Source organism: Chanos chanos, chromosome 7 (genome assembly GCF_902362185.1).
Source record: "Chanos chanos chromosome 7, fChaCha1.1, whole genome shotgun sequence".
Taxonomy (NCBI): Eukaryota; Metazoa; Chordata; class Actinopteri; order Gonorynchiformes; family Chanidae; genus Chanos; species Chanos chanos.
The window spans coordinates 27,184,455-27,256,543 of NC_044501.1; the positions used below are offsets into that span (position 1 = coordinate 27,184,455).

Sequence of the window (72,089 nt, forward strand, 5' to 3'; positions counted from 1 at the left end):
AAGTTCCTTTGTCACCTGTCAAGGAGAAACTGAATTCTCTAAAACTGTTTTTGTGGCAAGTACAACTTGTCACTTGTCTGAAATGAAAGAAAGAAAAATGAAGAAACAAATGAAAACCTGCCCGATTATACTTAGTGAAACTCTTGTGTGACATTAGAGAAGCTGGTAGCACTTTACTTTACAGACTGGTAATTATAGGGTAATGATATGGTAATACTATGATAATAAGTTGCACTTATCCATAAATTAAGTGATAATGTCCTAGTTGTTACTAAATGATAAGTCAGTAATTGTAGGGGTAATAAGATAGTAATAAAATGGTAAAATAACAGTAACAAGTTGTTATTATCCATACATTAAATGTTAGTTTTCCACGTGTTACTAAAGACATAAGTAATTATGGAGGAAACAAGTCAGTAATAAAATGGTATAATAATGGTAACAAGTTGTAATTATCTGTCAATAAAATATTAGTTTTCCAGCTGTTACTAAATACTTAGTAACTGTTGCAGTAATGACCGAGTATTATTAAACAATTTGTTAGTAAATCTTGTGTAGTTTTTACATTTTTAGGGATGAAATGTTCAGCTCTTACAGCATAATATTTGCTTCTGTAATATTTGTTTCCGTAGTGTAGTGGTTATCACATTCGCCTGACACGCGAGAGGTCCCCGGTTCATAACCAGGCAGAAACAGCTCAGTTCTCAGGGCAGCGGTGGTCTAGAGGTTAGAGAGCCGGGCTTGTGACTGAAGGGTTACTGGTGTAACTCCCAGGACCGACATCCACAGCTGTGTGCCCTTGGGCAATGCACTTAACCCCAATGCCCCCAGGCGCAAGTAATGCTGTCCACTACTCCTGGTGTGTATGTTCACTGCCGGTGTGTTGGATGGATTAAATGCAGAGGACAAATTCACTGTTCACAAATGCAAACATACTTTTTTTGTTATACTTTGTTATAACAGAGAAACAAGATGGAAAAAAGTAAGTTTGCATTTTACATCTCCAATATTATTTAGCTTCACACTAATTACAGTCTATTACTATGTTTGAGTGTCATGTTTCACCTGACCATTTAAAGATATAACAGATAAGAAACGTGTTGGAAACAGGTAAATTAGTATTGCAGTGGTGGGCATAAATGACGAGCACCAAGACATCTTGAACTGAACAAAGTCTTGCTACCAGTTTTATTAGTAATATTAGCAACAGGAACTTGAAGTCTTTTACTGGCCATTTACTGTGGTTAACATGAGGTGCTAGGCTTATCTACAATGCTGCCTGAGCACACGACCCCGTTACTGCAGCTGTTACTAATTATTTAGTAACAACTGGAAAATCAATATTTTATTGCCAGATAATTACAACTTATTACCATTATTATACCATTTTATTACTAACTTGTTACCTCGATAATTACTGATGTATTTAGTAACAACAAGGCAACAAACATTTAATGTATGGATAATTACAACTTGTTACTGTTATTTTACCATTTTATTACTGACTTGTTACCCCTACAATTACTGACTTATTATTCAGTAACAACTAGGACATTGCCATTTAATTTATGGATAAGTGCAACTTATGACCATAGTATTACCATATAATCACCATATAATTAGCAATCTGTAAAGTGCTACCAAGGAGTTTTACGAGCGGTAATGACCTCTTATAAAAACGTTTTACAAATGACGTGAACCTATTAGCAACCCACTTAATATTTTCATCCTTACGAAAACATTTCTCCATGTTTTCTCTGTCACTGATCATAACCACACTGACAGTAGACTGTTTGGCTTTTCATTCCGTCACAGTCTAGTCACCTGTAACCGGGGGAAACATGAAACAGAGAGGGAAGTTGTAATCACATCCTCTGTTCACCTGATCCCTCCAGCCCATCTCTGTGTCTGATCTAGACGACAAGGAAACTCCCTTCCCATGAATAAAAATAAGAGAGTGGTTACACAAAGAAACACCTATGTGAGTGTGAGTGTGTGTGTGTGTGTGTGTGTGTGTGTGTGTGTGAACTGTCAGCCCTCACTATCAGCATTCAGGCTCTCCCCGTATCACACACTGAGAGAAAGAGATGGGTGACGCATGTGAGTTCTACCTCTTTTATTCATTCACAAATTAATTCGTTTTTTTCCTACTGTAATATTTAATAGAGACATACATGTTTTACATGCTGTTTTACATAGTGTTATTGAACTGTTGGGTTTGCACCAGAACTTGCTTTTTTTCTCTGATGAACAGTGGTGGAGCTGAAATCAGCTGCTGGTTTTCACTGTATGAAAAAAGAAACAACTGATAAAAATACACTATATGTGAGCCTAAGAGTAGTGTTACATTGAGCTTTTATTGTTTAACGCCAGTGAAAATTTGCAGATGATCTTTTAATGTCATACATTTTAATGTGCAAGTCCCAAACATGTTCTGTCTATGTTTAAGTAATCTCTGATAATGTACTAAGATTTAAGAATTATGAAAGGACAAGAGCCTGGCATACTTTGAAGAGGAAAGTTTGAACAATTTGCCACAAAGGCACAAAATGAAATTTAAATTAGTTTGTTCACAGTGTCGTATACTGCCACTAATTCATTACATTTGTTGACACTCAGTTATGCTAATCAGGCTAAATGGAAATCCCCTGTTCTCTCTCTCACTCTCCCCTCCTCGTGTTCTGTCCTTCGCCGTTTTCCCCTTTCCTGTGTCTACGTTTCTCACTCTTTCCTTACCCCTCTTCTTTTTCCTTACCCCATATTCTCTGTTTTCTCTCCTAATTCCATCAATCAATACTTTCCATCCTTTCGCCACTTCTCTTGCTCACAACATTTTTTCTCTCTCTCTCCTTCTCATGCCTCCATTCTTCCCTTCTTTCCATCCCTCCCTCACCTTTAGTGCAGGACCTGCTCATCATTTACGAGTCGGAGGCCGAGCAGTGGGCAACCTACATGCGCTCCGTCCTGGCCGGACCCATCCCGGAGTCCAACATCTGTTGCTATGACATCGCCAAGGTGAACAGTCGTCGGGACGACTTCCTGCGACTGGGCGGTTACAAGTGCAAGCTGCTGATCCTGTCCACGGGCATGCTGGAGGGTCTGTGCCAACTACGACGCTTCTTCCTTGCCCGCGTGCTGCACCCTTCGTCACATGTGGTTGTGCTCCTCTGTGGGGTGGAGAGCCTGGTGCCCCTGCTGGAGCTGGTGCCTCTTAAAGGGGACGAATGCCTACAGATCTCCAGTGAACAGGACGCCCAGGACTATGTGTCCGCTGTGGCCGAGATTGTGAAGAGAGGTGAGGCATGGCCAGGGGAGGGAAAGGAAGTTGATATGTTGATGTAAACTTTGTTAGAGAAGACTTTTTTTGTGTTGACTGTTCTTTGAAATTACCATCTTGTATCTCACCAGTGGGTAGTCGTCTTCAAGATTGCAGCTTTTTTCCCCTTGAAAAGCGAGTAATTTAAGCAAAAAATTCTCTCCCAAGAGCAATATCATGAGGAAACCAGCATTCAGTTCAATCTACTACACACAGGCAGAGGGCAGAAACGTTGATTACGACTGGTAAAGTGTTGGTCTTGACTTTGCTATTGAATAGTGAGAGTCACAATAAGATGAATCTTAAGTCAGAACTTGTCATTGTGTGCAATGAAAAAAAGAGAAAAGAAAAAAAGAATGAGAAAAAAAGACCCGAAAAGGAAGGTTCTGCTCTGATGAATGGTAGTTGTAGACCCCGCTGGGAGTCGGGTTTTACAAAATAACTCATCTCAGCGTGGTAAGCTTTTGCTCGAGGAACGTAATCAGGTTTACATTTGGCTGATACGATTTTTCAAACCCCAGGACTGTAATTACGAGGCTGAGTGGACTAGGAGGGCGCCTAGGCAGGAGACATTTCTGCACGTTAGCGGTCTTTGTTAACTCCGTCTGAGTCCTGACAGGCCAATTACCAACGTTGCGAATACACTCCGTGATTGGGCCTACACTTTGTACAAAAACAAATGACACCACAGACAGGAGAAGACATCTCGTTGTCACAGGAGGCGGCCTGAACTGTGGACGTATGAACTGAGGGTTCATGAAAGTTGTATTGTCCTCTGTTACCTTTGTGTTCTACGTAGGTGTGTAGAATGATTGGCAAATTGAACATAAATGTCCAGCTCACGTTTTGATAGCTCTTCTTTGATAGCTCATAGTTGTGTCTATGGCCTGTGGTGAGTGAGAAAATAGAAAATGTGCAAATTTCAGTGAACCTTCAATAGAGAGCTTGTTGGCTTAAATTTGCCAAAGCACCACATGCAAACATGTCATTTACAAGGAGCTACCTATTTCACCGTTAAACGAGTGTTACTACTTATTCTTTCATGCTTTTCAAAATCAGGTGCTCATAATCAACCCCAAGTATTTCAGTTTTCTGCTTAGGCAAATGAGCCACCTTTTCAGTGTGCTTATTAAAATCAGGTGTGTGTGTGTGTGTGTGTGTGTAGAGAGGCATGTCAGATATTTACAACCAACATCATTTAGACAAGGTATTATTGTTGTTGTTATTATTATTATTATTATTATTATTATTATTATCATTATTATTATTATTCCTATTATTTTGGTGGCCCTTCCTAGGAAAGACTCACATCAACGCTGACCTCAGCTGACCCTCTCCAACACATATGGGGAGGGCACCCAAATACATGGTTCTGAGTCAGTGGAGAATGTGTAGTTTGGTGTTCTCCATTGACATCTACAGAGTCAGACCTGATGGATTGATATATTCATTTATATTCTTATTCATCCAGGTTTTACTGACTATATTCTTGTCCTCAGGAAACATTCTCCTCTGATTAGGATGTCTGTTTTATCGTTTTATCGTCATCCTCTGATAAGGAAGACGTCTGTTTTATTTATTTGCGTGGTCATATCAGGGCAGCATTTGTTTGATCCTATCACTCAAGCCCATAAACCTGCGACAGAAGATTTCCCTGAGGTGGCTCCAGATATTTTGAAGAGATTTTTTCTGAGTGGGATCTGAGGTACAGTTTGTTCCTCCAGCAGCAAGCAGAAGAATCTACTTTATCACCTGTTTCCATGTGAACAACATGTGCTGTACCAGCGCCTACGAAGGCACCACTGACTGTTTGCACTGCTTTATTTGCAAAGATACATGATCCAAAGCTCTGAGCTGCTTTTCCACGGTGGCTTTCCCTGCGGTTACGTTTCTCTCTCCGTCTCATCGACATTTGAATGTTTTACAATCATTTCACTTGGCCATTGAGGTTTCATCTAACTCACATCATCTAACTCACTTCATCTAACTCTAAGTCATAAGTGCACTTTTCTTAAATTTTAATATGTATTTTTAAATGTATTGATTCATGTAAGACAGTAATACTGATTACTTTCTGTCTGAAGGAGAGCGTCTTTTTTTTGTCAATTTGAGAAGTCTTTAGTTACATGGACTCTAGTTTTTGGACTTGGAATACGACCCAATAATCCAACTTCTACTCAAATTTACTCGCGTAAATTGTTACCTGTCCACCATTTTTGTCGTCACTAAGGAAATTACATGGCTTTTGATGCTATCTGTTTCCTCTAGGAGGAGGAAAAATGAAACTGAATCGATAAAGTGATAAAATTCTGGGGAGTCCCTCACCCTGAGAAACCCCTGTTACACCCTTTAGATGTCAGACCCCATGTTTTAAAAGTAAACAACCCAGGGACATGGTAAAAACAGTGAGAGGGCCAGATTTGAAGCGACACCCATGGGTATGTGTGACAGTACCAATGGTTAAAGGTTAGTAAGGCCAGTGGCTGTTATTCTGCAGGTGTGTATCAGTGGCAAATCATATGCAAATGATTCGACTTCCTCCTAAGCCAAAACCTATGATTATCAACAACTATGCAAATTTCTCTGTTCCCCTCTTTCAACACTGCCTCTCAGAACTTTGAGAACAACAATATCAGCAAATGACAGAGAGAGAGGGGGAGGAAAAAAGGAGAGATGAAAATGGTTTCTTTAGCCTTGGTTTTAATCTTATCAACTTAATTTATGAGATGTAATCAAATAAAAACTGTCACGTACAGGTTAAGATCTGTGACTTTTGACTGGCCTGTGTGTTTGTTATCCTACAAAGGCAACATTGTTTCTGCTTTAAAAAAAAAAAAAAAAGGTGATTTACAATGATATATATGCTATAAGGCAGTTGAAGCTATACGTGTACAATAGAGCACAAATGCTTTTTATGTAGTTCTATAATGTCTTTTTTTTTTTTTTTACACTTTTCTCATGGTTTCACTGCATTGACTCAGGGGGCCAAGCAGGAGCAGGGGACATGAGACTGGAGAAGAGGAAATCCACAGGGGCGCTGACCATCAAACCCTTTCTCCTGGTCCTACCCTCCAGAGTCTCATGTGAGGTGAGCTAGACTGATGTGATTCGAACTTAACTCAAGACACAAAGAAAACGTGATGTTAGCCTGCAGAGCTGGCAAGTGGACGTGTTATAGAAGCAATTGCTTCAAATGAGAAAGAAAAACTGAATAATGAACTGAAGAATAGCAGGTGTCGGTTCTCGACTGAGAACTTCTCTGGGTGGGACCAGTCAGCTGAGGAGCAGATGTAGGAGTGAAAGGTTTAAATGAGTAAAAAGAAGGGGGAAAATAAGTGAAAGTCAGAGCTCCACCTCATCTTTTCAGACGAAAGTGCTAATGCCCAGATTCTCACACTTTCTCAAGCTCTTTCCTTTTACTTGGTTTATAAATACAGCAAAGGAAGAACACAATGTACATTTCAGTTATGACATTCACATTGGTCCAGAATTATGCCTTACACACCAACAACAATGTGTTTCAATCCTTTCTGGGAGGCCAAAAGCCCTTCATTCTTGCCCAGTACTGCCACAGAACTGATTCAACTCATTGACTAGCTATCAGGCCACAGAATCAGTGAACTTGAAATGAAATTGCAATATCAAAATAACCAAAAAAAAAAAGAAAGAAAGAAACATTGAAGGACTTGAGGAACCTGAAGAGCAGATGGAGGAACAAGCACAGCACTTGAACGCTTGACTGAGCTTGTTTTTTGCCTTCCAGCTCAAGGCCTGGGCTGAGTTCTTTATATCAGACTTTCGAGAGGGTCGAATCCAATACGACTGGCAAGAGGAGTGTCCCTATAGGAGCTGAATGAGCACCACTAGAACAACGCTCTCGGGTTCTTTCACCGGTGCATTGCTGAAGCTTATCAAACCTGTCTGTATCTCTGAGAGAATCCCTTACCTTCAGATCTAGTCAGTCATTCAACGGCAGACAATTGTTTCCCTGCAGGCTGAATAGCAAAGGGTGACGTGGGTTTAATGGACCTGTGAGAAAGAGATGGAAAGCTCACGGCAGGTTACAGAGTTTGTGGTTCTGTGCTAGAATATTCTTGATCTAACTAGATCTAATTCCCCTTCCTGAGGGAGAACTACATCATCCTCGCTATCAGTCTATGGAGGTTTTACAAATCCAGATACAAGAGTACTCCATACAGGAGCCCTGGAACACAAAAATTACTACACGGACCCAATCAAGACACTATGATATGAATATAATAATAATAAAAAAAAAATATTAGATGAGTTATTTGTCTTCATTACAGACTGGACCATAAAATACTTATTTTTTTGCTTAACATCCAAACTTCACTGAACTGTATGCTATTTAATGCAGCAAAGAATGACATACGCATTTATTACTGGAAACAGTTTCGATTACTACCCACACAGAGCAAGCATTGTACCTTTACTCAAATGAGTAGCTTAGGTGATGGCTCTTCAGCAGTCTGCCTTCTCTGCCTTAGAGCAATGCCTACACAGCATAGACTTAATTAGTTAATGATTAAAACAGGAGTCAGCTTTTGGTTTGTCATATACCCCTTCTGTTCCTCATGGTAAACCATATGAGAGACTACGATAAAAGAGTGACAGCTCGGAACGATGGCTGCAGTTAGCATTGCTAGTGTGTGCACTGTTAGAGCGTATCATGTCAGGATCATGCATTTTAAATACCACAATATCTAGAAATACTCTATCTGACAAATGTTTCCCACTTCTCTTGGTCTGAGACCCACAGTTTAGCTTCAAACACATTAGCCCACAAAACCATACATCTTTATCATTTAAGGGAATAAACTAGCATCTCCCCCACCCCATTTCCACCATTTCCTATACTACGCTAAAGCTTGAAACTGAAAAGTGGCAGTTGATGTTCTCCGGGGTTATGACACCACTGGTGCAGCCATGATAGAAGTCAGGTTTAATCTCCTTTTCTATGACTATGATTATATCTCTGTTGATGAGCATGTTAGCCAGTCACGCTAAAGCAGCGTCTCCTGATGCTGGGGACCGACCGCACATGTCAGATCCCTCCGTGTTTTAACATGCCTGTCTCAGCTCATCAAGGGCTGGATAATTAATGGATTATCTGAACCAGGTGTGTCAAAGTAGGGAACGACAAAACCTATGCAAGAATCAAGGGTCTCCAGGAGCAGCAAACACTGCGTTTAATGATAAGAATTACTGGCTGGGAAGCCAAAGGTGGTATTTGCGGTTTAAAGTTTTGAGAAGTAGTCGTTAAAATTGCCCAGAAGGTAACGGTCTTTTTGTGTTGTACCTCATGGCAGAATCCTGGAGAGATTTTCATCCTTTTGCGAGAGGCCGTTGCCAGCAAAGATGCTGAGGTGGAGTTTAGCTCCACCGAACAGAGAGTGAAGATGAAGCCTGTAAACTGGAACGACTTCATCCTTAGTGTAAACGCTGCAGGTAAGGCACAAGACTCTCCATGTATTAAACAGAAACCTTTACTTGTGGCTTGATGTGATTCATCACATAGCAAAGGCACTGATTCCACAGCACATCCAGTTTGGTAACTTCTTTCTGTGATTTACCAGTTCACATATAAACATAGTGTTACTATAGGCAGTGTTGTTCAATGTAAAGATTTGGGGTTAAAGGTGATGATTTTGTAATTTGGAGGTGAGCTACTTTGATCAGTCTTAATGTGTGTGTCCAGACTTCCCACCGGGAAACATCACGGTCACTTTGTACTGTGGTGGAGTGGTTAAAGGGAAAGCTCGGGTACAGTATTACAACACCATGGGCGAGATCACGCGCCTACTCAAACAAGCTGCCGACCCCGTGGACTTCATGTGCCAGGTACACACACACACACTCGGCCAGCGTCTCTCAAATTATGGGCCGAGGAAACTGCCAGGTCCTCATCCCCTTCACTGAACTTCCTGCTTTGAAAATAGTAACATTTTATTCAACTTGCTTAACATTCTAGAATCTTTAATAAATCTGAATAAATCTTCTAGGATCTTGAATAACCTCTTCACTGCATTTCAGTGCAATTCAGAGCATTTTGTACACATTCCTTGATGCCATTTACGTTCCTGTTGTATTTTACTGATATTGCCTCCACCAGTAGATTTGAGGGGGCTTTTTGATTTAAAGTTTTCAAAAACCAAGTACATATTTAGTAACCGGAATCAACAGTGTTGTTGTTTATATCATTTATATGTGAAAATAGTGTAATAGAAAGCTACAATGAAAAATCGCATTATTCTGAGCACTACACCACTGACTGGATGAATCAGCATTTTTTAAATATGCTCTAATGCATATGCCATTCCACATTAATAATTTTTGAGAAATTAAATTGAAGCTCAGGCAAATAAACCGCCAGCCCAACCCTCTCAGTCCCCTTGATTAGAATTCATTGCTGCAAACGTTTGTGCTGCAGGCATCAATTTTTATTTACAAAAGGAGAGGGTTCTCCCAATAGTATTGCATTGCATTTCATGTGTTAGAAGTATTAATATAGAGCAGTAAGTCCCCTGTTAATTTTGCAAAATAAACAAAAAAGGGGACTGATGGCAAGTTAAATCACATAGATTTGGTACATTTTCCTGTATACATTAAGAAGGAGATGGTATCAGTGACCCTCTTCTCCTGAAACGTGACCTTACACAGCAGATTATCTTCTTCTTCACAATCTTCTTAAAAATAAGAAAAAAAAAAATCATATCTACTAACAGCAAAGTCTGTTAGAGACACACCTCTTTCCCTCCACATCCTAAAATCTCCTGAAATAATATTTTTGCCCGTGTATTCATTCTTCATGCTAAAATATTAATTTACTCAAAATATATTAGGCTTCAAAGAAAGCTATGACAAAATTCATCAACACCATTCCCTTATGGGTGTAAAGATCCATTCAGATTAAACGTTTTAGTTAGATTGGATTACTGGCACAGGTTCACTGGGATTAGAGCTAATCTCATAATGGTGCCCATGATGGTGCAGATTTTGCAGATGTGTGCAAACTTCCCTCAATTTCTCTCTCTCTCTAAACCATCAGAGACCTTTACACACTAAAAGCTTAGTGAGCCATAGCTGTATCCTTTTCCATGCTAACTTGCCCAGGCTAATTGAATTTGCATGCTCTTTGGGAAGCATGTACATTAGTGGCTCCATGGCTCGGTCTGGATTAGTGCAGCAGAGTATACCATTAAAAATCAAATCCTGCCACTGAAAATGACAATGGGAGAAACATGATTCAGCGACAATGAAATAGCTTAAAAAAATTACACACACACACACACACACACACACACATATCTATATATATATATATGGTTCTGCTCTGACTGGGTTTCTGCCCAGGCCTTTCAGGTGAGCTCAGTAGAGAAGCTGGATCAGACCCTGACTGTGTCCCTGATGCAGAAGATGCCAGTGGGTGCTTTCCAAGGCCTGCAGACTGACCTGGGTCCCACTGAGGGTATGTACTCCATCAGCGAGATGGATTTTCCTTCAAGAGCCTGATATCTGTCAGCTTTGCTCATGCTCTGTGTTAAGACCAAACCCGCCGGTAATGCGCCGCGCTCAGAGACGGCCTCAGTCGGCCGCCTGCCGGTGAATAAATGATGGAGGAATGCTGTGTGAGACCCCAGAGGTGCATTACCACCTACATGCTCTACTGACACTCGTTTGACTCTACAAATGACAGCCCCCTGACCCAGATCCAAGGCGCGGGTTGGCTCGAACGCCACGCCCTTCCACCACGATGACTCGAAGGCAATTCTGATTGTGCCTCCCCAGCTAGAAAGAAATTACCATCAGAAATGAATTCTGAAATTCCTGAAATTACCATCAGAAGTGAGTTCTGAAATTCTTGACCTGAAGCTGAATTTACATGGGATTCTTCTTCATGACACTTTTCCTATTGTTTTGAGTCAGAAAGGTTAATTTTTTGAGTGCGAGATGTAGTGCTGATTTTAAAGGAGGGTCTTTGGTTCTAAGTGATGACAGTGTTTTTTTATTTTTTTTATTTTTTAGCTATGGCATGGTTTGATGTCTATAAATGAGACATAAATAAAATCCTAAGCTTAAATTTTTTTCTCCTGTAGCAAGTCCTGAAACTGCCATTGTGACCTAGAACAGACGCTAATTTATTTTGATTAGCGTCTGTTGTGCTGCAAATCAGGACTTCATAACAACAACATAATTTCTCTAACTTCAGAGAAATATGTTGACCTAAGGTTGAAACTAAAAGAAAACCCCACTGTGCTACATATCCGTTTATTTCTGAGAATCAATCCGTATACCTTAATGTCTAATGTATTCTTGGAGACAGGTCAAATGTGGGGTCATTCCTCTGTTGCCGCTGTCTGTCATTTTGCGTTCATTCTCTCTCTCTCTCTCTCTCTCTCATATACTGTTCAACTGTCTTTCCTCCCGAGCTCTATGCCCTCATCTTCTTATTTCCATCTCCCTCTTTACTCTTTTATCTCTTACACGCCCCCTCCCCCGCACTCTTTCTGTCTTTTCTCCCTCTTCCTCCATTACTCTGTGCATGAATATTTAGCGACTCTTCTGTTTTCCCAGTGGGTGTTGTGAAAACCATATCAGCCCACTGTGGGGAGTCGTGCTGGTTTTAATTTGACCTTTGGTACGGCCTGACTGATGCTCTCAATAAACTCTTCTGGGCTGAGTCTTCATATTCAAATCCACTGCGGCTGTCTCAGCTTCCTCTTACGCTTGGACTTGGGTCGCAGCTCTTTATGTTTTTCTTTTTTTTCTTTTTTTCTTTTTTTTTGTCTTTTTGCACTTCTATTACAATCATTCACAAAATGCACATGAGAAATCCAGATAAAAACTTTGGTGATGAACATAGTTTTTTTATTCAGCTAGTTATGTTTGTATCAGTAGACAGTACTACTGATACTATTCTGTGATACTTGTACTGTTGTGTTCTGTGGTTGAAAGTTTCATTTTTTAATGTGTATGTATGTGAGTGTGTGTGCATGTGTGTGTGTGTGAGAGAGAGAGAGAGAGAGAGAGAGAGAGACAGAGATGGAGAGAAAGGTTCAAGTGAAATCTTGAATGATACTACAGAGGCTTTGAAACAGAATGTTTTTCTTGTTCTTTGTTGTTCTTTGTTGCATCGTAAGCTAAGAGAGTTAGTGAGAGAGAGAAAAAGTGTGTGAGTGAGAAAGAAAGAGAGAGAGGGAGAGAGAGAGAGAGAGAGAGAGAGAGAGAGAGAGAGCGAGCACCCATCAGGTAAATGAACAGCTGGATAACACCTGCCTCTCCACTCACACATTTTCACTTATTCATTGACTGTGTAGAAGTGAACATAGGTGCAGTTTCAAAGAGGCAATCTGTTCTCCCTGACTGTGTAATCTCTCTGTTTGTTTGTTTGTTTGTTGTTGTTGCTGTTTTAATACTTCGCTTTGTGTGCAATTTACTGTATTCCTCCATCAGAGAACACCCGTACATGCCCCATTAGTCCAAAACATTACTGCAGGTCTCAGCTACTAAGCATCCAGGCTGAAAACCTGGAGAAATGGTCGTATTTGTAAAGATTTCACTTTAACTACAAAAGCAGCAGTGTATGATTTACCATGATGTTCGTATGTGTGGGCTCCACACCTTTAGGACAATACACCAAACAGAAAGACCATTTAGGTAATAATGTGCACAGATGATGTTAGCAGCTGCTGATGTGTGACTGCCTTCATTTGTGTGAGATGTTGATTTGTTATCGGGCTAAAACCGATATCATAAAATCAGTTTTAGGTTAAAGAAAAAGTCATGTTTGGGTTAATGCTTGCTAACTCTGTATATATTTAAACAGAGTAAATCCTGACACTAGAGTAAAAAAAAAACAAAAAACCTAACACAGCACTTGACTAATAATTAACTCGATTATTATTTGAATGCGTGTAGTAGATGGTGTGAATGAGTAAGCAAATAGTCTTATCGTCGAGCATGCTAATTTAATTCCTCAATATTCCAGTGTATGACGCATCATAAAGTATGATAAAACAGAATGTCATTGTTTAACGGGGCAGTGTTCCACCAGTCTTTCTCCTCCCTCTCCTGTGTAAGCGAGGATTTGTCTGGTTCCTCAGAGGTTAGTTTAGCCTAGCGGGCCCGTCCCAGCACAGTGCTGCCTCTGACTATTTAAAACTCATCCTGTGTTAATTGAATTATTTTGAAAATCACATTAAAGCCTGATGCTGAAGCCAGTCACACTGCTGAAGAAGTCAGAGCAGAGATGGAATGCCTTCATTAGTTTTATGGGAAACCAACGGCCTTGAGGAGGAGGGGAGGGGAGGAGAGGGAGGGTTACTGGGTGGGATGTGTGTTCATTTGGGGCTGATTGATGTCTTAATCAGCCAGTTGCACATACGTATTGATGCTAGTGCCCTATCAAAGGAAGCGTGTGCATTTATGATGGGGGAGGGCACGACAAAAAGGGGGGGGGGCGAACTGTCAATACGAGCTGTTTGCTCACTTCATTGCAGACTGGGTCGGTAATAAGTCTTTCTGGACTGATTTGTAATCATTCACCCTATAGCCATTTCTCATTAACTGTCCATGTTGAATTGTGTTCTTTTTTTTTCATACTCTCTGTGTTTTGACAACCATCAAACTAACCTACATATATGCAGTGCATGGATGTGCAGTGCGTACTCTAGCATGTGTAATATATGTGTATAAAATTATTTATTTATCTGTTTATTTATTTATTTTGATACCAACACACTGAGTTGGCTTCTGTACCGCACAGAAAGTCATAACAACAACAGGAAGTCATAACACTAAGCTAGGCTTTTGCCTGACGAGTAGAGTTATTTTAAAGTCCGTTTCAAATAACTCCTCTTTACTTAATCTAATAGCTTTGTTATTTACTTTGATCCATACAAACATATTCAACACAGTGTGGGTGGCGGGTTATGCTATTTACCTAGATCACCCACAGCTGTCCAGGTGCCTCTTCAGCACGAGGAGGAGGAGGAGGAGGATGGGGAATGATGTGCCCTGTCTGGATGACCCACCCAGAGCACAGCCAATTTTGTTCCTACCTCAAACAAGCCTGTTGTATGGCTGACATTTTGAGCTTGGGACCTCAGCGTTGGGTTCCATGTAGTTTATGACTCTGACACCTGAGCATCCTACATCCTATTCTATCCAGTTTTATTCTATCTTTTTTTGTCTGGTTCTACTTGATCCTATACTGTATTATACCGTTGTATTCTATTCTGTTGTTTCCTTCTCTACTTTGCCCTGCTCTTTTATACTGTCATGTCTGTTCCATCCCATTCTGTCCTATTCCATTCTCTCTTTTCCTGTCCTGCCCTAAACAGCCTTAAATATGATAATCTGATCTGTTCATGCCAGGAACTTAAGCTTTGTGTCATTTTCAGCCATACATTCAGAGGACATCCCCACATTGCTCCACTTGGCTGCCCAGCATGGGCTGAGGGGTGTGGCCAGTGTGCTTCTGCAGTGTCCTGGAGCCCAACAGGCCCTGAGGACAGCCAATCGGCACGGACACACACCCCTGGAGCTTGCCCAACGTCACGGTCACACCCAGCTTCACATCCTCCTGCAGGAAACATTGGTGAGTGCTACTTCTGAATAATGGATAAATATACTCTCAGCTGTCCAGGCTTTCAAACGTTCTGGCCAAGAAAAGTCAGATGGCCAACAGTCTGTTACAGAGTTTGTTACATTAGCTTCCAGTCACTCTAACAGACCTGCAGGCTTGGAGCAAGCTTGGTGAATTTGGCTATTAAAAACTTTGCCGTCATGTGGTGTAAGTGCGCTGTCGTTTTGTCAAATTGATTCAGGTAATTATCTCTTACAATGGGCGTGTGACCATTGTATATAACCACATGACCATGCTGTTTTCTGTCTGGTATTTGTTGTGTTTGTCTTTTAATTATAAAATATTGTTTGTGCCAAGTTAGGAACGAATAGTCTCTCAGGATTTGTTGCTGCTGAATGCTGGGAAATGTATTTTTATCTGGATCACTAGCGTTTCACATAGGTGTGAATTAGAGGCCATAACCAACAGAGGAGAGAAATCTTCGTGAGGACTTTTCGTGTTTCATCCCAAAAGCTAATTGATTTATTTTGCATGAAGTAAAGAAGTACAGTATATTGTTTTCCTGAGCTCAGAAGTGATAAAACATATTTGGCATAATTCCGAATGACTATTATTAAGAATACATGCTCGCCCTATCTGGTAAGTGCAAAGGTTTTTGTCTTTTGCTGCTGGTATAGATTAAAAGATTATATTTCCATTCTACCATTAGCCTAAACCCATGCACTCATTTCCCTTACTGCAGCTCCAACAAACTAGATAAATGATGGAAAACCAACAAAGCACACAAATATGCATGCACACACCGACACACACACACGCGCACATGCACACGCACACACACACACGCACACACACACACACACACACCAAATGCAAGGTGTTTTGTACTGAGCCTGGGTTGTGAAAGGAAAAGGTTTTTACATCCTTAGAGTGGCAGCCTGAAGCAGTTTGACTCCATAAAGACGAGGGAGCAGCCAACCATGAACATTGAGATCTCTAGGGATTAGAGGTCAGCAGGGTTACACCATATGACCTATCCTTCCAATTCCTTCCTCCCTCACTCACTCACTCACTCACTCACTCACTCCCTCACTCACTCTGTCCATCTCATTCTACCACACACTTACCAAGTGGCCCATTGCTGCTTTATAGTTCCTTCTCTTCTCTCCACTTTCATTCTCACTCTGAATGTTCTTCTCTCTCTCTGTCTCTTTCTCTCTCTCTCTTTGTGTGTGTGTGTCTATGTGTGTGTGTATACGTGTATACGTATATACGTGTGTGTGTGTGTGTGTGTGCGTACACTGTGTACAAATATATATTGTTTCTGCTTGACTGCACTGGTGTTGTCATGAGAAATGTGTATAGAGGTTGGGGATGGTGGGGTGGAGTGAGTGAGAGATGTTTAGGGAGTGTTGTTTTAGAGAATGGTAATTTAGAGATTTCCCAACTAATGGTGCGCTCTACCTTTCTCTCTCTCTCTCTCTCTCTCTCTCTCTCTCTCTTTTTAAATATGAATAAATATGAATTTAAATATGTGAACATGAATAAAAAGGGACACTTGTTCAACTCCCCATTTAACACAGATGAAAGCATGGAGGAGTGTCATGCATTTAGCATTTATTCACTAATGACAAGCAATCCTCATTTAATAGGTAGCCAAATGTGTAGTCCTGAATCCATCAGACAAACCCAAAGGCATCTAGTGTTCTCCTATGTTTCTTAATGGCTAATCCCATTAGGCTTACAAATCAGGAAACAGCTTTGCTGCGAATGCTTGCAAAGCCTCCTGAAATGCATTTGGTTTAACCCAGTTCATTCACCAAAAAAAAAAAAACCAAATTAAAAAAAAAAAGTCCCCAAGGGTACTGGATCATAATAAAAAGTAAATAAATAAATGAATTAAATTTTATATATATATATATATAATGATTTTGTTTATTACTGATTCAGTATTACTGCTTATGTTAATCCCCTTTTGTAAACACTATTAAATATAATTTCCATACTCATGATTAGTAAGAACATTTAAAGCCAGAAAACTCAAACTTGACACTTTTGTGTCTATTTGTATTGTTCTGGCTCTCCTTTTATCTGTCTGCCCTGCCGCTCCCAAGCTCTACATTCTTTATGGAGTGGAATCAAATGTAATATTGAAAACTGTTACTACACTGCAGTAATAAGAAGCGCCGTTCAGTTATAAATATTTCAGTGAGACACAGAGAGTCAGATACTCATGTGAATTCATCTCTGCTGGGCCAAAACGCAAACCAACGTCTTCAGCAAATCAAGAACATTCATTCTTCCCTGTCACTCCCCACCCCGAACCTCAGGTGATTGATTGCTGTGAATAGTGTCTTGCTTCTCCTGGTAAATGTGGCAAATGGAGGCAGTTCTGCACGTGCCTTTGGCCTTGGAGAACCAAAGTCAGGTTTGAAGCTTCTGGAGTCCATCAAAACGTCTCTGTCTGCCTCGGAGGAGGAAAAAAAAGCCACAGGTCTTTACCAGTACTAACCTGATCGCAGGTTTAGCTTAATCCACTATGCCTTAACCACGACAGACAGCCCAGAAATTACACCTTGAGTCCCTGGACGTAGAAAGCTGCACAGAAAGAAACTCGGTGACATGTCCCCTGAGATGACTCTCTACCACTGTGTCCATGTCTCCGCAGTCATGTGTGTTTCCCAGTCTTCATGAAACTCTGTCTGGTTTCATGAAACCCTTGGCTGGTCAGTGGCAGTTGGGTTGGGTCAATATCTAAGGGGCTAAACATTCATATAGCATCTTCCAATGGATCTGTAAAGCTGTTATGTTTTTTCTTTTGGCTTTGCTAGAACATCTGACACGGTCAGCAGTAACAGCTCCCCTGTCCAGAGATGGTTTCTTCTTTTTCTGTGAAGAGATTTGCTGAGCTCACCAGTTTGCTGTTGAAACAAATTAAAAACAGGGCATTGTTACCCCTTTCATGAACTGATCTGGCACATCATTAACGGAAGAAACCGCGTTTAAGCCACCTGAGGTGATGGTGTCCAAGGTGGTGAGCAATGAACTGTATTGATTCAGAAGAACTGTGATGGTTGTGTGGTGTACTGTGCACTTGGGAGGACAGAATTGTCTTGGAGTGATGTGAAGCAAGCTGTCTTGCCTCACAGTCTCTCAAACATGTCTTAAAACATACTAGTATTTCTGTTTTACAAATGGCACTTATACCCTAGCTAACAATTGTCAAATTAAACTTGCAGCCAAGCCTTTTGTATGTGTGTGTGTGTGTGTGTGTGTGTGTGTGTGTGTGTGTGTGGTGAGGGGTGGTAAGTTAAAACGACAACATTCACTACATTGAACACTGAATTAATTAAAGTGGTTGGTTCCCAGTAAGAGCAGCCTGTTTGCCAGAATGCATTCTTCACGTACTTTGAGCTGATGAGGGAGTAATAGTAGTTCTAAGGGGAGCATTTCCTTAGTGTAGTAAACATCTATTACTCGGTAGCTAGCTCTGCTGTATGATAGGTACAGAGAGAGGCCTTTGGGTCCTACAGGTCCCACTGGAGTTTAACCCTGCTCCTCTGAGACAGAGAGAGAGAGAGAGAGAGAGAGAGGCTATGAATTCAAGCAGTGCCAGAACTCTGTGCTTGTCTCTCCTTTATGAACTCTTTGATGAGAACCTCTTACAGGTCAACACCTTGGCCACAAAACACTCTTTTTTCCCCTCAGCTACAACCTTAATCGTGAGCAATTCCAGAGAGAAGTAATTGCGCTCTCTCTCTGTTTCCCTCTCACACACACACACACACACACACACATACACACACACATATACACACACTCACACACGCACAATCTGTCTACACCACCTATCAAGGCATTTACTTGTCTTTTTCATACTGTAGGGAATTCGAATCCAGTTTCACACTGCCTGCTCCTATTATCAGTCACACACTTTGAATGAAATTAAGATAGCCCCTGAAGTTATCAACATTATTCAGTTTCCTAAATAGTTAATGTTATAACATGAGTAAAAAGCCCTGGTTCGGTGTTTCATGTAACATCACGGCCGAATGCTGAATACCATTCGACCGATTGGCCATCTTTGTGTTCAAAACTGAGCTCGTGTGTAATGTGTGCACTCCTGTTTTGGAGAAAGAAAGCAAAAGCCTGTCTCAGGTCCACTTACAGCTGTGCCACAACTAATGAAGACACACTGGCGCATAAATTATTCAGCCAAAGAAATGTTATAGAACAGGAGGCTCTGCTTTTAATTGTCAGTTTTGTTTTCTGCAACAAGGTATGAACAGCCTTTTAAAGTTTTATTATCTTGAGGTTTTATTATCTTGAGCCCATTGGGAAACCAAACAGTGTTCAATCTCAACCTGTATTTCCATAGGTTTGTGTGCGCATGTGTATGTGGTGAGAGGGGGTAAGTGTGTGTTGAAAAGGGTTGGGGGGGGGGCGGGGGGCTAGTTAGCACGTTGTCTCGATCATTGTCAGACAAATATGTCAAGTTACCTGCCCCCTTCTCTCTCCTCCCTGCCCTTCCAAAACACTGCCTAACTGAGACACATCTGATTAATCACCACTGTGGGGTCTGTGCTGGAGACACTGTCGATAGGCTGAAGATGGATGGATTTCAGCCCATGCTGATAGCAGGCAGGGGGATGAAATGGGCTCCCTCACACGGGCTCCACTGGGTCCTTCCCAAAGGTGCTCTTCATCTTTATTTCTAATGAGTTAAGAGTTGCCCCCCCCCCTCCCAAAAGGAGTCCAGTCACCATGGCAACAGGGGAGGAAAATAGAGAAGATCTAACCTGATTCATGGATCTCCCTCACTGATAGTTTTAATAACAATACTGATTAGTAATTGAAGGTCTAAAGCATAACCTGAATCAGCTGATGATCGTGTCTGCTACACTTCAAAAACAAACGTTGTCGGAAGACTCTTTTTGTATTAAATCGCATCTCATTCGATAGCATAGGTGTTTCCTTAAAGATTTTGTCTAATATCATCGAGAGTTGAATTTCAAAGGTTTAATCCTCAGACCTCATTTCATGCTACGAAAGCTGGGGTCCCTGTAGTGAGGAACGTCACCTCTGGAGTACCAGTGCCCAACGTAACTTAGCTTGGGTGTGAATAATTAAAGAGCTTCTACCGAAAAACTGATGAAAAACTTACGGAACATATGAACAGTTTGACTGATCATTAATAATTAACAGAATAACAGTCCAGGGATTGTGCTGAATGTTTTATGATGGTATCAATAAATGTTAATTATGTAAAAGCTGAGCCGAAATGTTTCCGATGAGACACGGGTTGTGAACCCACCGCTAAAGGCATGTGCCAATAACGTCAAAGAGAAATGATTACTTCTCATGCAACAACCCCCCCAGCTCCCCTTTAGTCATCTAATGAAACCGTGTATGCTTCGCAGATGGGAATGAGAATTCATCACATGCGGTCCTCTTGAACTGTACGGCATTACTGGGGAGTCATGTGATGCACTCAAGAACCATTCCTAATTTCCCCCTCGTTAATGTTCCATAACAGCTTCTGGGGTCTCACAGACCTCTGATCTGGTGACTATGGTACAGCCAAACTGCATGGCTAAAATAATAATAATAACAATAATCATCGTCATCATCATCATCATCATCTTGGCCATGGCCATGTGTTGATTGAGTGGTAAACTGAAGCTGTTTAGTGCTTGTGTTTTTGCAGTTCTTGTGTTTTTGCAGTTCTCAGGTGCTTTTTTGTGTGTTTGATTTGTTCAGTGAAAATTGAAATTTAGGATAATGATATTTGTATCCTAAGAGTCAGTAGAAGAACTGTGTTTTGGCTGAATCGCCTGTATGTTTTTCTGAGATACCTAATTTGACCGTACCTTTACTGCAAGGATGCATCCAGACCTTTCATAGCATCATCATTGTGCTTTGAACATACTGAGCATATGTTTAAAATTTGTGTTTGTTTTTTTTATTATGTTTTGATAATGTCATGCATATGGAGGAACAATAACACCCCCCATTCAGAAATGTTAAAACTCACGTATTTTTTATATTCATATCAGTTTTCTACAAAACACCAGTTCCTTCCAGATACCACTGTATTATCTAATATATGACACTTAAAGCGGCAAAGCCATTCACTGCCAAATGTGATATAGCTATGCTGTAGGAGATAAATGTACTTATTCACTCCCACACACGCAAACACACACACACGCACACACACACACACACACGTTCACTCTCCTGATGGGCTCTCTCCAGAGAGAAGAGTATATAAAAGAAGCATTTGCAGTGCCTTTCCTACCCCTTGCTGAGGTGAATCTTATTGTGAATTCACCTGTTATCTAACCAAGTTGCCTTGGCGTTGTATTGATGGTGGTATTGAAGACTGACTGTATTGTCGCGTTGGAGTACTTATGGTCTGAACACAAAAGAGAAGCCAGGGGGCTCAAGCTCCACTGGTCATAACAGTCCAGGAGGTGTCCATTCTTCCCTCACAAGGCCTTCACTTTAGAACCCAGTTTACATATTCTCCTCCAGGCAGAAGTTTGGTATACTGATCTGAACCCTTTAACCGGGTCTCTGAATTCTGCAACTGCTTCTCCCTCTCTCTTTTCAGAACTCTTTATATCATATTTGATAATTCAATATTTGTCTACATGTCTGTATGAAACATCCCTCTTTTCTTTTTTCTTTTCTTTTCTCTTTTTTTTTTGCCAGTGTAGATGTGTATTTCGTGCACAGTTTGTGCAGTCACCTCAGATGGTCTCCTCTTTTGAGAACACTGAGCTGTTTGTGTCTTTCGGGACTGAAGACTTCAGACTGGAGTGTTGTTGTAGAACATGGGGGTTCTGTTGTCATGGGAGTATTTGGCCTCACTCCCTTCCATTAGATGCTAACAGGTGATAGATTAGGACTATTAACTGTTTTCATTGGTAGTCTCTCAAAAGGTTAATACCTAACTTACCTGAATAAGAGAAAAGTGTGCAGAAGTAATAAATCTGACATTAGCCAAAGTCAGTTTTACTCCGCATGAAATTATTAGGTGTGTTATTGAGCCCCTTATGGAATTGCATAGTTAATTTCTGTCAAGGCTGAAATAAACATAAATCATACTCGGTGGCTGCATACATTTACGTTTTCCTGATTTAATGGTCTCTACAACATGAGTAAATCAAATGAACCATTTGGATGTTATAACCATTACCCATAGAACCAATAATATTTTGGAAAAAAAATATATTGATATCACATAGAACCCCTGTACACAACTGAACTGAATATATCTGAAGTCCCTGTTTATCCTTGGGGTCTGTATTTTCCTGTGATGAGAGCACAGGGAGAGAAGGAGAGCAGATGGCAGGTGTACAAACTCCAGGCAATGTCCCCTCCTCTTGCACTTGATGTTTCTTTGTCAGATTTTGAAGTGGTTGTCAGAGCCGTTCAGAGAATGGGCCTCCCCAAACTCTCTCGTACTGTGGAGTTCCCATGTCAACAGCTCCCCAGTGTGTCAGCATCAGTTCAGCTAACCTATCAAAGAAATTAGCTATGCTTTCAGCTCTGCAAAACTGTTTTTTTTTGTTTTCTGTTCTTTTACACTTTAACCAGCAATTCTTGAGTCAGTGCACTGTCTCTTTAATATTGTCCAGCGTTGTCTTTCGTCATTGTGATTAGCAAGAGGATAAAAAGATGTATTGAATGTTGGTTGCGGATTTCATAAAGTATGTCACAACAGTGAAACATTTTGAATTTTTAATGCATGTATTGAAGGTTTCTGCTTTCTGCTTTAATCAACATCAACTATCTGTGCATGCAGATATTATCTGTACACACAGCACAAGAGTCACATTACAGAGAGAAATTTCCCGGCGCTCAGGGACTGGGCAGTTCTTCTTTTATAGAGCCTTCTTTCTGTTTAGTCTCTGATTGAATGATGCATTTAACTAAAAGTATTTAACATTTGGGACAGAATGCTGTCTACTAAATGGATTTCTGTGATGCCAATACGTCAATGTGCACTCAGTGATTTAGCTGAGTCAAGAGAGAGGGAGCGAAATTGGTTAGTGATTTTATTGATTAGTTGCTCTTTTGAAGAATTAGAAGGTGACTCCCAGTCAGTTCTCACAGGGCATATCCTACTACAGCTCCAATTCAACAACAGTCTGAAGCAGCTCACTTTTATGTCAGGCCCACCACTGTCTCCTTCTCCTGTAGGTTTTGTCCTCAATTTTCAGCCCACCGTTTACAAATCACCAATGTGTTTATGAAACAACACTCCACTGAATCTGACAATCACGGAAGAAAAGATGGAAGTTCAATTTGAAAATAATGCAACACTGACGTAAATCTGTCATAGAGCAGGTTCTTCACTGTAGCTGATCAGCCAGTGTATCCTGTCTGTGCACAAAGCATGACAAATGAACACAAATGTACGAATACCGGGCGCTGAATGAAATTCAACACAGTTGTGTTTGAGTGGACATTTCGTGTTTTAGGTCAGTCATTCAATTATAATTGTTATTTGTTAGTATTTTACAAGTTTGGTGTTTGATTCAGTCTGAGGCATATGATCTCTACAGTTTTTGTTTCTCTTTTCCTGAGCCATGCACAAGCGGGTTGTCAGACTGGATGATTTGTTTCTGATTTGAATGGCACCGGCTCTCATTCTCCATCAGTGTGGCCTAATACTCACTCCTTCTGTTTCCGCGTGATAAGCAAATCAGCCCATGCCTGAGACACTGTCACTGTGGCTTGACTTTGCTAATGGCATGAATGTGATCTGTGAGGGGCAGTACTAACTCAGACCCTCTGACAAAATCAAAATAGGTCACCCAGATTTTTTTTAATGAATACATTAAACGAATAAACAAACAAGCAAACAAGCAAACATATAAATATATTAGAGGTGAAGCCGAATCCAAATACAGTATTTGGCAAAGCACAAATAGTGGGTTTTTACGAATATTTATTTCGTACAAATATTTAAAAAATTATTTGTTTTCGGGAGAAAAAAACATGTAAAATAGCTGGTGTTCCTCATTAGGGCAACACTGGGGGAAAAAAATTCTGAGATTTCGAGAATAAGGTCGTAACATTAAGAGAATAAAGTCGTAACATTAAGAGAATAAAGTCGTAACATTAAGAGAATAAAGCCATAATTTCAGAAGAGGATCAGAAGAGCTACCTTCACGAGATGTTCCACATTCCTTACTTTGACGCAGATGGTAGCCTGCGCTTCTGATATTTCCACACTAAAATAACACGTAGCCTAACATTACGACTTTATTCTCGTGGCAGTTTCGTCCAAGTCCTTGTGGTTCTTTCTTCAGAATAGACACAGTTTCTTGCACAATCTTTTCAAAGTCCTGATATTTATGATAATGTGGTGCTGATGTGCCAAAAGATTAAGTATTTCGTTATTTGTAAAACCTGTACTAAAGTATAACTTTAGAAGATGCCCCACGTAAGAAATTAGCCTATGTTAGCTCTGACAGTGTAGTTCTTAGCTACTTCACCTACACGCTGTGTTCACTGCTCAGTCAGTCGGTGTGTCACAGATGCGTCTTCCAATTAGGGTGGGTGGTGGTGGGGTTCACAATGTTCATATAGGCATTTATTAGTTTAGAGTTTAGTTTATTGGCTTGAGTGTGGATTAGGAACTGAATGTTAGTTTTAAAATGATTTTCCTTTCAATGATGTTTATGGTTATACATGTTTATTGCTGGGTTTATGAAAACCATAAACCAATATTACATTTAAGTGTTCGTAATTATTATGCTAGTTTATTGAAGAACACTTATATTAACACTTTACTGTTCGGAAGAAATGTTATAAAACCAAAAACAGGATTGTTACGGCTATTTCCACTTTTATTCGAATACAAATACAAATGCAAAGAATTTTGCTGCTTCAACAAATACAGATACAAATACTGTACGTGTGTGTATGTACGTGTGTGTATGTGTGTGTGTGTGTGTGTGTGCGTGTGCATCCCAGTCATACCATTAAAGATAATATGTTTATATGCATACATCTGCCATATCCACATTCAAGTCCAAAGAATCATAGCCATAGTGTAGAGAGAGAGGGAGAGAGAGAGAGAGAGAAGCAGTGTGTTGGAAAGAACATTTGTTCCACTTAATTTGATCTTTCATAAAGCATTGGCCTTTCTAACAGCCTTTCTCCACAACGAACCACATCCCCCTCCCCTGCCCACCCGCCAGCCTGGCCATTTGCATGTGAGCACTGGCGGGTCTTCTTTATTAAGAGGCATAAATAGCAAGTCAAAGTAAATATGATACCTTCAGCTTTTATGAAGTCTCCTTATGAGAGGACCTTCACTGGCTGAGTAAATCTACAACATCGCACTCTGGATTCACGTCTCACTCACACACGTTTTATTACCAGCCTGAGGAGGTGTGTAATACAGCTTCCAATTCCAAAAGCTGGAGCATGTTTCATTTGGATGTATCCAGCACTGTGCGTTTACACTGGACTTTCCATCAAAGAGAGTATATTTTTGCCAAGGGACCCAGTAAGCATGCAGAAACAAAATGATTGGATGTTAATTACTTTTGTGCGAAATTTAACATGCTTTTTGGTTGGCAGTCATGCTGAATTAGTGTGTTCTGATTTATACAGAGAATTCAGCTGAGAGACACGGTGTATTGAAGTTATGTAGGCCACAATTTTATGGTAGACGCTCAATGGCCAGTTTATTAGGTATGCCCTCTCATTCAGGAAAGTAGATCCTTCTTACAGACACTGAGTCATGTACAGACACGTGATGTACACTTACTGGCCACTTTACTAGAAACATCTACCCACAGTTAAAGACTATGGCCCATCTGTTACCATGCATGGTGTGTGTTATCCATCCTCTAGCCCTTCATCAGTGATCAGTCTCCACTTTCTACCCAGCAGTGACACCCACTACCATGTCACTACCATGTCAGTGTCACTGTGTTGAGAATGGCCTAACACTCAAGAAATATCCAGCCAACACGGGTCCAGTGATCGGAAACTTGCTACTGATGAAGGGGGTAGAGGGTGGTTGCCAAATAGTGCATGGCAACAGATGGGCTACAGATTGTAGTTGTGCACCTATATAGTGTAGCTACATGTTGTACATCTATATAGTGTAGCTATGGGGTAGGTATAGCTCATAAAGTGGCCAGTGAGACTGTGGCAGGTGTTTCTGATAAAGTGGAGGACGAGTGGATAAAGCATGTCCACAGGGCATTGAAACAGGGACCAGTCACTGTTTCACTGAGTGTTATGACCGGACAGAACTGATGACTTAAGCGTCTTTGAGCTTGGTGCGAACAGCAGTGCCATGTGCGTCAGCTCCTAAACCTCAGACAAGACCATCCTGCTTGGGCTTTTCAGTCCCGTGGACGAGAAGAGTCCGTTAAATGAAAGAGGTCGATCCTGAACGTGAGCCTTCAGAGCCTCAGCACAGGTGGTCTGAACGTATCTGCCCCTTGGCCTTGAATAGGACCATCCCTTCATGACCACAGCGTACCCCTCCATCACATATGTCATGATATAGCAAGTTCACGGGCCGCACTGCAAGGTGTGACTGGTCTCAAGATGGTTCCAGTTTGCTTTACTTTACTGGAGTGTCCTGTGTAGACCTCAGACCTTAACCCATCAGAGCACAGCCCATCTGCAGAAAATATGTAAGCCCATTTCACTCACCCTGGACTAACATCCCTCTGGAATGGTTCTCACATTTTGTGAAACCTGTGCAGTTTGGAGGAAGTCACATTGTGGTAGAGGGTATTGTACAGGTGTCCTTAATAAACTGGCCACTGAGACCACACACCACTGATAGGACTGACTGTGTTGACAGAGGTCACTTACAGTGCCGAGCTTGCATTTTAAATTTTAAGATAAGATTCTCTGAATCACTGCATCAGTGAAAGAGGAATCAGTTCTCAATTTTTCTTGTTGATCTGAAATGTCAAGGCAAACAGGGTGTAAACAAAATGAAAAACAAAACAAAACAGTATTTGTCTATCACACATACATTGCCTCAGTGATTTCATTTATCTAATTCATTTGAAAATGAAAAAGAGAGGGAAAAAATTATACATTCTAAAACCATCATTATATAACAAAATGATTTAACCAACAGGTATATTCGTGACGAATCACCCGCTTCTTTTCAGTTCTGTTCATTCCCTCCCCCCTCCACAACCACTCCCCCTGCAATTAACATCCCTGTCAGTTAGGAGATGCCTGTGAGTGTGTGTGTGTGTGTGTGTGTGTGTGTGTGTGTGTGTGTGTGTGTGTGTGTGCGTGCATGTGTGAATGGAGAAATATTTAAATTATTCATCTCAACAAGAGACCATTTGTTGAAACCTAATGTTACGCCTATGTCCAACATCAAAGAGTTATTTTCAAAAAATACCCCCCACCCCCACCAGAGAAAATGGGATGTATAATTAGCTTGTCTTGTCTATCCATAAATGCTTGCTTTTTTAGTCTAATGAATATATTCATAGCAAAGAATGCATAATGTACATTATCAGTTTTGAAGTGGAAAAAAGAAAAGTACGGAGCTATTATTACAAAGTGAATGACGGTGTTGCTAAGGAAACAGTACATGGTCGCAAGACGCTAAATTGAAGTCCCTCACTTTTTCCTTTTCTCCCCCGCCCCCCCCCCCCCCCCCCCCTCTCATTTCATTGTGAACAGTGTATTTTATTTGCCTGAAAAATGTCAATATTGTCTCAGATGTTATGTTTGGGTTGCTGCTGAAACTGTATATTTGTTCAGTATATGAATGCCTCATGTTCATCAAGTTCTCTTCACACTTCATGTAACAGTTTTTTGCTCTAGTATAAGTCGTCTCCACTCCAATACTGGTAAGGAATGTGCATCTGCTGGTTCGTTGATTACGACTTTTTACTGAACAATAGAGCACTAAAATGATATGGCCAGAGAGGTCTGAAAAGTTCTGTAGAGAAAAGCTAAGACAAGGTTAAGTTTATCCTTTTCTAACCTCTGTACCTTTTCTCTGAAACCTCAGTGCAGTCTAATGGTACTCTACAGTCAACAAATCCCTATGAAAAAAACCAAGGACAAGGCGAGGTTTGTCCTCCCCTAGCCTCTCCACTATTTCCCAGAAAAAAAAAATTTAAATGGGCACTTTTTTCAATAGATTCCAGAGCATGTCCTTCATCCAATCAAAAGGCTGAGATTGTAAAGCGGACGGAGTGGAATATGGTACCACCTACTCAAAGCTTAAGGCCCTTGTCTTCCCCTCCCTTTCACTAATGCGTGGAAACACGTAGAACCGGAACGGGGCTCAAGAGATGAAACATGAAAAGTGCTGCTGTCGGAAGTTAGATGAAAAAAATTCGTTAGATGAGTAACTCCATGCTGAGGATAGCTTTGCAAAATGAAATAATGAAAAAAAACAAACAAACATAAAATTGGAAGCATGTGTGTCCTAAATAATGTCATTACTAGCGAGGCGAAAGCCACTGGATTAGCATAGCATGACATTTAGACGACTGTACAAATTGACTGGCCTTAGTGCCCCGACAGAAAGCTAAGTCAAGAAATATTAATGATTCTTATTAAGCATTCCTGTCTGTAGACTTTTAATGCCAAATAAACAGAGTCCGAACTGATCTACTCTCCTCAGTAAAAATGCCATATTCAAATCAAATCCCAGACATGATCATTTTCTGCCAGGCCTGCTTGCTTCAGTCAACAGACTTCTGTCCTTATACGCAGACTCCTTCGTCCATATTAGATATATGTTCAGTAGCTATGAAATATTCATTCTGTCATTTTTTACTTTTTTCACTGGCGTCACACACATGGCATTGTTTAGTTTACTGAGTTTTTTTATGCAGTGATGAAGTTTCTTTGAACATGTATTCCACACTTTCCATATGACCATAATTACTGGTATTACTGGTATTATGGTCATATACAATGCAGAGAAGGATGGTTTGAGCAGATATGATAGGTTGATAATGCAGTGGTTCATGATATTGTTATGTCTTGAGCAGGACTGAGTTGTAGGATTCAAATATGACAAATGAGTTAAATTAAAGGCCATATATGGATATATCCTGATTATGTTCTCTCTCTCTCTCTCTCTCACACACACACACACACACACACACACAGAGGGCCTGTAAGAGTGTACTGAGGTCTTGTGAAATGGAACTTACACTTGGTGAACACAGATACTCGCACACAAACAAACATAAATCCACAAGCTTGAACGTTTGGAGGAGACAACTGCTTTACTGTTCACGTCCACATGCGTTGCGTGTATACAACATATAATTTAGTGTGTACTGCCTTGAGCAGGAGTTTCCACTGAGATGACTGGCTTTGCTTATGAACCATTCATATTTTTTCAGTACACACATCAAATCTGTAAGGTTAGCAAATACAGCACTGCTCATCAAACGAGAGAAGTAATTCATGAGAAAAGCTTTCCCATTTCAAATATCCCTCCTTGGGTAACCATGGAAACAGTCAAAGCACAGACTGTGTCTAAAGGCAGCTTTTTGGTCGGGAACTACCATCTAAATTATATGTTGGAAGACTCGGGATTTCCGATCTGTGATCAAAAAATTAGTCAGATCCCTCCCAAGTCCCAAATCGTATCATTATCCATCCATCAACTCGCATCCGTCATCTTCTGGAAAGATCTACAGCATGTTCACAGGGTCGGCCTTGTCTTGCTGAATACTTATAAGCTTAGAGGGACATCACCTAAACTAAATGAAAAAAAGACAACCTGAAAATGAAGCACACACTGCCCTGGAGCTGTGTCAGTGTGAGTGGGTTATATATTATAGTTTAATGGTCAGTAACAAAGTAACTCTACTAAAGAAGGTATAGTTGACACTGTATTGACTCAGTTAGACTCTGTAGGACACTTCTTAGGCCAATATTTTAATGTCATTTTGTTTCTCTCTCTTTGTGTGTGTGTGTGTGTGTGTACGTTTCGTGTGTGTACATTTGTGTGTGTGTGTGTGTGTGTCTGTGTGTGTGTGGTCGCATGTGCCCGCAGGTGATGAACAGTAGAGCAAAGAGAGACGACGAAACGAGCGTGTATGAGATGATGGGGACGACACGTGAGTGTTTCAATAGCAATTCAACACACACACACACACACACACAGACACACACACACACGCACACGCGCGCACGCACGCGCACGCACGCGCACGCACACGCACACGCGCACGCACGCGCACACACACACACACACACAGACATACACACACGCGCACACACACACACACACACACATACACACACATACACACACATACACACACACGCACACACACACACACAGACATACACACACACACACACGCGCGCACGCGCGCACACACGCGCACAGACACACACACACACACACACACAGACACATACACACACACACACACACACGCACACACACACACAGACACACACACACACACACAGACACATACACACAGACATACACGCACACACATACACGCACACACACACACACACACACACATACACACACACACACACACACACAGACACATACACACACACACACAGACACACACAGACACACACACACACACACGCACACACACACACAGACATACACGCACACACACACACAGACATACACACACGCACGCACACACACACACACACACACACACACACACGCACACACACACGCACACACACACACAGACATACACACACACACACACACACACACACACAGACACATACACACACACACACACACATACACACACACACACACACACGCACACGCACACAGACATACACGCACACACACACACACACACACACACACACGCACACACACACGCACACACACACAGACATACACACACACACACACACACACACACATACACACACACACACATACACACACACACACACACATACACACACACACACACACACAGACACACACACACACACACACACACACACACACACAGACAGACACATACATACACACACACACACACACACACACACACACAGACACAGACACACACACACACACACACACGCTCTGGTTCAAATAATAAATAAAATCTGCAAATCAACAAAATAATTTCACTCAGTCATTGTTCCAGACTGCTGAGAAAAGGTTCATTTTTGTAATAAGAGTGCAGAGGAGAACAGAGTTTCAGTGTTCCATTGTTGAAATGTTTTGTTGTGACTCCACAGGCTGTTGTGGTGTTGTTAATGTGGCTATGTAACAGAGACAGGCTTAGCGAGATGCAGTGTCAAAGTAAGCACTGTGATACGGTATCCTTGATTAATTTTCCATATTTACGTACTGTTTATGTTCATTTTTGATTGTTGTTTTGTTGTGGAATGTGCGAGAGGTGACTCGTACAGAGAGGCGGTGATCATTGAAATACTTCAAATAGTACTTATAGATTTCATCAAAAAGAGCAAAAATAGATAGATTTGGTCAGAATATTAGATTCTACATTGTTGCTGGTCAGCACTGATTCACCAACACTGATGCTGGGATTCATACAGTCTACTGTTTTATTGATGTCTGATAAGTTTCATTGTATTACTGGGCTCCATTCTTATGTTACACTGATAGTTACACATGTTCTGAATATGTGGAGTCATTTTGACTTAAAGTTCATAGCTACAGTGCATCATCATCATCATCATCATCATCATCAGCGTCAGTCTCTTCAACATTTTCTTCTTATCACTGTTAATATTATCAGTCGTAGCACTTACAGCAGTAGTAATCGTAAAAGTAATTGTAGTAGTGCAGCACAACAGACTCAAAGTGCCACAAAATCACACAAGATTTACTATGACATAATAATTATACCTTGTACAGGGTTATAACTGATTGTTATCAGTCTCAGGACTGTTAATGTCAGGTATGCTGTCATCATAATATCAGCTATAATGTCACAATGGGCACTGGAATTCAGTGAGTGCGTATAAACACATGTGACGGCTAATTCAGTGAGTGCGTATAAACACATGTGACGGCTAATTCAGTGAGTGCGTATAAACACATGTGACGGCTAATTCAGTGAGTGCGTATAAACACATGTGACAGCTAGTATGAAGTAAGGCTTTCCTCCTTCCACCCGCTGTGCTCTATGCATTACATTCTGGTCGGCTGGTTCCACTGCATATGTGTGTGAGATGTGTGTACGTTCGACAGCTCCTGCTGGTCGTGTCAAGGAAGCTGACGGCCGGGCAGAGGAACAGAGCGGGGGAGGAGACAAGGAAGAGGATGAAGATGAGGATGAGGAGGATCCCTACGCCCCTCTGGGCATAAACGACGAAGAGTACGACACCATCCTGACCGCCAACAATCCGGTCGTAATCGCCAATCGGCCGCCCGCCCCAGCCCCTCGGCCAGAGACCCTCCCCACGAAAGAGGACAGCACGCCGGTCATCGCTCGAGGTAAGACCGCGCTTACTGACCCAGATGAAGCTCTCTGTGAAGGGACGTGTCATCAACTGAGTAGGGTGCTCAAGGCAGTGCACTCATCAGCCTATTCAAGTCAGCAACAATTCTTTTATACACCTCCTCCAGTCAACAGATCTGGCCAATCAGGTCGCTTCCCCATACACAGCCGAGGAGGCCTGCTCCTCGGGTGACTTCAACCAGAGGCTGTTCGTTCACCCACCGACTCTTGTCAGAGACCGTGTTTGAACGGCTTGCTCCAGGTGGCTGTTTAAGCTGAAGCTCCTTCGTGGGCCTGACCTGAGGAGAGTCTCATCCAGTCACGTTTCAGCCTCCGGTGACTGACCAATGAAATAAACCAATGGACACTGGTCCTTTAGTTACTATTCTTTGCATTGGAATTAGCGGCCCAGTCCATTTATTCCTTTTCATTTAAAATTTCATAGCAGAGCACATACAAAAACTATACAATTTAACAATGAAAAACCATTTATTAGGTGTTTGAAGCAGGCAGACACCATTTCACAGTAAAAAAGAAAAACTTTTCCTGCCAGCGCCTCACGGGGTAATACCTACCATCAAAACAATGTCAGAAACTCATCCTCTTTCTGTTCAGTCAGGGAACTATAAATACTTAATGAAATCATACAGTATTTTTTTCTTTTCCCTTTTTTGTGAGCAGTTTTCAGAGGGAGCTCCAAATGTGCACTATTCATCACTAGCCCAGACCTCTTAAATGTTCAGTTTCTGTAGTGTTAATAATTGAAAAAGATAAGTGATTTATATGATCTGAGCTTTGTAAATCATATATATATATATACATCTTTTTATTTCCTCAATGACAAATAGGCAATCCTTGTCTCTAATATGTTCTATGCTGTCAAATTTAGTAGCATCTTTTTTTGTGTGTGTGAGACAGCTAGATTTTGTGAAGTGCACATGGCATCCAAACACTCTTGCAGTCATTCACTGGAAAGCAGGAGCAGCAGTGAGTTACACAGGGAATGCTTCTCAAGGTTTTCTGAGCATCAGGGAATTTCAGGAACGTCATGGAAATTTTAAAATACGAGCTCTGTTTAGGGAAACACAAGGTATATATTCATTTTATTTATGACGTCACTGAAGATCACAAATAACCAGTTACGAGTACATTTCATACTTGATTCATCAATGTAAAAGTGACCATCTCTGGTTGAGCGTTGGTATGGTAAGAAATACAAAATTTTCCATTTAAATCGATGAGAGAAGTTACAAAGTCCTATTCTCCTTACAGGTACGGTGCATGTTATTGGTTATTACACTGATATAATGGTTTTGAAAACTCTCAGAAGTTGTATGAAAGTCATAGAGAAATAATGGAATTTTCAATGAGACCATAGCTGAATTACATTTGATTACTCTCCACACTTAACTCAAACTACAACTCACAAATGTCATTATCCAACAGAAGTGCTGAATACCGCAATACGAACAGCATACTCTTACAGTGAAAAACATTAATATTGTTGCTACCAAGATTATAACTACTGGTCCCAAGACTTCCACACCTACCCGTTCTGGGAGGAAAAAAAACATTTCTAACTACTACCACCGATATTATTAAGGCTGCCATTAATAGAGCAGAACATTATACTGGGTTTCTTTAGCTTGTCCTTCTTTCACTCTCACTTAGTACCAAGACTTTATTCTTTTCTTCAACCCTACTTCCATACTGAAAAGACCTTCCTTTGTCTGGAGGTAAAACAGGTCTTTGAGGCAGGCATGTATTGTGCCCTGTGTCTGGATGATTCATTGTGTGCCTGTGGGTAGGAGCTGCTGGATGGTCTGGGTTGACTGGGATGACAAACAAGGCGCTCTGTTCTGTTCACCGGGCATCCAGATGAGGTTTTGGCATGATGAAGGTGATGGCTAGCTTGCATTACCACGGTTGTCCGTGTGTTAAACCAACTCTTTGCATATTAATAATGCAAAAGTAAACACGAGCCACTATTTTAGGAGCCCTTATGTCCAAACATAACTTGTTTGTTTGATTTTTTAAAATCTATTTATTTATCTATCTGTTTATACTTTCAGTCTTCTCTGGAAATGGCAGTGACAGCAGTGTTTATTATTTGCAGCGTAAATAAGATGAAGGACGTGTAAAAATGAACAGTCATATTTCCACTGCTTCAAAATGAAAACTTTCTTTTCTCTCGGTCTGCTCTGAGGCTGGGCCACCGTCATCTCTGGATGAGGGGTGAAAAAACATGGGCGATAGCTGAAAATCAATCTATTCATTTGGAAAAGAAAATGCTTCTTGAAGGCAATTCTATCATCTCTCAATTCCATCTCTGTAACCCTCTACTTTCTCTTCTTTTAAAATCTTTTCTAACAGTAGTTGTTCCCTTAGGTTTCTTTCAGAAGTTCTTTTTTTTTTTTTTAACATTGTCGTTCGTGCCACTTTGATTCTTGCTTTGATAAATATCTTAAATATAAGTTTCGTGACAGAGTTCCACCATTCTCTTTATGGATGTTTGAGTTTCATCTCTACAGACACCAGCTCAGTTCTGTTTCTTCTGCTAGGTTTATGACAAGTCTATTCTTTTCAAGTCTTTCTTTCTCTCGTTTTTTTTTCCCACCTTCGGGATCATTGTAAACCCATAATCTAGATATGTATTTAAAAACACTGTGCAGTCATTTTAAGAAGAAGACGACTGTTGGGCATCCGTCCTGGTTACCCAACTCATGTAATTTTCACTCGGTTTTACTTGGCTCAGTTTGACGTGAGGAATTTAGAAATCTGAAACTTCTGAAGCTAATATACCTGAAATGCAATTTTGCAATTTTTGCAGGTTTTTTTCTCTCTACCATTTCACCTTTTCTGAAACAGTCTTTCGTAAATGAGTCGAAGAGATTTTGTCTCAGCTGTGATTTTGGTCTGAAATACAAATTATTTTCATTTAAGTAATCACATTTTGCCATCAATTTGAATTAAATCCACCTCCTAAAACCCCCCAACCCCCAGCCCCTCTCTTTTCCCCCCCTCCTCTGTTAAAATAAAGTTGTGAGACAGAGCAGAACCTGTGTGAGTAATAAAAAAAAATGATCACAGAGAACCCACAATGTATAAGGCCTGGTGGGCAGGGGGGCGGGGTTTTCTCTCAGTCTTTTCTGTAACACATTGTTCTGACAGACCACACTTGTCATGTCATTCCGCAAGAATTTCTCTTTCACACAGATTCTCCTCAGTAACGCTTCAAAAGGAAAGAAAAAAAAAGAAAAAGGTTTGAGTCAGTATCTCCTCTGGCCTCCACCCTCTCTCCTCTGCTGGACCTCCATTTGAGTCTTCAGCAGTCTGAGGGCTCAGGGGAGAGGAGGTGGGCTGGGAAGAGAGTCGTGCTACTGGTTCAGGGTCAGTTTTCTGCTCTGGTGAATGGGGAATAGGCCAAAATGAAAGCACTGGGGGTATGGGTTAGTATTATGGCTGTGGTAAAAAAAAACAAAAAAAAAACCATGAGTTTTTTTCGCTGTGGGTTTCAGTGCGTACTTTTTCGTATTTTTAATCATTTAGTTGCTTTAAATGAGGTGGTCCTGTGTATTTACACATTAGTTGAAGTGTCTTTCTCTGCTTTCTCCCTCTCTCTCTCTCTCTCTCTCTTTTTGCTTGCCTCGGCTACACAGACACACAAGTACATGCCTATGCGTGACAGAGACAGAGACTCTACTATGATACACTGTTTACTGCTGTACGTCACAAAGAGCTTTGACTAGTGTGCAGTTGCAGCTGTCCGCCTTTGAAGGGCTTGGGCCTCACCTTAGTTTATATCACCTTAGTGTCAAGTATCTCTGAGAAACATTCACAGTTGTGTACAGACAGCAAAACCCCAGGAGCCAGACTGCCGTAGATCCAAAGAGTTCCCAGTCGGCGGATTCCGACCCGACCGCAAAACTGCAGGAGAGCCAAAGCTCAGGGTCTCACGGCCCTGGCGACGGGCCTAGCGGAGAAGCCCATTCAGAGTGTTCTGGAGCAACCACAAGACACATACACACACGCATGCACATGCACATACACAGAAGCCAGGCCACCGCTCGGCATCTGAAACCAATCAGCAACGTCGTTCGAGGGGGCCAAGTGGGCCCTGCACCACACCATTACACGTGTTTTCCATCACTTTCACGTCCCACAACATGAAACAACAGGATAGACAGAAAAAAGGAGGGGCGGGGGGTGGAGGGGGGAGGTAGCCGAGTTTCCATCCATTTTTGCAGTGGGATCTTTGGATCACTCAGCACTCAGATTACGACGCCCACTCTCCAGTGAGCAGGCACTATAAGATTGGGAGGGGGGTCCACAGATGAACAGAGACCTTCTCTCACACCAAGGCTGAGTCAGAAGTGTTCAACCGGGACCCTGGTCTACAGCACGATTCTGGCTTAGTATTTGAAGCTAGGGTTTTTTGGTATAGACAGTGCTGTAGCAGTTGAAGTTTTCTGTGTGGAGAGTGTGCACTAGCAAACTGTTAAATTGCTTTAAAAAAATCACGCTGAATACCTGCCACTAAACCCTTTAAATGTACGTGCAGAAGAAAAAAAATTAAATACGTAAAAAAAAAAGAGAGAAACTTCGAGAGAATGACGTCGTACTTCAAATAACGAGCAGGCTCTGAACTGTGGGTAGATACATTCACATTTTCACACCAAACTGAAATCCTACGAATATCTTTTTGTGGACACGGATATAGTTTGTCCATTATATAACGTAATAAAGTTTTGGGAGCGTTGTATGGCTTGTAATGAGGCCGGTGTTGTCTGAGAGTGTTTATAGCCTTATTATTTGCGGTAGTCCGATCCCAGCTGAACGTCGGAGAAACGAAGGATACCGTGCCAAGCTCAGCGAAAAGGAATCAGCCTATCATTTACAGCACTCTGTCCTAATCAATAGAGTCGTCCAGGATATCCTTCAGCTCCATTTCATTTATTTACCTCATTGATTTCTGCATCTCAACAACTCTGTCCATTTTGTCTTCACAAGAGTGCAAAAGGGGAGACTCTCCCGCGTTCCGTCTATTTTTAAGTTAAATCAATGAGTGAACATCCATGACCGACAGTTGCTGTTATAACGTAGTTCTTTCACTTTTGTGGCAAATCCATTGCATTGCTCAACATTTGTGCATTGTTGATTATGTAGTGCCATCTAGTGGTGTGGCTGAAAAAGAGCCTCACCAGATTGATTGTGATTGAATGGAGTACAGAGTTGGTTAAGTTACGGCAGTTTCATTATTCTGTGATACAGTCTCTCGCTCTCTCGCTCTCTCTCTCTCTCTCTCTCTCTCTCTCTCTCTCTCTCACTCTGTGTGTGTGTGTGTGTGTGTGTGTTTTCTCATCACAGTCTTCCAGAAGAAAATGTCTCAGGGGGATACAGACACACTCTACTCTCTCCCAACCAAACAAGGTATGGATCCAATCCCTTTTTTTGAAAAGACATTTTGGAGGTCTCTTCCTGCTGTCTCAGACACTGATGAGGCAGGTAGTCAACAGAGGAACTCATGCACTCTCTGATTTACATCTGACATGTGATATGCCTCAACTAGTGTCCACATTTCAATACAATGTCTTTCCTTTTTTTAGGCTCTCTTGCCTGCTGTCAGCTTTCTTCTTCTGTCTTTTATTCATTTATTCTCTCTCGCTATTTTGCCCCAAATGCTCAGGGGTGAAAGGACCTCTAAAAACACGTTAACTGTTAATTAATCACTGTTAAAGAATTGTGAAAGGGGTTTTTATCAATGCACAATAAAAGTGCAGTTCATCATTTCTATAATATTTACTACTAACCAGAAATCTGAGGTTGTATTTCTACATTGTATATAATGTACTTTTTAATTATAGAAAAACATATGTATCATAGTGTAAAACATTGAATAGCCTATAAAGCACTATTAAGCTATGATCTATCCACTAAACACTAGATAAATATCAGAAACACCAAACAGCAAGTAGTCTTACACTGGCTTTAGAACATAGCTATGCTCTGTTTGTCACATCTTTGTTGGTCACCGTGGCAACAGCAAGGGGGCGGGACAGCATCTCCTCCACCTATGACACGTTTGTGCCCAGTCAGCCCCCGGGGCTGGAGGAGCTCATCGAGCTTCAGGAGAAGGTGAAGAGAGGGTCGCTGACCATGGACGAGGCACTGGAACGTTTTAGTGACTGGCAGAGGGTGCAGAGGGGCCTGGATGCCATCCAGCAGGTACACACACCTCCCTCTGTCCACTCACTGCAATGTATACTACTGTTATCCATTATCCCAGTAAAAGGAAGGTCCAGGTGCCCAACTTATTGGGTTATTGAGCACTGTCTCTGCAGTAATAGATTTTGTGTTACTGAGGTTGTATAAACACACAATGATATTCTGGCGACTGTAAAATATGTATTATCAGAATGGAACTTCATCTATAAAATGGAAGCAAGAGACATAGGCTTTGTGTGATGTGTGTTGCCTTCTGAAGAGGTACTGTGAGAAAAGCCACGTTGCAGTCTTCATCTTTTCTGTCTTCACCAATAGAAGGACTGAAGCAGTCTACCTCTTGAATTTGTCTTGGCTTAACTGATTCTAATTTGGCATTATTATAGATTCAGAGCACACATACACACAATGAATAACACTCTATTATAAAGTTTTAACATACACCTACCGAGCAGACAATTCATTCTGACATGAAGAGGAGGTCTAAGAAACACTGCCCACCAGTTTCACCTCTGACTGCTACTCCTCCAATTAGCTCTCCTGCTGCCACCCACCCACCCACACACACACACACACACACACACACACACACACTCACACACAGACACAGTCACACACAGAGACACACCCACAATGTGACTTTGACAGCAGTGCTGTAGAATAAATGCTGCCTCCTGTGTGATATAAGTGCTCTATCCTCAGACCAGTGTAGGACTGGTTCTGACCTGCAGGATCAACATTAACATATGCTGCTGTTTATCAGCTCACATACAGAGGTTTCACACATCTGACCAACATTAAGTTTCCACTTTTCATTGGTTTCTCATTGTCCATGTGTCCTGTAGTTAGAGCAGTGACATTTAGCTCAGGCTTAGTGTGGGTTAATGTTAGCTTAAGTTGAGGACACAGTCATACTAGTGAACTGATCCCACGTCATTTGGTACAAGTGGTCAGTTGCTGATGCGAGTTTGTGAGATCCGTGAGGTATTTGACAGAGAAATTTGGGACATGTCAATGAACATTGAGTCAGGTTGCAATTCAAGACCATTCCTCCCCCTTCTGTACAATGAGGAAGCCTGAAAACATATTTATTGAAGTTATTCTATCTCCATTGATGATATATGCCCTGACTCTGTCTTTCAGGAGAAGCTACGTCAACTGAGAGCAAGCATTATCAACAACAGAGAGGATGATGATGGTGTCTACGGTAATGGTCTGGTTTCCTTTAAACCTCTACATGATAGAGTTCAGCAGAAAAAGTTCTACTAATGAAACTAATGAAAATGCATTAGTTAGTGATATAGAGCTAATAAGCTAGGTGTGCATACTTCTCTCCTCCACTGATTGCCATAGAATAAGCTAACAGAAGGGAAAGAACGAGAGAGTAATGTGACCATAGTCAGCTACAAAACTGTGGCATTTCTACAGTACACAGTTGCTAATGCAAAGGCATTCACTGTTACAAATAGGTGACGACATCAGGCCTTCATGCAAATGTCAATAAGTTAATAAAACCAAATGAGAAAGAATAGCATTCACATACTCAGATTGTCCATATGGCTTATCTGTTCCCGAAGTCTCTCCAGATGACTACATTGTGTCACAGTTTGTGGTGGTGTGCCCTCTATGTTTTTTTAATTCTATGACCTTCTATGATTATACTTTGAGGAATGCAACAAGATTTCTCTCTTTATGTAACATCTGAATAGTGGTCATGTTATGCAAACCAAAACGTCCTTAACATATGTCTATATATTTATTTTTTTATCTATCTATTTATTTATTTATTTACTTACACACTTTTTTATAACACTGTTGGCAAAGCCTATGTATGGATTACTGACTGGCCATTAAACTGTTTTTTTTGGTTGTTTTTTGTTTTTTTAACATATAAACCAGGTTTTATGTTTTCTCAATGTACATCATATAGTTTAACTACTTTGGCCATAGAAGAGAGGATCATAACTGGCAGAATCCAATAATAAAATCAGTAACTTTAATTGAACTTAGTTGTCTGGGATCTGTCATGTTCTCCCTTTCCTAAAACAACATCAACTCAAAAAGTATTTTAAAATGTCGTTTTTGAACACTAATTGGACGTGCATCAAAAGACATAACCCACCCCCCATACAGACAGAGCTGGCATTATGCATGAAGTTTCCAAGATTATTAATAAGTCCAAAATTAGAAGCTTATCAGTGGGGAAAACAGGCGTGAGACAGATGACAGATTCCTCAAACTCAGTAATACAGAGAGAGTATGAAAGGGAGATGGACTGAAAGTCACCTTGGAGTGAATGGCTAGAACATCAGAGACTTTGGAATGAATTAACCGGCTGCCTCTCTCTCTCTCTCTCTCCCCAGATAAAATCAGCATCATACATCACACGCCAAGTGAGTACTTAAAAAAACTCCTCTTCGTCCTCCTATTCCTCATCCTTTTTGGAGTAGGGAAAGAGACTATCTCCATGGGCTTCTTTTTTATCTCTTTAGAAGCCTCCTCTGTAATTGTAATTGTGTAACTTTTGTCTCTCAGGGGAGCTGTGAAGTGGGAAGAACAGTTTTTACACAAGGGTATATGGTCTCTTACTTCGTTCTGTCCCACTTTGCAAGTGTTTCATGCCATTTCAGACCATATCTGAATCTGTTTGATAAGGAAGGTTCCTCGACACCTTTAAAGATTTAAAAGCTGAAGTAAAAAAAACAAACAAAAAAAAACAAACTCAAGGCTGTCAGAACAATTTTCCCTGCAGGTCTCCTATTTTTTTCTTGGTTGTTGTTGTTCATCACATGTTGACAGAGATTAGCCCTGTCAGGGAGGTACAGGGTGTTGTGTGTCTGATTAACAATAATAATACCAACATGCGACATGTCATTGACAGCTAATATGGACATCTTATATGGAGAAACATTAAAAAGCATGGATTTAAACACAGAACTTTTAAATAGAGGGAATGCAGTCAAATAAACATGAATAAGTTTATGATGAATTCAATACATTTAATTACTCAGATATAATGAACAAATCTGATACAAGTCTGAGTTCCCATAACCTTGAGCCTAACAGAGAACTGTGTTGAACTTGACTTTTGGTCAGATGTGAATGCCAACAATGGGCGAAGAGTTAGTCAGACATCAGAAACAGAATTCTACAGCAAACCTCTCAAAGGGCAACATGTGAGTATAACATTCATAAATACACTTGTACTTAATGGACAAAAAGAAGTTTTGGTCTGTTGAAAATCTTAGGTGATTAATTTAATTCTGAAATAAAGTACCAGTCAAAAGTTTGGACACACCTACTCATTCAAGGTTTTTTCTTTATTTTTACTATTTTCTACATTGTTCTTTGTTTATACTTTTTTTGCTTACTACATAATTCCTTATGGGCAACATGGAGGCGCAGTGGATAGTGCTGTTGCCTCACAGACAGAAGGTCCTGGGTTCGATTCCTGGCCAGGCAGCCAGGGTCCTTTCTGTATGGAGTTTGCATGTTCTCCCTGTGTCTGGGTGGATTTCCTCCAGAAGCTCCTTCCTCCCACAGTCCAAAGACATGCAGTTCAGGCAAATTGGAGGCACTAAATTGCCCCTTAGGTGTGAATGTGTTTGTCTGTGTGTCTGCACTGCGATGAGCTACAGACCTGTCCAGGGTGTTTCCCCACCTTTTGCCCAGTGAGTACTGGGATAGGCTCCAGCACCCCGTGACCCTAATTAGGATAAGCAGCTTAGAAAATGAATGTATGAATGAATGAATAATTCCATATGTGTTATTTCATAGTGTTGATGCCTTCAGTATTGTTCTACAATATAGAAAAGGAAGGAAAAAATGTTGAATTAGAAGGTGTGTCCAAACTTTTGACTGGTACTGTATATAATTTGTGATGATTGCAAAGCCCATTATTTATCAAACGTTTTCTTTTTTTGCAGTCAAATCTCTTTGGGAAGGCAGACAAGCAGTGAAAGTGAGAGAATGATTTCTTACATAATTTCATACTCTAGTCATCTCTTCCTCATATCTTCTCCATTGACTACTGTATTCAGAATACCTGGTATACTGCAAGGCTCAGTTATGGGGCCCCTCCACTTTAAAGCAAGGCATCCATCTGTAATATGCAATATGTCTAAAACAAACAAACACTACAATATAGCTTTAAATAATTACCTTGTACAGCTGAGAGCTGAAACTGAGATGAAAGTGAAACCCAGTGGTACTGAGGGCAATGTAATGCTCTTAAATTACGGTTCGTTACTCAAGCTCATTGGATGTAACCTAGTTGTTCTCAATAAATGTGTTTGATTTTTACTCTTTTCTCTTAACTGAAAGCTACCCCAAGTTCCAGAGATCGCTCCGCTCAGCCTGTGCTGAAAATTAGGAGGGATGTTCAACCTATGATGAAGAATGTCACTTTTGGTTACACTTGTGCTTAAAAGATGTAATCCTACAAAAACAGTTTATTCCTTCCAGTCTTTTGGCTTTTCTGCTGTAATAGAACTGTTTCTTCAGCCATAGGTGTGATGATATAAACTATTCAAAGCGAAATTATTTATTGAATCAATACCAGGACACATTTCAGACCTGTTTTAACAACTACTCATCCCATACCTGAAGCCTTGAACACGGTACATTCCAGACATAAAAATCGATGAGATCAGATTGACCAAGAGGAGACTCAATGCAGGTTTCCCCGTGTTTTTTCTCACTTTTCAGCTAAACGGGGGTTGATTCACTCAGTTAAAATTGCACTACAGGATATTTCCGTCTTTTTTGTTAACTGTAGCATTTTTGGTTCCAAATATTTTTACACAGCGTTATTTGTACTTTAATTCAATAAGACACAACTCTACATTAACAAACTTTTTAAAGTACTAGTTGATCATAGCATTCAGAACCCATGATCTGGGGAAACAGATTTTTAATATGAAAAAAATATTTGGTACGTATTCAAGTAGAGGGTTACTTAAGACTGGGAAAATTAATTTCCTCCATTCAGTAATAATTTGTATAATTTTGATTAGAACTCCAGTCAGTCAGCATCTCAGAATTATTTGTCATCAATAGTCTGTCATGCATCTTAAATACTTTCTTTTAGCCATTATTAAAAAATAATTTGTGTCTTAGACTGGCTATGCATAGAAAGCATTAAATACACCTTTCGGGGTAGTGTTTCAGGGTTTTTTTGGTGGATTTTCATAGAAAAGGAAACATCAATGTCAGATCCAGTTAAGTTAAAATCTCATGATGGAAAAATCAATGTCATATTAAATTCAGTTAATTAAAATCTCAGGGGGGAACTTGGGTAAAATAATTTGGGTCGAAGGGGTTCAGCTGCCATAAAAAGTTTGAGAACCCCTGCTCTAGACGATCAGATCGCTCAATTCATGCAGGTTCTTTTTTGATTGGTAATGTCTGATTTGTGTGATATTTACAAAAGGTGATTATTAGAGTCATAAATGGCTCAGTGTCTCAATTACCTGTCTGTGTTAACCATATGTCGGTACCACTTTGCTTCTAGAATGATCTGTACCACTTTGCTTCTAGAGTGATCTATACCACTTTGCCTCCAGAATGATATGTAACTCTTTGCTTCTATACTGATCTATTATGATCTGTAATGACTTAAAAGTGTTTATTAAACAAATGGTGATGTTCAGTGGTTCATTCACTACAGTGTACTACAAGACCAGGGTACATGAAATATCATAAGACATAGTTCCAAAGTGTTAAGCCCTTTCAGAATATGGTACACAACAACTGTCACACTTGGTAAAAGAAGCTGGATGCATGTGCAGGTCAGTTTTACTTTTATTTGCAACAAACATAACAAAAAGACTTCCAAAGACTTATAGGAATGCAGGGTCAGTTTTCAAACAGGCAGGTACATCAAACGTAGCATAGGGTAAGCCCCAAACAAAGCCAGACAAAGAAACAGGAAAAACCAAGGAGTATTTTTACAAAGCTAAATGAGACAAAACTAACTGAAAATAGGCGGGGTCAATAATTGAACTAACAGGACTAAACCAAAGTAAAGGAAGTAAAGGGTGACTTAAACCAACACTGACCACTAGAGGGGGGAAAATGAGATAAACAGGGAGACAGGGTGTGACAGTAACTTACAGTTCTGTAGTGAAGTGCAGCACTAGATTAACTAGATGTAATAAACAATGGAACAACACAACAGTTACACACTGTCACAACAGTGACACAACAGTCACAGTTGTGTGATTTCAGTATGGAGTGAACTGTAGAATGTCAGAGCTCAGTAAGGTTAGATGGCAAGGCCAGATAACAAAAGACAACAACTGAATTCTAATGTTCATAAAGGTATCACCTATTTATTAACAAATAATTGCTTCATGAAGATTTAAAGCATGATAACATATTTATCTTAACAGCCCTACTGCATTATTTGAACACATGTCTCTATTGACTGTGAGTCAAACATTGTGATGTAGCGGTGGATGCTTGGTCAGATTTCCACAGCTACAGTTCTGTTCAATGGAGTCCCCATTGTATTCCTGATCTGCTAGAGAAGAACATTTGTTTTATAGGCATTAATAAATCATAATAGACCCTTATAACTACTGTAGTTAGACTTCATATGTGTGTTTTAAATCTTTATAAGACTAATACGTGATACGTTGTAATGTTGAGTAAAATGTCAAATGCAATCTCTTTAATGAAATCTCTTGCTGTTTTCTCTAACATATCAAGGCAAAAACAAGACATCTTTGGATTTGTTGTTCCTTTACATATAAACATTTCTGTGAATTACACTTTTGGAGAGTTTTAACATTAATTTCACTAGGGGAACATTAATGATGTCCAAAGTGGAGCAAAACATTTCTTTGAAAAGGAAACAGCTCTTTTGAACATCCTGTCTTGTTGCACTTGCAGTTTTTGCTGCGCTGGCTTAGAAGACAGTTTTAGACTTGTTGTCTTGAATTTGCAGGTCTCATTCAGAGTTAGGTTTTAAACATCTTGCCTCATTAGACTGATATCCAAAATGTCTTGTCATATTGTCTAATGAACAAATCCAACAAATCCCATCTCCTCAAAAAAAACATGAATATTAATATTTTGAGCAATATCTACAATTGAGATATATATATATATATATATATATATATGTGTGTGTGTGTGTGTGTGTGTGTGTGTGTGTGTGTGTGTGTATATATATATATATATATATATATATATATACATACATACACACACACATATATATATATTTATATATATATATATATATATATATATATATATATATATATATATATATATATATATATATATATATATCACAGATATCAGATATTATAAAAACAAATGTGGTTTTTGATGTCCTCAAAAGCAAGGTACTTATTGGAGCAGTGGATATCTCTGAAGGAGGTGGATGTCTTTCTCATCTTGAAATAGGCCTACACTAGCTTTTCTTAACGTGATCAGCATGCCTACTAAACAGGAGCAAACATAGCTTTATGGCTGCTGCAAAACTGTGTGCAACGTTGTAAGGAAACATGTTATTCAGTCTCACAGAGGTCTAAAAATCATTCTCTACTGTGCAAAAGTCTCAGGCCACCCAAGAAAATTATGTTCAACATTATTTATCTGGGCAATAAGTGTTTATTTGGTCATAAAAACATAATATAACATTAGGATATATATGGATATACATTAATGCAATAAAAAGTGTAAGAATTTTTTGTACATCCCAAAAGTTAATGATGTATTGTGAGATGGTGAGAAGAACACGGGTTTGGTTCCCAGATCTCTCCTCCCAGCACTCAAGCCATTCCATTTGTGTTTGATTCTGCCCCCATTCCACCTGACTCCCCTCAGTGAGGTCAATGAGGGCATGTCTCAAGGAAGGGTTTGGGAATGGTTGAGCTAAGAGACTTTGACAGACATAAAATCATAGTTTTGTATGCATGAGGGTACATTCAGCAAGCAATTGTATACCAGACTGGATTTTGAAGCTGTGGTGTTGAAGCTGTCATAGAGAAATGATCATAGCGGAGTTATCTGGAACCAAAGTCTGCGCTTCAACCACGCGAAGTTTCAGAAGAAATGGTCTTGTCAGATGTGTTGTCGCTAAAAAAAAAAAAAAAAGATTGCACTTTCTGAAAGACTGTCAAACATGGTGTGACATCCAGTAGCAAAGAGTCTTACGGAGTAATGAGGTCAAGTTTGAAATTTTTGTTCACAAAGATGCCAGTGTGTCGGCAGATGGGCTGCATAACACAGTGGTGGCTCTGTAATGATCTGGGGGTGCATTTCAGCCAACAGTGGAGAGGAACTGGTCAAAATCGATGAAATGACGGATGCTGAGTAAAATTCTCTTTGAGCATGATAATGACCCCAAACACTCACTGCAAACACTTTTGAGACCAACCAACTTGGAGTAGTGGTCTGCAGATGGAACACTTAAAGTATTAGACTGGTCACCTCATAGTGCCGACCCCAACGTAACTGGAGTCGTGTGGGATCATTTGCACAGAGAAAAGAACTAAAATCAGCCAAAGTGAAAAGAGGAGTTACGGCAAATCCTGCACGAAGCTTGGAATAATTTACCACAAGGTCTGCTTGACAAAAATGACACAGCAGTGTACCAAAATGGATAGCTTCAGTTTTGTATTCTAAAGGATGACACTAAAATTACGGATCAGTTTTAAAAACACAAGAAATGCTTGTTAGTTATTAAATGTTATAATATGAGAAACGTACGGTATGTAATATCATATTAATGTTTAAATATTTATGCCCAGATAAATAGCCTTAAATACTGTTTTCGTGGATGGCCTAAGACATTTACACTGTACTGTATAACACAACATTTTCAGCATAAGCATGTCCCTAAAATGCAGAGTCCAACAGAACAGGGACAGGAGCTTGAAGCTGTTTCTGGGCAAAACACAAGGGGGCACTGTTCACCCAGATATGCCTAAAACAAACATCTCTATATAGCAGTGGTCTGCTGTGATTCACAATGCCTTGGATAGAAAAACAAGACAGAAGTAGCCAAATTTCTGCCAAATCCCCATCTAGGTCCATCCGATTATCTGATTATACATTTGTGGGTGAAAAGTGGGATCATGTGAACCCTTCAGAGTCAGAAGGAGAACTGGAGATGCACACTGTCATAGTAACGGCGCATACAAAACCAATACAGCTGCTATGATGCACAGGGCACAAATCAAAATAAAGAAGGAAAAAAAAAAAAAAACAGGACCCCAACATCATAGCAGCTTGGTGCATGCACACGCCCGCGTGCACACACACACACACCCACACACACACACACACACACTCTCTCACACACAGCCTATTTGCATGATCAATCCCTCTCTTTGTGAATAATAAATAGGAAAAGCCTCTGCTGTGTGCCAACCCGTTTCTGAAGGTGCCAGTTCGCCTTTGGAGACGAACTGATCCCGTTGATCCCGGGCCCCGGTGGCATTTTCCCGCCGTATGTTTGTCTGTCACCTGCCGCGGCGCGAGGGGCGATCCATAAACGCAGACTTTTCCTCCATTCCAAGGGCCCAGTTGGGGGAGACAGTATTCCCCCCAGGGTCACGAGTGGCAAAAATAATCCAGCCGGGATAAAAGACGCCCCGCTTGGCAGGGGCGGAAACAAACTGTGGAAACGGTGACTGACTCGACTCTGCCACTGTTATCAGAGTCTTCTGTCTTGGAGGATTCATCTGCTTTAGATCAGAGTCACTTCAAAGGGAGAGGGTACAGAATTGCCAGCATAACAACCTTATTCTCCACATGTACCTGCCCCCCTCCCTCCCCAAAATACAGCATGTGACTTTAGTACCCTTACAATATTAAGTCTTTTATAGCAAACCATAATCTCACTTCTTTTCTTTGCCAGGAAAAACATTTACAGAGGTCTGAAAGACGACCGTTATTGATGTGCGGACACATCAATAACGGTCGTAAAAAATCACCTGCTCAAACACTCAAATCGTATTTTCTCTCTTCTTGTTTTTTTGTTTCATTCAGTGCTGTAATATTTTCACATTAAACTCTTCAATTACAATCGCTCTGAAGACGTACATCAGAAATAGGCCCTTCATAGTGGTGGTAAAAGTCCGCTAAGCAAAGATAGGCACAGAGACAGACAGAGACACACACACACACACTCTCTCTCTCTCCCTCTTTCTCTCTCACACACACACACACACACACCTCTCTTGGCCCTTTCTCCATCCTTGGGATTAAGTCTCCAGAATTGTGCACAGCTGCTACCCCCTGCCTGCCCCACCCTCTCTCCCATCCTGCACCCTGATAAAAATCACGCAATTTCACAGTCAGTGGCATTCTTTCATCCCCTAATCCTCCCACCATGTATACAGTACACATGAACCTCAGCGGGGAGAGCCTGGTCCACCGTCGGGGTGCCTCCGGTTTGGGAGAGCGCCTTTGATTCGGGGGTCTCTTTCCACAGAGAAGTCAGACCACAGTCAATTGAATCAGCCTCAGCAGGAGATTCAGAGTTTATTTGGCCTCTGCTTAACTGTGGCTGCCTGGCTCCAGAGCAGATGCATGGAGCCCATTAACAATCCAATATACTATGTGTGTGAGTGTGTGTGTATGTGTTTGCGTGTGTGAGAGAGAGAGAGAAACAGAAGAGGGATGGAAAGAGAGGGAAAACTGAAGGGGTGAGAAGGGGGGGGGGGGGGGGGGGGGTCGGGGGCTGAGGTATAGAGAAGCTGGATCAACTGACACATAAAAAACAGTCCTGTCTCTCAGATGGACAATTTATTAAACCACTATGTGTGTAAAAACAATCCAAATGACCCCTACCGTAACACCATATTTATCTCTCCAGCTCTCATTCATTTGCATATTGCTGATGGCTCACTTCTTATTTCCATGCCTAAGACAATGGGAAGAATGATTGCCAATCAGGCCCATGGAGGAGCCAGGTGTCCTTTCTAAAGTACACTGGGTCAGAGCTCTTTACATCAGCTGTTTGCCAGACTTCCACTGCTGTAACACTGAACCCATCCAGTCCCTCTGAGATACCAGCGGTAGCTTTCATACCATTCTAGTTTAGTTTTACACGTCCTGTCTTAATGCAACTCTCCTCTTAGTCATAAGAGCCTTTTTTCAGTTGTTCAGTCTTTCAGTGGATTTCACTTTCTCAATGAGTAAGTAAATGTCAAAGAAGAGAGAAAAAATGGTTAGATTGTTTTTGGAATCAAACAGCCAACCCAAACGTGACATTAATTGAGGATAAACGTGGAGGAAATCAAATTGGCTGAACAAATAAGGCGGGGTCCAAAAATATGTCCTCGTAGAGTCACAAAGGAGTTCTGTTCAGAACGTGCAAACGACCCAAACGCTCCGGGTCTCGGCAGGATGCATCTGTCTGCTCAGCTGCTCAGCTCGTACTGAAAAGCCCTTTCTATGGGAGACAATATTTACTCAAGGAACATTCATGACACCCCCCCCCCCCGCCACACACACACACACACACACACACACACACACTCACACACACACCCTCCTGAGCGAAAATACAAATTAACATTACCTCCAGGGTCAAAAGTTCTGATCTGTTTAAAAAGTGCTGACGAGCGTTCCTTTTTCTTTCTCTCTTTCTTTCTTTCTTTTCTTTTAAACTTTTTTTTCTGTTCTGTTCTTGCAACTTCTCTGACTGCCAACAAAGGTTAAGGGTGCCTGTCATTCCTCTTTACACGATTTGCGGTTTGCCTTTTTGTTTTGCACCGGCCATTTGTTGCTTTACGTTTTTCAGAGTTTGGCTCCTCTGATGCAGATACAGAAACGAAATGTGTTGATAATCTGTTGCACTTTCTTAATAATCACAAAACTTGTAAAACTGTCAACAGGTTGCAAATAATGTTTTGCACAATGTTAAGACTATAGGCCCTCGAGGAATAGTGGGAGTTCCCAGATGGACTATAAAACCATGTTTTTACTGAGCTCTGTTCAAAGCAAAGATGGACAATGGTAACAATATGCACGTACAGACTCAGATGTTCACTTCATCTTATCGAGAATGAGCTAATGCCCTCAGATTTTTCTCCTCGGGTCTCCAAAATGTCTCAGCAACAAGAGAAAACAAGCAAGTATCTGCTGGTCTGTCGAACATGTGAGTGGCTGGCAGAGTTTAGCCACACACACACACACACATATACATACATAGACACACACGCGCACACACACACACACACACACACACGCGCGCACACACACACACACACACACACACACACAGAGGCTTTCCACAGGCTCTACCACCCTGGTGCCCATTCTCCAGAGTAGCTCGTTCCCCCGCCAGGCAATGCTGCATCTGTCGCAAAAGGGCACAGGTACAGGGCTGCGTGGCCCATGCCCACCCCTGTCTGTCTGATCCTGGGCCAAATGAGGCCCCTAGGGTCCAGCTCACACCCTTCCATCCCCAGACGGGGGGGGGGGGGGGGTCTACGACCCAGCAGCCCTCTTAGCACCCCCCCCCCCCAGCCTCGGTGGGGCTTTGGGCAGATTAACGGGCCTTCTCTGCCGAGGGTCCTTTTTTTTGTGAAGCAGCACCCAGGCGTGGCCAAGCTGTCAGGCTGCAGGGACGCAGTCGCTAATTCCACCGCAGGTCCATGTGCATCTGGGTGGGGTGGTGGTGGTGGTTGAATCCCAAATCCGACCGAAAGGTCACATCCGCTGCGTCTGCCAGCCGAGGGGGAAAAAAAAAACAGACACGTTGTGGCAATCACTCCATGGAATGACCAGTGTCTAGGCGGATGCAAAAAGGGATACTGAAACTCTGGCTTTGGCCTGTTAATTCTAAACTGCTATCAAAGTAAAACGATCAGTAGCAAGGAAGATTCTAGAATGGTCATTTTTTTATGATTCCCTTTATTTAATTTTTGAGTCATCTTTGAGTTTTCTCCGTTTCCACTTACAATGTTAGCGCATGTCTACAGCAGTAGTTTCAATGCTAACACTGCATCACTATATTGCAGTCTGATCTTGGCAGATTCTTTGGTTGGCAGATATGTCACTCTGTCACTGACTGGCTCTCACAGTATCTCTCAGATATGGATTTTGTTTCATCAGAATTTCTCATTATAAGTAGTACTACGTACTAGCAAGTCATACCAGTGCACGAAAGTGGAAGAAAAGTGTCACTCAACTGCAGGTTTTCAGCAGCTTCAGAACTTCACTGGCACAGCTGTAGTAATGCAAATTAATACACACATTTACCTTCACTGAGTAATTATCGGAGCCAGTTGGTTGAAGGTGGGGCCATTGTACAACTGCCAGTCAAAAGCCAGAGAACTTCAGATTTGCTAACCAGCTTAAAAGACAGTGGTCATTGCTACACATAGGTCATCTCTTAAAACATGCATTATGAACCTCTCCTAGCTTTATCTTTGCAAAGCTTTGTGGGATATGAAGTGCAGAAAACCAAAGTCAGTCGATGAGGATGATGTTCTTTTGTTATTACCTCACTTGCTCCAAAAATCAAATGGAAATCCTCACCAAAGGTGGTACGTTAACTTACCTGGGGTTTCGCCATCAATTATCACAAGCGAGAATCAAGACTGAATACAAAAAACTTGAGAGTCACAATGTCACCATAATCTTCACTCATAAAATTAATCTACCAAACATTAATATCAAGGCATGTATTATACATTGACATTTACTGGATAATTTAAGAAAATGACATCAAGTTGGATGTGAAACACAAGTTTAAAAAACATTTTGCTATATTAACAGGCTTGGGTGTGAGTAAAATATGAGTGGTAAAAAGAAAAGTGAAAACTGTGTATCAAAACCAAAGGACAAAAAAGGTGAAAATTTATAAATATTCATTCGGCGAAGACTTTAGGGCTGACTGAGGAATATTAAGAGTTTGCGGATGTGCAATGTGGAATTGTGAGGACAGTTATTGGTACTTTTACGTATATGCTTTAAATAAATCAAAGATCAACACTGAGTATAAGACCATGCTGGAGCATTATGCTGTCATTTTAAGTCTGAGACACTTTGTTGTGTAAAGTTCATTTTAATGACACAGATAAATGACCATGTTTAACATTCATGTTATGGATGTGAAATAGTCTTTTGGGTTTTTTTGGTAAAGCTTGTTTAGCCATGCAAAATGTTATTGGAGATGTTGTGACATTTTGGGAAATAAATTACATAAAAAATATCTCAGGTATAACAGAAATTACACATATTACTTTGAATGTCCTGATGTTTATTGGATTTTAAGCAAATAATAAATAATTTGTCTTGCTTTCTATGTATTTCACATCCTTAAAAAACTTCTCAAAAGCAGGGCTGTTGAATATGAACGATAGAATATCTAAAAAGAGGATGCTGTTGCCTTGTAGATTTTTTCTGTGTGTTATTCTGAGTGTTATTACAAACTTAGACTTAATTTCTAAAAAAATTGGATCAGTTTTGGACAGACACATTTATTATGTAATTTATTGAGGTAGACCATGAGGCTGACTAAGTAAACTACAAAATTTCAAAAATTCAAAAAGTAATTTAATGACTTTTTTCTTCAAACCTTTACGAACAAACACACACACATACACTCACACACAGACACACACGTGTAGTTTGTGTTGTCGCGTGGGATCAGTAGTGTAGTCAGTATACTCTCTCGGATAATAAAAATAAAAACGAGGATTTCATTAACAAGTCCAGCTTTATTAATTAATAGGGAATATACTGTCAGGTCCTGGTAGAAGGGAGTATAGCGACAGTATAATACATTAACATTTTATTGGTAATTTAATGCTCCGAACATATCTAAGCTGTTGTCTTTCATGCTCGCGGTATCATTAATTTTTATCGCTGACCAAGAGGAAAAGCCCAGACTCATTACGAAATGATGACAAACACACGTTATGAGAACAGTCTCCGGTGACCGGCCAGACAACACCAGCAACGCTTCCTCTTACTCGTTTTATTCCGACCCCCTCATCTCAAGAGGACCTCTCGCAAACATTAGGTGTTCCTCTTGGCAAAGACGAGATTAATCACCCCGGCACATGTGCGATAATGGTTTGACTGCGTGCCCAACCAATAGCACGCGCTACGCCAGTCCATAGAGTAATCAAGTGCTTTTGGCAGCCTTGATAATACATACATTGTGCCATAAAGACATCACGCTATGTCGCGTGAGGACTACATACGTGTCACCTGGAGGATGTTTCTGTGCCAGGAAACGCGATGTAAATTGGTACGAAGGCATTAAGTAATGTAGCGAGGACACAGCTGAACTCCAGTTGTCATCGTTCTAGTGCTGTGTCTCTCACCACCCTGAGCAGTATGTAGCCTAATACTTTGTCCTCTCCCAGTCATCAAGGTGTGTCTGTGTATGCGTGTTTACACACACACACAAACACACAAACTGACCATGTTTTCTGAGCGCATGATTGGAATGAAGACTCAAAGACGTTGCAAAAGATCAAACAAAGCTCTAAAAACATTTTTATGTTTTGATGTTTTTTTTTTTAAATAGGATTCTCTCTTAGTCTTTCCTAGGCTTAATGATTTGCTCCACTCGGCTGCAGGTGCGAACCCCAGATTGCAGATGAATCACGTAAGAAAACCTCCTTCCATCCCTCGTTCTTCCTCCAGGTGCCAACCACTGCTGCGGCATATGGACGGTAGCCATGTCATTACTAAGACCTAACAACACGCTCCACTCCGCCTCGGAACAGTTCCCTCCAGCACCCCAGAAAATTGCTAAAATATTCTTTAGAAAAAATACAAAAGGGAAAAAGAAATACAGAAAAAAAAAAAACAGAAGGATAGGTGGGCCAACTGTAGGTCGTTTGGTATGATACTCAGCGTCGAGCGCTGCTTGTCTGTTGCAAATTTAGTTTTAATAATCCATTGGCAATGTGTGTTAATATCAGATAGCCAGTGTGTGTTTTTTGTTAGAGCTGTTGTTGGCTAGGTTTTGGGACTGTGTTTCAAGAACTTTTTTTTTCATGAATACCTCCTGTTTGTTTATTTATATATTTATTTATTATATTTTTTTGGCAAACGAAGGTACACAAAGCACTGCCTTTGATGAACATAGCCTCTTCTCACCTGCAGAGCGACGTAATTTCTACGCCAGGCTCCATATGCAAATGATTATTAATGGTGATTCATTTACCTAGCATCCTTTGCCAATTCGCCACCATCAGGGGAAAAAAGGAGGAAAAGAGAGAAAAATACTCCCATGTTGAGCTTTTTTAAAACCCCCTCCCATTCCCATCCTCCCTTTCCCAACCAGCTTCCAAGGTTACCACAGCAACGACCAATCAGTGAAGCCTGGCAGAGACCATGTTACCCTGTGTACGCTTGGCGCCAACAGTAGAGTGGTGCAGGTGGAACACATATGGAACAATGGCTGCCTGAAAAAAAAAAGAAGGGGAGAAAAAAAAAACGATGCCCATCTGGGCATGCCAGCAGCACCCATTTTAATCACACTGTAGCCACGGCGCTGGCTGATGGAGTTGTCACGGTAGAAATAGTGGCAGCGCCGGCCCAAGTGGGCTTCTGGGAACAGGCCAGGGTCTGAGATCCACCATTCGGAAACAAAATGAAACCACTCAAGGTTTTTTGTTTAACGCAGCTTTCTAGCCAACCTTCTCGAAATGGACACAATTTTTTTTTTTAGCCATTCCACCTCACTGTCTCCCTCTCTCCCTCTCTCCCTCTCTCTGTCTCTCTGTCTCTGTCTGTCTGTCTGTCTCTCTCTCTCTCTCTCTCTACCTATCTTTTCTTGTTTTCAATCCATCCATCCTACTTGGCCGTGTGAAATGTGTGGCGTGCTAGAATGCAGCAGCTCTCCGTTCTGCGGGGTGAGATGTCTGCGTAGGCAGCTCTCTGCTCTGCAGGGTGAGAGGTATGTGTACGCATACGCTGAGGGAGCTTTAATAAGTCTCGAGACCCTCCAGCGTCACCTGCCCCTGTGAGGGCCACGCTAATGCTAATGCTATGGAAATTGCAACCATGTGCAGTTAATAAATCAGTCATTCAGGACGCCTTATCTATCAGTACACATTGAGAGAGTGTAGGCCAGGCTCAGGTTAATTAAAACACATAGGGAAGGGATATGACCTGGCATTCATCCTGCTCAATTTAAGCCTTTTTTTTCTTCTTGCAAGGCAAAAAAAGGATTTGGTTGTTTTTGGGCATGTTTTTTTTTTTTTTACTTTAGTCTCATGAGAATAAATCAGCCCTGTTTACCACATTTTAGAGTGTGTGTATTGGCCGTAAGAAAGCATTTGAGGTTTGACACGTTAGCTTTAGCATCAAGTTGTTAGAGTTAGGGAAACTAGCGGTCAGTCATGGAAATCGTTGCCTTAGCAACAGTGTTCATTGCTCCACTGCGTCCAGGTCATTGTCCTGTTGGAAGCCGGCAGAGTGGTTCTGAGTAAGTGTGGCGTGAGGAGGTCAATCCAGCATTTCGGAGCAAGTGTGTTTTTTTTTTTTTCTCATGCATGTCTGCTCTCTCCACTCTGCTGAATGAAATTAACAATTTGGGCCTAGTTTTCCACAGATGGTAATATTTTTATTTCTATTTTTATTTTCGCAAATGGACACTGTAGTTAGCGGGAAACTGTTGTTACTGTAATATTATTTTTTTTGGACTAACCAGAGCTTCTCTCTAGTGATTTGAAGAAGCTATGATGCATTTTGCACACTCACTTTACACTGTTTTGATCTTTTTTTCTTTTTTTTTTTTTCTTAGGAGTTTATGACCAGCGTGTGAAGTTGCAAATTTGTGTGTATTGTTATGGCTACCAAGGGCAGGGCTGTAAAGCGCAGTCATATAACAACATCTGGACTTTGATCAGAAATGAGTCTGTGGCGTGCTGAACCGCTTTCTTTCCTGAACGACTCAGGAACTTTATCTGTGTTCTAATGAAACCGTTCAACAGGCAGACCAACAGGCTGTTTTCAATCATCACTTTCCAGGTGTTCGGTAAATGATAAAAGGCAAACAGAAAATACTGCACGTAGATTTAAAAAAAAAATCGTACATTTTAGATGTATGAGTGAATAAAGACAGCATACACTTGCTAACATTCTAAGACTCACTTCTCAGCTGTGCTGATATAGAAAAATCAATGACACTCTGTGTTGAGATGTCCTATAATTACTCTCGGAGTTTTGGTTCATTAGACAAAGTAATCATTACTGGTCATACTGTAAATCTACTCCACACTGTGAACGCATAAATTCAGGGAAGCTTCTGCTGATGTTCACATGCACAAAAAAAAACAGGAGCCAAAAGTATATAGATCCAGACACTAATTCTCAAAGACATAACAAACCAAACACACACACACACACACACATGAAAACGCTCTGCAAGCAGCAATGCTAAGGTTCTTTCTAAAACCTATTTCCATAAGGTCCCCCACGAAGATTTCTATTTCAAATATTTTTTTTCCCTCGAAATAGTTTATGATCAGCATATGTCAAATTATATAAGTATCAGCAATCTTGAGTCAGCTAAGCTATTATCAGACACAAGGGTACAGCCTATTAGCACAGCCAGTGAAACCTCAGGTACACATACACAGGCCAGTAATTCATTCTAACTGTGGAATGAGACCCAAGAACTGGGATTCATGATATGTAAATGTCCTTGAAAAAGAGTCATTGTAATACTATGTCATTTGGTGACTATAAACCACTTTTGTAATGGGCAAAAGCATAACACTAGCTCAGAATCTCTGGACCTGCGTAGTATACTTTACTTAAGCCTAGAAAGTCTCTTTGGTTTTTGGTGCCATTTGCAATGGCAGTCATCTGAAAAGTGATTAGTTAAGGTATTGGCTTTGCTGAGATGGCTTTTGATGATTACTGATTTAATATATTATAGACTTTTTTATTCCTAATTTATAAACATATGTCATGTTTTTATTCTTCATTTCTAAACATATTTTATGTTTGTTTGTTTGTTGTTGTTTTTTGTTGTTTTCATTACGCTGCAAAAAAAAATTAAAAGTCTTGGAAATCATCCGTTGCATCGTCTCTCAGTGAGTGCCTCTCCCCCTAAAATATTCTGTGTGTACATTCTCTTACCCCCAGTGGCCATCTGCACTGGGGGTGGGATGGAGGTTGAACTTCAGCACAGTGGAGGCATTGTACTGGCCCAAACTGGAAGGGGTGGGGGATGCTGGAGATTTTAGGGGGCAAATGGATATTTTTTCCAAAGATGAAGGCGAGTGAAAAACGGGAGCGGGTTTATGGCTAAAGCAAAGCTTAAAATTTTTTGTTGCTGTTGTTGTTGAGAAGTGTGGTTTGCTTTAAGTGAGTGGAAAACTAAATTGTGCAGACTGACTGAGTCCTGTGGTGATGTTCTAGGATGCACCTATGATTTTTTTTTTAAATGATGTCTCAACTTGCAGAGAATTACAGCTGTGATCCAGCTGTGGTAGGGATCCTTACACCAACAGAACTGGCAAGCTGCAGCCGAGGTCCCAAGGAGACATCATTTTCTATGGGATTCTGTTTAAAGTGATAGTCCACAGACTGTAAAGATTATACTGGTTTTTCCATTCTGAGTCAGCTGTACTTCAGCCCAGAACATTTTCAGCAGAATTAACTGATTTATGGTGAAGTTTTCAGCATCTATTGAACCTCATTTGCGATGCTGCTGTGTTTCATGATGAGTATAACAAAAGTTATTGCTAAAATAAATAAATAAATTAAAATAGAAGATGAAAAAAAGAAGAAAGATTTTCTCTGTATTCTGCTGTAGTGGAAATCTGTTTGTGTATCATGCCTGTGAGAGTCATTTCTATGGTTACCGTCCTCATACCTGACACTGCATTTAATCCATTTTGTGAGGAGGAATATTCCAGAGACACGACACGAAGGAGGAAATTATTTATGCCTCAGATGTTTTCAATCCCCCGTTGAGTGTTTTAATCTGTGTTTCAGTGCCTGGTGAGTGTTTTGAAACAACGAGAAATCAGAAAGAAAGAAAGAAAGAAAGAAAGAAAGAAAGAAAGAAAGAAAGAAAAAGAAAAAGAAAGAAAGAAAGAAAGAACAACAAGGAGAGAGGTCAAAGCCACAATGAATGTGGGGAGGGGAAAATATTTGCAATAACTTTTATTAAAAAAGATTTTGCTGTCATTTCACTATCTTACCCCCCACTTTAGTTTCATAGCTTGATATGTCCTCAGAAACTAATGTGTTACAGAGTGCCAAAAATATATTGCCTTTCTTGGGGCCAAATGACTTTTAAGAAAATTTCCCATGGGTTATGTCAATCACACACTTCATCTTTTTCCTCTGTTCACGCTATCAACCAACTGTCATCTGCTAATCTTGTTCTGGGCAGCCTCCCAAAATCTCCACGTCAACTGCACTGCATCACGCCGGGCGAGAACACAAACAGCTGAAAACCAGATACCTGGATCCTCCATGACCACAGCAGGCCGGGAGACCATCTGGCCGATGGGACCGTCACAGAAAAACTTGAAAAAAAAAAAAGTTTCTGTTGAAAAAAAAAATCCTTTTTTTTCTTTCCAGATTTGCTTGATTTGTGTGGCAAACTGCATTAAAATGTTACTGAAGTCTGACTGATGGTGAAAGAGACGATATTTCTTAAGTCTGTCCAGTCCAGTTTTGTCTCCAAAAGCCATTTGTCACTTCAGAATTATGCTGAGTAGGTTTTGGGGTGTCCAGCATGTGTATGTGTGTGTGTGTGTGTGTGTAATAACATCAGGCTTAGAAAAGAACTCATTGCTCATTGCCCTGTGTGACCCTGCGGTTTAGCAAAATCAGTGTAGAAAAAGCCCTCCCCCCATTTGGCCTGGAACACAGCCAAAAAATAAAATCTCATAAAACTTCAGCTCTCAGAAACACTGACGATAAATGTTTCCTCCACATTCAGAAGCACTCAATATAGACTGCTTAGTTTAAGAGTCATTAAGCACTGAAAAAATGTGAAAATGAATAACTTGGGTACCTTAACGCCACTGTCTGGTCAACTTTGTCTTAATCCTATGACCTCGGCACAAACACAAAGATAATAATTTGGTCACGATGACCTCTCTGACCTTTAACCATCTAATTGATACAGGTGGCAGAACAGAACCAGCCTGAAGGGTGTGGCATGTAAGTATATTTTAATCTGTGGTCAATTACACACCATAATTAAATAAGAAGTCCCTTGGCCCACCACTAAGTTGATTCAGTTTTACTGAGTTAATTTGAGAGTTTGTCTGGGGCTCTGGTCCCATAGGTGTCTATGAGTAATAACTACTTTTAATTGAATCACAAGAGAGGGGAGAAGCTTTCTTCAGAACTGTACTCAATGCACGTTTAACAACTACACACTACATATGCCGAGTAATAGTGAATTTGTGTGTGTTGTGAAGACATGCATATATTTATATAATCTTTCTTTGTTATTTGTTTCTGCCCTCTCCCTAAAAGTGTCCCGTTTCCTGGTTCTGTTTAATATTATATGTTGATTGTATATCTTTCCACTAGTAAAGTGTCAGCTATGCCGATAAACACTATGCAGAAAGCTCTTGTGCAACCAAAAAGATCACTACCAGACCTCCTCTAAAGCTAACATTGTGCTAACGTTTACTTTTGCTGACAAACTAATCAGGATTTGAAAACAAACATGAGGCAAATTAATCCCAGTATTACGACACGGTTTATTTCGCCACATGACGCTCCATTAGGCTTTGTACATATTCCTCTGATCCGAAGTTGTATCGTGCTTTGCACCTAGTTAAAACAACGTAGATGAAGAAGAAGACTCGTCTCCCCCAGCAACAACACATAAGCGATCCAAGTTTTTTGTTTTTTGTTTTTGTTTTTTAATTAAGCCACGCGTATAATCTATGGGCAAAATCCTACGTAAACCTACGGGGCAGATCGGAGATGGCATTTGGATCACATGCTAATCTGAATATTCTGGAGGAGCGTGGCACGGGCGCCAGTTTGACAGATGGACAATTAATCAGAGACAGCCTGGCATCTTGGCCTGAATAAGAATAGGAAGATACAGCGCTGGAAACGTGCTCAACGCTCAGCCCATACGGTTGCGAAAAGAAGCAGAGAGATGAGAGCGACCGCGGACCTGGCTTCTCCGCACGGATTTCTCTCTCCCTGGCCTGATCATTTCCACAGAGGCTGGCAAAAACGGCAGTATTACACAATGAGAAATGGCAAAAAGTAATGGTTTTCACCACCTATTTATTTCCATGATTAACTGGGATGTCAGAAGTCGGGAAATAATGGTAAAAGCCGTAACATAATGCCAGCTAGATTTGCGGATCAACCGATACGATCGTCCGTCGTTTTCAAAATCGAGATTGGTAACGTTTAAGTTATTACGTTGACTTTAAATGTCAAGGAGAATCTGACTCTCCCACTCGGCATTCATACTTCGGATGAAATGCATATTTTTCATGTTTTTGGTGTATTTTGTAATCATGCTCCAGTGAGACCCCATCAAAAAGCAACAACCTTTGGCTGAGATTATTTCTGAAAGTCAAATAGAGGAACGGTAACACAGGACCAATATGTCCAATAAAACGACTCAGACCGTGATAAACAAGGCTGTTAAATCCAGAAACGGAAAAATCATATGCCAGTAGCAACCAAAGTATTAAACAAAACCTGTATGCCACCACACTGGCTATAATCAACTACCGTCTCGATGCATAATGACAAAAAGTTATTGACGTACTGGCTAATTTGGAAAACGCATTGTTTGCGGACCCTCTTCAGCGAATGAAACAGGATGGGCTCGGCACCTCTCTCGATACTATACGGTCTATACAGCGTCGCTGCAAACACATTTTCAGCATTTACGTTAATGGATCCAGCCAGCGTGTGTGGAGTGCCTGTGAAATGTTAAGAGTCACTTGTTTTTCTCGCGCACTCATACACAGCTGCACACACTCCCTCGCGGCGTTCTCCACGCGGCAGCTGCTCAGCGTTGACTTGTTGCAATGTTCGCCATGAGGGCTCTTACTTATTTGGTCTGCTCATCCCTTTTTTTCGGAGGGGGGGGGGGGGGGGGGGGGGGGTCAGGAGTTTTACCGCTATTTCTTTTTCTCCACCTAGCACGCACAGAATCGGATTTCATAACCAAGGCTTTTTAGTGTCATCACATCTTCTTGCTAAAGTTTTCTCTGTCGTGTGAGGAATATGAAATTAGCCTACTTTACAGGTGATGTCAGAGGTGTGTGTGTGTGTGTGTGTGTGTGGGGGGGGGGGGTTCACGATCAATGAACTGTTTCAAAAGGGGAGGGTTCTTCGTGGAGTCAAAGAAAAAAACTACCAGTCCTCTGTGCTATAAGGTCTCCTTGATTTTGCTCGTGAATTGCTATTGATTGGATTCTAAAGTCAAAAGGAAAATTCAGCCAATTCAACCAATATATGAAAATACTGCAAATACAGTTTTAGAGAACAATTTTTCGTTTTCTTTCTTGAATGGTCACAATTCTTATATTCCAGAGAATAAACTTTGATATTAATTATAGACCTACTGGTATGACATTTTCCTTGAATACCTTCAGCAGCTATTATACTCCATCTTACTCTCCAATACCACTATACTCTGACTATACTCTGGAAGACCCAACACCAGTTATCGCACATGCCACCCGATGGATGTGTGTGCCCTCATAGGTGTGCCAGCAGCATCGTCAGACCCTCAAATCTGTCACGTTCTCCACCTAATCCTCCAATCGGGTGAGAGAAAGATGCTGTGTTTGTGTGTGTTTGTCAGAGAGAGTGAGAGAGAGAGAGAGAGAGAGAGAGAGAGAGAGAGAGCTGTTCTGTGTGTGAGTGTATGTTTGTGTGCATGTGTGTGTGAGACAGAGGTAGAGAGAGAGAGAGAACTGGTCTGTGTTAGTGTGTGTGTGTGTGTGTGAGAGAGAGAGAGAGAGAGAGAGAGAGAGAGAGACTCATAGTGGTGTTTAGTGCTGTTTACACTTATGGGTTCTCTGACCACTGACCAGAGCTCTGACCGAGGGCAGGGACGATTCCTGATCAACACCCACTGGTTTAGAAAACTCTTGTTTTTATGGCGCTACATCCAAGCCAAGCTCGGTTCCCACAGCAAATCGACAGTAAGGAGAGTAATAACTCCTAAGGTTTTTCCCTGGCACGGTTCAAGATACATACTTAGGAACACATTTTCATCAAACAGCCCCAGGAAGGAGGTAGTTTTTTCAGTGAACTCTGAGGAAAATAGAGCTCTGTTTTCTCTGTTTTAGTTTGCTGGACATTTGTACTTTATAAATACTGTCAAAAAGCTATTTGTTTATCACTGTAATTTGTATTTAGACATATTAACAATACCCTAATTAAAATGTCATGAAAAGAAAGGATTCTGTTTAAAAGCAGACATATTTATTCACACAAACCAGATGACAACCAAGTTCAGGTGGATTACATCATTAAATTCTTTGTAGTTACAGAATTATTTTTCCCCTAAAACACAGACTGTTTCATTTAACACACATGCATGTATATTTATTTCATAGGTAAATTTATATTTAATATTTATTTATTAACCATATATGCTATACTGTTTCACCCCTGTATGAAAACCTCCTACTTTGGATTCTTCATTTCTATGTGTTGTTGTTGTTTTTGTAGAAGAATTTTATGAACATATTCAATAAGAAGTGAAATATATATGGAACATATGTATGTGTGGAGATATAAAAAAAAAAGAAGCTTTTTTTATGAAGAACGAAGATTTGGAAATCTGGCAGGAATTCTGCATCAGCAAACACTGTTAAAATCAAACATTTGTTAATTTAAATATTTAAACTGACATCATATTATGTGCACTGTTAGAGAGTGATGCGACAGTGGAACGACTGGACACAGTCAAAGGAGGTGAGACCAGCAGAAGAAGCAGGTAGACTTATGCTGAATGGTGTCACTGGGATAAGGAATTTTACCACTAGAGGGCAGTAGTTCGGTTTTAGTCGGGCATGGACTGTGCTTCAATGAGAGATTATGTATTTAAATAAATAAATAAATAAATACGTGAATGAATAATTTTTTTTCTATAGCCTTTATAAATATGACTCTTTTGACTTTAAACTGTATGAATCAACTGCTAAATTTGCTTATGTGTTACTTAAGTAAATATTATATAAATAAATATTATATTTACTAAGAACTCTCTTGTATTACAACATTAACATTAAACATTAACATTAATGTTGAAGACATTAATTTCCCCCATAGCCAGTGATTCTCTCACATTCTCATGTCTGGAATTTGGCCTACCAAAGATTTTTTTTTTGCTAATTAATGATTTTTTTTTCCCTATGTGCGTCAAAAGGATTAGTCTCACTCGCCTTGCTGTTAATCAGGACTTTCAAAGCATTTTTTTTTACTCCAAATTCCAGTTATTTAGTTCCAACCAGATCTTGCCATCCAGATGGTCCAGGGAGTCTCTCTGATATAATTGGCCATAAATCTGGTGTGAATTACAGCATAACACATTGGAAAGACAGGTGTGCTTTTTTCTTTCTCTCTTTGCTTTTTTTTTTTTTTTCTAAACGCTCTGGAAAGCAGCTATCATCGCACATGCCCAGAGAAACGAATGGAAGGGGGAAAAAAAATCAATTACTGCACTCAGTCTCTAGACTCACATCAATAACTGCTTGGCCTTGAATGAAATAATCCGAACACTACACCAAACACATGTGTCCTTGTGCGGTTTGATGCCTCGGTGTAGCTGGGTGTGAGTTTTCATCATATCTGTTAACATATGTTCAGAATTCAGGAGGCTGGGAGGAGCTGGGTGTTTGTGTGTTTGAAGTGGTTGCCATGTTTGGGGGAGAGAGGGAGAGAGGGAGAGAGAGAGAGAGAGAAAGAGAGAGAGAGAGAAAACAATGAAAAGAGTGAGGGGTTTGGGAAAGCACATTTGCCATTCAGAGGAGACAAGGGTTTGATTCGTTCAGTGTAACATCACACTCAATCCCCCCACCCCATACACACACATACAGGCAGCAAACGTGTATGCCCCTACACTCTCTCTCTCTGGCACACACACACACACACACACACACACACACGTGTACACCCTCACTGTGTGAATCTCAGCCACTGTCAGTCTGGGCCATCTGGCCTTGTTTCTAATTCCCAGTCAACATATTGTCCCCCCCCCCCCTTGCACACACACACACACACACACTCTCACCAATCTATCCCTCTCATGTGTGCCTATCCTTACCTATGCCAGTGTGTGTGTGTGTGTGTGTGTGTGTGTGTATTTGACTACATTAGTCCAATATCTCACAGCTGTCCCTGAACTAACTCATTTTCCGTTTCCTCTCTTTTTAACCCCAATTTGTGTGTTTCTCTCTGTGTGTTTTTGCATGCCTGTGTGCGTGCATCAATGAGTGTGTGTGTGTGTGTGTGTTTGGGCATGTGTGTGTGCATTTGTTTATATGCCTGTGTGTATGTGTGAATTTGCATATACTTTGGTCAAACATCATCGTTCTCTCATCACAGACCTTCTCACACTCCTTTATCTTAGTGAGGTTGATAACCATTTGCTGGTGTGAATGAAAAGGGGGGGGGGCAGGGGAATCATATGGATATATTAGGAGGAGGAGGGGGGGGACTCCACAAAAGTGCCTCCTGCTGAAGGAAAGCCCCTCTCCTGTCCACACTTGAAAGACTGTGTGAATTATGTGTGAACGCTCCCGTTCTCTCTTCCCTCTTCAATTCAATTCAATCTTCACTTCAAACACATTCAGGGCAGTTTCTTTTTTTCCCTCCTCTGTCACTTTGACACGGATATTTAAAGTGAATTTAAGAACATGGAATCGCCTTTGTGATCCAAAAATACATGAATACTATAAAAAAAACACAAATAAAAAAAATATATAAAATACAAAAATAGCGTTTAACCTCATACATAATTGTTTCTTATGCCATGGTATGTCGATCTTTAATGTTTCCTTGGCCCTCAGTGTTAATTAAGTGTCAGAGAGGATGTTTATTTCCTGTTGAATTTCCTATAAAATTCCAGGAAAACAATCTCAGTGTGGTACGCTAGAGTGACATTTCATTTTTATTTTCTCTCTCCATTTTCCTTCTTCCTTCCACACCTCGCTGCTTTCCTCTCTATCTCCGCAAATCAGCCGTGTTAAGAGATAATATCCGTTTAAGGACCAAGCAAATCACCCTTTTTAGTCCGTATGATCATAAATAAATCACAAGGTCAGTTAGAGCTGTCCTCTACAATCAGGCCCAGAGAAGAACTGTGATACAGAGAAAGACAGCACTGGGTCACTGATAGAGTGTGACTATCAACTCTCTGGACATCCCAACATTTTACTGTGTTACACAAAGTTTTTTCTTGGTATTGTTCTGCCAAGAAACATAAAACACTCTGTCAATTATATCATCATGAAGAGTCTGTAGATCCTCCCAAATAAATCAATACAGTTTTAAAACAGAAAATAACTGACTGCATGAGTGTCTACCTTTTCATGAGTTCAGATAAAACGCACCAGTCTCTGACGGGCTAAACAATTACCAGTTATTACAGCAACAAAAGTGCATTGTAAAGATAAAAGTATGTTCGAAGCACAACAAATCAGGGCAGGGAACCTAAAACACACCAGTCAGGGGATGTATGTAAAAAAAAAAAAAGGAAAAAGAAAAGAAAAAAAGAAAAATATAAGTAAGAATATTCCTCCTGATCACAGTGAATGCTGTCATAAAGACATGGAGAAAATGACACAATATTATAGATCCATGTAGAACTGAGCGATCAGGCGAGGCTGCATGTCAGGACGGCCAATGAGAGAGCACTTAGAGTTCCTGCGATAACTCAGGACGGCCAATGAGAGAACACTTAGAGTTCCTGTAGTAATTTTAAGTGATTACAGAATTCCATGACTGAGCTGTACTTCAGTGATAACGACTACATCATCAGATACATCAGACATACAGCAGCTCGGTAAGAAGATACAAAATTAAGTGGATGCAGTAAAGCGCAGAGAATTCCTAGAGAGAGAAAAAAACACCTGCTGTAATGTTTAAGAGACCTGGAAGTGATTCCATTAAGAAACTGTGTTCAGAAAATGATGTCTGATTTCATCAGATCACGAAACTGGACCTCAGTTCCGTCCAGACACTGTAATAAATGGGCAAAACACATGACAGACCTCCTGTGTGTGTGTGTGTGTGTGTGTGTGTGTGCGCGCGCGTGTGTGTGCACACACCTAACACTGTGAGTAAAAGTCAGTCTGTGTGAGAAGCCATGAACCAGAAACCATCTCAGGGGAACAGCTAGGACTCTGTGCTAGGTGTAGAGCAGTCCAGCAGTCTAAACAACCTCATATCCACAGTCCAGCAGTCTAAACACCCTCATATCCACAGTCCAGCAGTCTAAACACCCTCATATCCACAGTCCAACAGTCTAAAAAACCTCATATCCACAGTCCAACAGTCTAAACAACCTCATATCCACAGTCCAACAGTCTAAACAACCTCATATCCACAGTCCAACAGTCTAAACACCCTCATATCCACAGTCCAACAGTCTAAAAAACCTCATATCCACAGTCCAACAGTCTAAAAAACCTCATATCCACAGTCCAACAGTCTAAACAACCTCATATCCACAGTCCAACAGTCTAAACACCCTCATATCCACAGTCCAACAGTCTAAAAAAACCTCATATCCACAGTCCAACAGTCTAAAAAAACCTCAAATCCACAGTCCAACAGTCTAAACACCCTCATATCCACAGTATGGGCACAGACACCCATAGCATCCATAGACACAATATACAGTCTCGTTTACCACAGCACCTAGGCCATGTCACCTCCATCTGTTTGTCATGGTCAGTCAAAAATACCAATGAACAAATCAACTTACAGTGTACATGTTGACCATAGATGGAATGCTTACAATGTTTATAGCAAATTATACCTCCATATCTGAGCTGTGGAGTTATTATTCTTGACAAGTGTGTTGGTTGGATTAGATTATGTAATTTTATTTAATAACTAATTGGATTGGTGGTCATATTTCAGCCATAGCACTTAACTGTTGAAGCATGAGTATTAAAACATGTTCATTAAAACTCTTCACTTCCTCCTGTTTTAAGAGCTTTAGCCATTAAATGTTAAATATCCAACCATCTGTGATCCATGCACACACACACTGCACACACACACACACTGCACACAGACACAGACACACAGACACACCCACACCCCCACTCATACCCCTCTGAAAAACACAGACACATACATACATAACCCTCTAAAACACACACACACACACACACACCCACCAGACACACACACACACTTTAATTTCCCATGTATAATATCCTGGTTTACAGTCTGTCAAACGCAGATGGCATAACCTCTGGATCTCAGTGCTTTCTCAGTGACTCTGGCCACTGTGCCAGGACTCTGTGCCCGTCTTTGCCAAGCCACAGAGACTGCATGTGTGTCTGCCTATGTCGCCAGGCAACGCCTTACAGATTCTGGTTGGCACGGTAGCCACAGCACTGACAGACCACTCTCACTCATCCGGTCCATAAAGAGCGAGTTCATTTATAGTATTGTTTAAAAAAAAATAAATCCAAAGACCACATTTTTGTGGCAATATGTAATTTCAGGCGAAAAGGGAGAGAAATTCAAATGAGATTCTAACAGTTCTCTTAAGCTTATGCTATTTGCAGTGTTTCACATGCTAGGTTTTAGTTTGTCATTGTGCTATACCCAAGGGTCATTGTAAAAACAGAGTATTAGAGTTGATATATCAGCCATTCCATACCTCCCAGTGTGTTCACACAAAAGTTATGGTTTTCCAGAGATTAAATTACTCCTCTAACAAATTTTACTATTAGGAGGCTTTTGATCCTAAACAGTTAGAATAGCTAAGCTAACAAATGCTAACTTATGAGACCATTGCTAGGTAACCAGCTAACTTATATAACTGATTTAAATAATGTAAAGATGCCCCAGTATTTTGGGAGGAAAACTTTAGCAGTTTTTAGGAAAACATATTGGTCATAAGTTGCCTCAGATCAAACACACCCTGTGTCTTGGCATGTTTACTGTAATACTGAGGGAAATTTCTCCATTCATTTTTAGATAAATCAAATTTTAATAAAAATTTGTTGGCAAGTGTTTACAGATTTGGTTCAGGTCATGGATCTGCTCTCTGCAAATCTTCACTCGGGAATATTAACATTTTTTGTGCCTCTGAGTAAAATAAAGTTGACTGAAACACAGTAACTGTTTGCTCATTATATGAGATCAATCTTTTGTTTCCGATAATTCATTATTTATGGGCTGTTTGATTACAACAATCAGTCTTCGAGAATATTTTTTAATATGATCATGTCTGTGAAGATTTAAGAACTCAGGGTGTTTAAAGGGTAAATGTGTGATTGTGTGTGTGTGTGTGAAAGAGAGAGAGAGAGAGGGAGAGAGAGAGAGGGAGAGAGAGGGAGAGAGAGAGAGAGAGAGAGAGGGAGAGAGAGAGAGAGAGAGAGAGAGAGAGAGAGGGAGAGAGAGAGAGGGAGAGACAGAGAGAGAGAAAGGGAGAGAGAGAGAGAGAAAGAGGGAGAGAGAGAGAGGGAGAGACAGAGAGAGAGAGAGAGAGAGAGGGAGAGAGGGAGAGACAGAGAGAGAGAGAGAGAGACAGAGAGAGAGAGAGACAGAGAGGGAGAAAAGAGATCGGGGCGGGGGGGGGGGGGGGGTACATGAAAAGACACATGCTTTGGAGCCCAACTCTGATAAGTATATTCGACAAAGTTCCCAGGCTTGAAGATACAACGGGCAAATAAGCAGCCGTGCGCCCCCACCCACCCACCCAACACCCCCAACACATAAACCCCATCACCCCTTCCCTCCCCTCTGTGTGAACGCACTTGCGTCTTAATGACCATAGCACTGACATCACAAGCAATTGTTTTTTCTCTAGAGCGCCAGCCTGAAGGCACTTTCAAGCTGTGTGTGTGTGTGTGTGTGTGTGTGTGTGTGTGTGTGTGTGTGTGTAGAGGGGGGGTCCTGAGAAGTCATACTTTTTTTTTATCCTCTCGTTTGTTGTGAATAGATCAACATTGACAAAAGGCTCGTTAGCCAGTCCGCGTGGCTGCTAATTAAGAATGGGGGGAGGTGAGTGAGGGGTCGGAGGAGGAGTGAGAGGAGGTGGAGGAGGAGGTGGATGAGGAGGCTGTGACTGGAGAATTCTATGGTGATAAGAGTTCCAAGACACAGTGTTTTAGCACCAAAGTCCATCTGCTTTGGTCCGAGACGACATGTTTTCAAGACATAACCCCAGACTTAAACACTCTTTCTCTGTAAAATAAAAAGATGAGTGAAAAAACTAAAGGGAGGAACTTTGAATGGAGCTCGCTTCATTCAAAAACATGAGCACATTTCACATTTGGTCTTCACTCGATCTTATAATGTCTCAGTACTAAAGATCCAACATGAATTATTTCTTTAATTTCAGTTTTTATTTGCAAACCCCAACCGAATTAGGTTACTTTTATAAAATTATTCACCAAAAAATGAACTTAAAGGGTGCGTTTAGGCCACATAGAAAACACTTACAATGGTTATAAGAAATGATCTCTCCATCTCTATCTCAGCTCCTCTTCCACGAGCTGTAGAGTTATTATTCGTGATAAACATGTTGGTTGGATTAGATTATGTAATTTTATTTAATAACTAATTGGATTGCGGTCATATTTCAGTGATAGCACTTAACTGTTGAAGCATGAGTATTAAAACATGTTAACTCGTCACTTCTCCCTGTTTAAGGGCTTTGGCCATTAAATGTTAAATATCCAACCATCTGTGATCCATACACACACATGCACACATGCACGCACATACACATCACACATCACGCATTCACACACACACACACACACACACACACACACATACATATAGAGACAAAGAGAGAGAGACAGAGAAAGAAGGAATCCTCCTCTGTCTTACTCATTTACATATGTTTCCTATTCAGATACTTTAACGTAGTGTAGTATTTAGAAATCAGTGCCCCAGAGTGAGTTCAGAGTTAAAAGATTTTTGAAATAAAATATACACTGCCTGGCCAAAAAAAAAGAGTCGCACACTCTAATGTTTCCTTGGACTGCCTTTAGCTTTGATTACGGCACGCATTCACCGTGGCATTGTTTCAACAACCTTATGCAACGTCACAACATTTGTCTCCATCCAGAGTTGCGTTAATTTTTGGCTGAAATCTTGTTGATGACGGAAGAATCTAAACACTCCGTAAAGCCTTCTCCAGCACATCCCAAAGACTTTTGATGGGGTTAAGGTCAGGACTCTGTGGTGGCCAATTCAGGTACGAGAATGATTCCTCATGCTCCCTGAACCACTCTTTCATAATTTGATCCCAATGTATCTTGGTGTTGTCATCCTGGAATATGCCTGTGACATCAGGGAAGAAAAAATCCATCGATGGGATAACTTGGTCATTCAGTACATTCAGGTACTCAGCTGATTTCATTTTGTTCCCACATAATGTTGCTGAGCCTAGACCTGACCAGTTAAAGCAACCTCAGATCATAACACTGCCTCCAGACGCCAGGCAATGTACATTCAATCTCACAATTATTTTAATACTGAGAAATTTATATGAGGAAAAGCTCATATGAGGAAAAGAGATATAAGGAAAAGCTTCAGCAATCTTGCCATCCTGACACAGCATTTTAGTGACTTGCTGTCTGTTGGTTTATTTAATATCAGATTAATGGGTCTATTGTTGTGTTGTTTCAATGTCCTGTCCCCATCTCTCCATACCACAAAGCAGTTATTGTTATGATTTAAAATAAAATTCTGTTGGTTTCATTACAGATAATATATATTGCTGGAACAATGGGAAACAGAAGGCAAATAACAGTGTAACAATGTGTAATTACAACATTTATTACCTTACAATTACACATTGTTACACAGGAACGACAATACGATGACTTTTAATAATCTTCACTTGTGTTTACAGTGATCATTGTGAAAAATGTTACACTGCTACTGAGTTTCACTATTCACAAAGCTTTGTTAAACATGCAAAATGGAAACAGCTCCTAAAAATAGGGACTAACAAAAGTTTGTATCTCACACTGTTTAAAGTGCAATTATCTTTTTGCTGACCATTATAAATGCATGTATGTTTTATAAAGAGGGTGTTTAGCATGTGTGGATAAACAGCTATTTCTGTAAAAGACAGGTGGATGGTCGGATGGAGAGCTGGACAGATAGTTAGGTAGGCAGATTCCTCAAAAGAGCTATAAGTAAATGATATGGATTTTGTGTGCAATATATGTAGTCTACCATTAGAGGGCAGCACAAATCTCCAAACTGCACTGTGCACTGGACATCACTGGTTAAATGTAGTCACATTTCAACTTCCAGCCAGTGAAAGGGAAGAGGAAGAATTTCAGCCAGTGGA

At 40.7% G+C, this 72,089-nt stretch overlaps 1 protein-coding gene and 1 non-coding gene across 2 annotated transcripts; both read left to right on the forward strand.

The window, feature by feature from the left end:
* Positions 1–622: 622 nt before the first annotated feature.
* On the forward strand, positions 623–695 carry trnav-gac (transfer RNA valine (anticodon GAC)). The gene has a single exon. It is a non-coding gene; the product is annotated as a tRNA-Val (tRNA).
* Positions 696–2,087: 1,392 nt separating this feature from the next.
* LOC115816159 (B-cell scaffold protein with ankyrin repeats-like) lies at positions 2,088–42,576 on the forward strand. Its single transcript, XM_030779127.1, has 17 exons — positions 2,088–2,100; positions 2,900–3,300; positions 4,015–4,024; positions 4,944–4,975; positions 6,333–6,404; positions 8,647–8,785; positions 9,036–9,178; positions 10,691–10,805; positions 14,740–14,936; positions 29,971–30,034; positions 32,146–32,391; positions 37,763–37,825; positions 38,439–38,620; positions 39,761–39,824; positions 40,981–41,010; positions 41,714–41,793; positions 42,544–42,576. Exons 1-17 carry the CDS (start codon positions 2,088–2,090, stop codon positions 42,574–42,576), a joined length of 1,884 nt encoding a protein of 627 aa, XP_030634987.1.
* Positions 42,577–72,089: the final 29,513 nt, after the last annotated feature.

Excerpts from the sequence above, each read along its gene's own strand:
- LOC115816159 (XM_030779127.1), top strand. Across the intron at positions 6,405-8,646 it reads CCTCCAGAGTCTCATGTGAG|AATCCTGGAGAGATTTTCAT; the intron begins GTGAGCTAGACT and ends ACCTCATGGCAG. Across the intron at positions 41,794-42,543 it reads AACCTCTCAAAGGGCAACAT|TCAAATCTCTTTGGGAAGGC; the intron begins GTGAGTATAACA and ends CTTTTTTTGCAG.